Genomic DNA, 72,089 nt, shown 5'->3' with positions numbered 1-72,089 from the left:
AAGAATATTTAATGAAATTATTATATATTTTTTAAAAGTTTTTTTTATCAATTAAAAGAAAATTAAATTTTCACTATCTTACTATAAATAACTTACATAACATAACAATATTATTCACTTTCAGTGTTTTGCTGATTGAGCATAAAAGTTAACATTTTTTTTTAAAATATACCTACACTTTGTTCATTTCTAATGTTGTCTGGAAGGCAATTATACATGTTGCCCCCCTCGTAACCAATGGATTGCTTGCCGTAGTGAGTATGTTTGGTGTTTAAATGTATGTTGAATTGTGTGTGTACTTTTACGTTTTATTGAATTCTGTATTTGTATGAATGAGTTTATATTTTACATAAGGTGACATGTATTATATTCATATAGTTTTCTTACCGTTAACAGTTTTGTTTCCATATATTTTTTGTGGATATTCCGGGTAAGTAGTGAATTAGCTTTTCACTATAAAGTGCTCTAAAAATGAAATAGACTTTTTTAATGATAAATTTAGTATTTTTTGTTTTTAATGAGTTTTTATTATTCACAATGTACATTTGTTACGTATAAATTTTTTAATAAAATTAGCGACCGGTTTCGACACGTCCGTGTCATTAACTAGCTATTTTAAAACTAAAAAAAATTTATACGTAACAAATGTACATTGTGAATAATAAAAACTCATTAAAAACAAAAAATGTCTAGAAATTGTTCATAGTGAATGCCAAAGAAATACAAAAAAAAAAAAAAAATAAAAAAATAAATTTAGTAACTTAAAAACAAGTTTTACCATCTATCATGTCAAGCTGATATTGCGATGAAGCCCAATATTTAAAGACAGGCATTATTTTACCTACCAAATCAGTACGGTTGAATGGTATATCTATGAGTGCAGGTTTTTTTTTTTTTTTTTTTTCTTTTTTTTTTTTTTTAAAAGAAAGACAAACATTCCCGGGTTACGAATAACCCAACAATGTTTGAAAATCTCCTACTACCACCACAGAAAGCCGAAAATGTTGCTTGTGTTGTGATGGAGGACTTAGCCAGCCGAGGAATCGAACACGCGACGCTCGGGTGAGACCCAAGCGCTATGCCCACTCAACCACTGACCGGTCGAATAAGGTGACAATAATAAATTGTTTATGGACATATTTGTATTCTATTTTAACCCATTCTTGTTTGTCCTTTACTTTTGCACACTAACATAATTATTTTTGTTATAACTTTCTATTAAAACATCCGTGTATGTACATTATTGGGCATCATGCATGTTTAATGAACTCAAATTTACTATAAAAAATATTATCAATGTTTTTTTTTTTCAGGTAGCATTAATGTGGTTAGTGTACCCATAAAGGCAGATCCAAGACCCCAAGAAGAAAATGGAGATGAAATTCCCCATACCGAAATAGACTTAGACCTGCCAGATATTAAAAGGGAATGCTTAGAACGCTCTAAAAGTGCTTCAGGTAAAATTTATTTTTGTTTGTCTAAATTTTGTTTTAATAATTTGTTTGCTTCGTTATATATGCACCGAAGTATTGAGCTTTATCTGCCTTTTTTCAGAGATGATAACGGACCTAAAGATGCACTCAGAAGGAAAACCTTATTCATGTTCCCAATGTAACTACGTTAGTTCAAACAAATCAAATTTCATGAGGCACCTACGCACCCTTACTGGAGAAAAACCTTTTTCGTGTTCCTATTGTAATTACTCTAGTTCATGGGAATCTTGTTTAAATAGTCACTTAGATGCCCATTATGGAAAAAAACCTTACTCATGTTCCCGTTGTAACTACTCCTGTTCACACAAATCAAATTTAAATCGTCACTTACGCACCCATACTAAAAATTTATGTTCCCATTGTAACTACTCCTGTTTACGCAAATCTAGTTTAAGAAAGCACTTATTCACCCACACTGGAGAAAAACCTCATTCATGTTCCTATTGTAACTACTCCTGTTTACTCAAATCAAAATTAAGAAGACACTTATTCACCCATACTGGAGAAAAACCTTACTCATGTTCCCATTGCAACTACTCCTGTAAAGACAAATCAAATTTAAATAGTCACTTACGCACCCATACTGGAGAAAAACTTTAATTATGCTCCCATTGTTACTTCTTGTGTTCATTCAAATCAAGTTTAAAAAGGCATTTACATACACATACGGGAAAAAACCTCGTGTTTACTAGAGCAGTATTTTAAATGAGATGCTACTATACCATTATAAACTAATTTAAATTGAGATGCTACTATACCATTATACACTAATTTATTTCTTATTCTTAAAAAAATACCTTTTTGTCATTTTCTTAGCTAATAATTCATGAGGAAACCGAAACTAAACTGAAACTGACGGGCAACTACCGGTTGCAAACTGGTTGACATCAGAGCTTCTCTCACCGCGCAACTCAAGTGTACGATTTCACTATTTACCTTCACTAAGATTTTTTAAGGTGAGAGGATGCGCATCAAAATATTTAGTATGGATATGTGCTAATTTATAAATTTATGTTTCGAATTATAAAATATGGGTCATTAAACAATCTATTTGTTACGAATTTATTTATTTTATTTTATTTTAAATACATAAACGGCCATACTGCCTTTTATAAATAAACATATAAAAGAGTATTGCGCTAATTTTAAGAAATACATGTCGCCGATGTTAGCATGTTCATTTCCCAAAATGTGTAATCGACTGATTGGTGAGTAATAATTTGATAATGTATGTGTGTTATTATAGTAGGACGGTAGAGTCAGTCTATTGTTAGCGCGACCAGGGCAATGAAATCGTATTAGTTCTATTAAATCAGGGGTATCCAGGACCGAGTGATTTATTTTATATAATATTAATAGATCACAGATTTGTCTGCGATCTGATAAATTTACGAGATTAGTCCAGTTTAATAACAAATTATTGTCCACGGATTCTCTTGGAATACCTAATTTAAAATTAATATACCTAAGGAATCTATGCTGGACTTTTTCAATCGCTTGAATATGGATATTGTAATGTGGAGCCCAAATCGTAGAGTTATATTCCAAAATGCTTCTCACTAGCGTTATGTATAAAATGCGAATAGTATCAATGTTACAAAATTGTTTGGTTATTCTAATAATAAATCCTAAAATCTTCATTGCTCTATTAATAATATTAGTTATATTATGGCTAATAAATGTAAGTTTTGAGTTAAAAATAATACCTAGATTATTTATTGTTTCTACTGAGTTTAATATAATTTTGTCAAGATTGTATTCATAAATTGTTTCTTTATTTTATAAAATCTTATTATTTGACATTTACTAATGTTAAGTGCAGTTTATTGCATATACGCCAATTAAACAAGTTGTTTAAATTTTTTTGTAAAATTATGCAATCACAAATATTTTTAATTTTTTTATATAATTTTAAATCATCAGCAAATAACAGGATATCAACATCGGAAAAAACGTCTACAATGTCATTAGTAAATAAAATAAACAGTATTGGTCCTAAATGGGAGCTCTGTGGCACACCACTCGTGGCAGAAAAGGCATCCGATATTACGTCATTTAACTTTACAAACAGTTGCCTATTTGTTAAATAACTCTCTACCCATTTAAGAAAGTTCCCGGTTATACCCATACTGGTTAATTTATTTATCAATATTTTATGACAAACTTTATCGAACGCCTTGCTGAAGTCAGTATATATCGAATCTACTTGACATTTATCTGCAAAGGCATTCGCTATAAAGTTTTCATATATTAGAAATTATTACTTGCTCGATGGAACGACTCCGAATTCAATATAATGACGCCTGTAGAATAATATTTGGATACCGAAGATACAGCAGCGCATCGACAATGTTCACGGAACTAGGACTGAATGGATTTGCCGGCCTGATGAGACACCGGGTCACTGGAGCCAGGATGCGGCTAATGGCCTCCGCCAACACGTTGGTGACCGCAGCCTACCAGCACCAAGCGCCACTCCTGAGTGAGCGCTGGGCCCAAGCGCACTCAAGAACACACCCTGCATAGTTTTCCTTATTTGATAATTTATTATATCTATTGTACAAAAAAAAATGTATATCTATATGGGACGTGTGGGATTGCACAAACCTCCCCACATCCTGGAATAAAAAATATATTATTATTATTATTATTATTAGTAGATGTGTCAGAGTTGATCTATTCTTCATGAAACCGTGTTGAAACCTTGTTATAATCCATTTTATTTAAAAATAATTTTATCCAAAATCATTTTTTCAAATAGTCTTGGAATAGTTGACTGTATACACACAGGTCTATAGTTGCGTATATCGCATTTGTCACCTTTTTTTAAATATGGGTGTGATGTAACTATTTTTCCATGCAATTGGAAAATATCCCGATGACAATGACATATTAAAAATTAAATAGAGGGGATACGACAAGGCATGTATACAGTGTTTCAATAGAATTGGTGGTATTTTGCCAGGACCCGAACTTTTTTTAAATCTAATTTGTTAATATGGGTTTTAATTTCATTTATATCTATGTGAATGTTAGAAATTTGTAAATTGATGTTAGATGAAAAAAAAGGAATTTCACTATTATCAATTGTGTTGTCATATACATCTTTAAAAAATGAAGCAAATAAATTAACAATAGTTTCTGCATTATTTCCATTTATGCCGTTATAATACATGCTAGCAGATATATCTATTTCATTTCTGTTTAATGACTTTGAGTACTTCCATAAAGTGTTGATGTCGTTATTTGCAATTGAATTTTCCACGTATTCTCTGTAACAATTTTTAGAAAGATCGTGACATTGGCGTCGAATTAAATTGAATTGAATATAATCTTTAATTGATTTAGAATTTTTGTACTTTTTATGTATTTTCTTCTTCAATAGAGTGAAGTCAATTAAATCTTTATTGAACCACTGAGGGAAAACATTATTTTTACATTTAATGTAAGGCACACTTTTTTCTATGATATTGTGAATTATTTTATAGAATACGTTGATATTTTTGTTAATATTTTCTTGTTTTAAAAAAGTCCAATCAGTAGCATTTGAGCATTCATTAATATGATTAAAATGAGCTTTATTAAAATTGTGAAGTGATTTTTTGCACTGTAGATTTGGTATTTTATTTAGTGATACGCTAATATTTAATGGAGGATGATAGTTATCTACAGGTAATATTTCACTTGATTTTACTACAGTTACTAAAGTATAACTTAAAAATACCAAGTCCAGTATTTTGTTATTACGATTTTCAATTTTATTTAATTGTGTTAGATTTATAAAATTTGACATGCTTATAACTTCTTTGTTTATAGTTGACAAGCCAGCGTTTTCTATACCTGTCAATTCCATAAAGTTTTGATTCCAAATGATGTTCGGAAGATTAAAATCGCCAGTTATAATTATTTTTACTTTTGGATATTTTAATTGTAAAATTTCAATATCTTCAAAATGCTTAGTATAAATATTAATATCAGATTTAGGCGGAATGTACACATAACCCAATAAAATTCTGTTTTTACCTGTATTAATCATAACAAATAATTGCTCTATTTCAACGTTTTTTGTATTTAACTGTCTGGAGACAATATTTTTCGCTACTGCAATCAGAACTCCACCACCTCTTCTTTTATTGTTTTTAATGTCATCGTTTGTAGATTGATTTCTATCCCGGCGGAAAACGTTATATCTTGACATTCCTAGTTCTGTAGTGTGAATATCCGGATGTAACCAAGTTTCTGTGAAAATCAACACATCAAATATTGAAGTAGTTATTTCTAGTCTGAGAGTTTCCAGTTTAGTTCGAATTCCTCTGACGTTTTGATAATATAGGTAACAGTGATTTCGTTTATTGTGTAGTTTTTTGGTGTATGCTGTTGAACGATTTTCGGAATAGAATGAACATATTTTATCGTGAGATTTGTTTCTCCGCTATTTTTCCGTTGTTCTAATTCTATTATCAGATTCTTCATGTGATTTCGTTGAGTTATTGTCAAGTCCGGTTTTATATTTATTCCATCGGTAATTTTAAATTTATTCCGAAGAATGTATTTTACTTGGAAAGAATCTTCAAATTCCACTTTAATTGGTCTGATGACTCCAGGTTTTGTAGCACCAGGTCTGTATATTTTTAGATTTTGTGTTGGTATGTCATCAATTTTTTTAATAGTGGATATTATTATTTTTGAGTCATTTGTCAAATTTTCTTCTTGAGACAACTCACTTTCCGGTACGTTTAGAAAGATTGCATTTTTTGATTTTTCCTTCCTTTCTTCCAATTCCATTATGGTTTCACAAAGGTCTGGAATTTTTTGAGTCGGTTGATTTTGAGACAAGTTTTTGTAAACGGCGAGTTCACCTTCCAACTTCGCCATTATAGCCGCCATATGAGAAATTGAAGCCATGATGTTGTTGGACTCCGGTACTATTTTTGCAATCTGCTCTTTTTTAAATTTATTATTAGAGTTCATCATGACAGTTGTTAATTGCTTCCTTTGCAATTGTATAGAAATTAATGGATTCCATATTAATTTAGATATCTGAAACTTTTCGTTAATATTTTTGAACCGCACAGTGCAACACCCCTGATTTATATTGGAATAGGTACTGCACAGGTAAGGTTAGAGTTTAGAGTCAAGTTTGGCCCTAATGACTGAATGGTTTTTGGTCAAAAGACCTAAATGGTAATGGTCATTAGTGAAAAAATAACCTTACGTTTCCCACTATGCAAATATAATGAAATATACTATTTTGATGGGCTTAAATTTAATTTTCACACCACCGATTTACGTTTGAACGCAAATTTGTCGTCTGTATATTTTTAAATAGACATAAATAACGTATTTTTAATGATGTTTTATTTTAAATTTCATTGTTTTAAATTGTAGATTGTTTGTAAAGCGCCCTTCGTGGCAGCAGGACGCGTCCCAACGCTTCCTCCAACCGCTTTGTGTTTTTTTAGTATTTTCAAGGGAAATGAGGCAACATCCCCTTGAAATTATTTTTAAAATCAATTAATCAACATTTGAACTTAAATAAACTTAATAATTATTAAAATATTGAAGACATTATTAGTGATTTCTAATCGAAAATCTGAAACAGAAAAATCAGAAAAGGATACGGTCAGACCTAGGACCTAGATGTGACCGTATCCTTTTCTGATTGTTCTGTTTCAAATTTTCGATTAGAAATCACTAATATTGTCTTCAATATTTAAATATTACAATTTGAGGTTTTACTCAATAAAGTTATTCCGAAAAATAAATATTCATTCTAGACTTGCAGAAAAGTCAATAGATGTCGCACATTAAAAAGATAATAATAATAAGATAGGTTTATCTAAAAAAGACGCTGTCTAGATTGCATTTAGTTCGGGTTGAATCTTGCGATCATACATAAAGATAGTTGCCAGTAAAAATGTGCGGTGAAAAAATGAAGACAATGTTGGTAGTTCTTATTCGAAGTATGATACAGTTAAAAGTGACCGAGGGAGATAGGGTCCCATTAGGTCTGTGGTAGAGCACTGTCCCGGAAAGACAAGGGTCCTGGGTTCGTGTCCTAGATGTGACCGTATCCTTTTCTGATTGTTCTGTTTCAGATTTTCGATTAGAAATCACTAATATTGTCTTCAATATTTAAATATTACAATTTGAGGTTTTACTCAATATAGTTATTCCGAAAAATAAATATTAATAATTATTAGAACTTTATAATATGTGTAAATTTTATAACGGCGATCGGTAAATGCACTCCAGATGTTTTCAACAAAAACAAAATTCTCGGAAACTGGGCAAGTTTGGACCCTTTGCAAGTTTTTTACTAAGCCCAGGGTAATTTATTATCCCGACCGTCGCTTTTTATTGCGGGCAGAATGCACCACTTCAACAATAACCAGAAACAGGATTAAATGGAGATAAATGATGGACTTGCCGAACGTCACAGCGGTGCTGCCAGGGTCTCTTATCTATGTGAGGTGTCAGCGCTTTATTAGCACCAGATACACACCTGGACGCTGTTGTTGGACGCGGTGGACTCTCTTACTGCAGCAGCTGGTCCAGTTCCTTCACCACTTAGGATTCTTGCTGCAGAGCCTCCATCTTCTATCTTCGTAGAACGTCACAGCGGTGCTGCCAAGGTCTGGTATCTGTGAGAGGATAGTGTGTCAGCGCTTTATTAGCAGCAGACACATGTACCTGGACGGATGACGAACCTCGTGCTGGCACTGTTGGTGGACGCGGTGGACTCTTTCGCTGCAGCAGCTGGCCCAGTTTCTTCACCATCTAGGATTCTTGCTGCAGAGTCTCCATCTTATATCTTCGTGTCGCCTGTACCTATACTTCATTTTACTTATCTTAACTTCACTCTATTTTTTTAATATTTATATTTTCTGCAATACCTGCATCAACTGTAAAGCGCCCCTGAGGTGATATCTCACAAAAGCGGCGCTATACAAATTATTCAATAAATAATAATAACAAATAATTGAGAAAAAATATTTTTTTTATTAATTAACATTAACTCACAAAAAATCGTCAAAATCGCATCGAAATCGTGAAAAATTGGTGTCGTTGGCAAATATTTTATAATTTAAAATACAAATAAATAAAACGATAATTAATGTTTACAACAATAAAAATTTAGTTTTGTGTAGACCAATATTAGTATTTTGGCCTCAAATACAAATTTAAGTTTTGTATAAAAAGGCCGCGCAGCCGTCCCTCTTAACCAGAAAAGAACACTTTAGCTGTTATCTGACAATCGTCAATTTAGATGTCTTCATAAAAACTTTCGGTAAAATGGTTTGATGGGGTTCGCTACCAGGCTAATTACAACCGTGACTTTTGGGTTGACGTTTATGTAACATAAGTAAACCCAAAAGTAACGAGCCGCCACTGTTTACAACACATATTCACGAGGGGACAGTCTTGTGGTATTGAGTTAAACTTTCCTAGCTATCTTCTTATTATTTTCAAAATGTACAAATAAGTTTAATCATAAACTTTTTACTTTTGTTTCTTAGATCCGACAACAGTGAGGAAAAATTAGTTCAAAATGATTATTTTTAATGTACTGTATATTTGTTATCGAATGTAAATATGTATTTGTACTAAAAAGAGCTGTACGCAGGAACACTGGAGGGTCTACAGTCGTTCATAATAATTAAACGTAACTTCGGTTTTATTAAAATAAAGAGTGTTGACGTGTACGACGTAGGAGATAAACAATCAGTTTCCTCAAATATGATTTAAGATTTTCACGGCCAAAAGTCTTTTTGTTATTTTTTTTTGGGGTGTTATGCCGTGTTGCGCTAACTCCTTTTTTAGCCAACGTTTCGGACAGCATTGCAGTGTCCATCATCAGGGCAGATGATGGACAAATAACACATCAAATAACACATCTGCCCTGATGATGGACTTTGCAATGCTGTCCGAAACGTTGGCTAAAAAAGGAGTTAGCGCAACCAAATAACAAAAATCAGTATAATAAACAAAAAAAAAATAACAAAAATCAGTTTCCTTATACCGTTGTTGGGATAGTGGGGCCCCTCCAATGTATTGCGTTCATAAATGTCTCCAGAATCAAATTATGATGAACATATTGATAGGTGGGTCAAATCGCAGCACTGCAAAGAATGGGAGAGGGCGCCTGGAATGAGACATTCCAAAGTACTCATAAAAGGACCAGACCCTAGACGAACCAAGAAACTACTCGATATGGACAGAAACTCGCCGAGGGAACTGGTAGGACTACTAACGGGACACTTACATCTCAGGAGACACATGCAGATATTGGGAGTGGAAAACACCAATAGATGCAGGAAATGTGAAGAGGATGAAGATACTCCAATTCATCTATTTTTTTTTGTTATTTGTTTTTGGGGTGTTATGCCGTGTTGCGCTAACTCATTCTTTAACCAACGTTTCGGACAGCATTGCAGTGTCCATCATCAGGGCAGATGTGTTATTTGGATACTGCAATGCTGTCTGAAACGCTGGCTAAAGAAAGAGTAAGCGCAACACGGCATAAGACTCCAAAAACAAATAACAAAAATACTTTTGGTCGTGAAAATCTTAAATCATATAGATTTATAGGCGTTCGAATATCCCATTTTAATTTAATTTCTTATCATTTTACTAATAAGGAATCACTAGGTTAACGAACTGCCTTGCAGGAAATTTGGATATTTTCCACATGTTCTACAACGTATTTAAACGTGAAATATGATTGTTCAAGACTTACATTGCAATCCTACTTTTGAAATTTTATTTTATTCCAATTGTAAATGTATTTGGTATTAACTTTTGTTTTATTTTTAATTACCGATATTGCAATGTACTGGTTTATACTGTTTTTGCAAATAAATAAATGTGCTGCAAAAATCTAAGGAAACCATCTTCGTGTTCTGAATGTAGTTTTAATTAGAGTTGAAAACTGGCTCAAGGATTCACACAAAAATTAAAACCAGTTTTGTGTTCGGAATATAAAGATAAATTTCTAGCTGTGGATGTATCTGCGTAAGCATTTGGAAGGAAATCGTTCACATGTTTGAAGGACAGATATAAAATGCAAGATTCAGACTGTGTGCTACAAAAATTTGAGGAAACCATTTAATTTTTTGGGTGCAGTCTTAATCAAAACTGATGATTCGCACCAAGATTAAAAAATATATCATAATATGTATGCCAGAGTAAAGTAAAGTTGGCCTCTCAGAAGCTGGGCGTACTGTACAGGGCTCGCAGATACTTTAATAGTACACAACTACTGACCCTGTACAAATCGCAAGTGCGCCCTTCTCTCGAATTTGGTAGCCATCTCTGGTCCGGAGCCCCTAAATACCTGAAAAAAAACCCTTGACTCTGTGCAAAAACGGGCGGTCCGATTGATAGATTCCCCAATCTTAACAAGCGGACTGCAATCTTTAGAGCACAGGCGTCGGGTAGGTATGCTGTCCTTGTTCTATCGGTATTACAATGAAAGATGCTCTGAGGAACTAGCGTCATTGATCCCTTCGGCACCGGTGCGTAGTCTGGATACACGCCAAACGCGCGCCCAACATTTGTACACAGTTGATATTTGTCACATGAGAACGGGTCGCTTCTACGATTCGTTCATAAGTTCAACAGCTCGGCTGTGGAACGAACTCCACACAGCATCCCCAAAGATGACATAGGCCCTAAGGGAAATTATTTTCTTCAGGGCCTCCTGTGTGGAGTTAATATAAAAAATAAAAAAATCTTAAGTTAAAAGTTGTATTGTCTTCCGAATGATGTGTTAAAATTTCAGTTGTGGATCAATCTGCTGTAGCGATTTTAAAAAACCGTTTGAATGTACCGAATAATGTGTTTAAATTTCAGTTGTGGATCAATCTACTGTAGTGATTTTAAAAAAACCGTTTGAATGTTCCGAGTGAAGTTTAAATTCTAGTCTCACCATATGCTGCCAAATTCCGAGGAAACTCATTGGTAATTATTACACGCATAATACCATTTTTTAAATAAAACCTTTTTATTCAATTTAATTAACATAAAAGGAAACTATCTTCATTAATTTGTGAAATTTTACGCAAATTTTTATGCACATTCGAAATGTGAAATTGTGAAATGGGATTGTATGGGATAACAGCCAAAATAATTTATGTTGATGACATTTTCTTGTGTTAGTATTCCTGATTACGAGTTTATTGACATTAACTCTATGCAAATTAGGTAGGTACTCTGCCCTGATGATGGACACTGCAATGCTGTCCGAAACGTTGGCTAAAGAAGGAGTTAGCGCAACACGGCATAACACCCCAAAAACAAATAACAAAAATACTTTTGGCAGTGAAAATCTTAAATCATATTAGGTAGGTACTATTTTGGCGGAATTGGAAATTATAAAAATTAAATTAATTAATTGGAAAATCTGTCAATTCACTTCAGATTCGAATTTACCTAGGTTAAGTTAAATATGTGTCTGTACAGCCGTGAACACTACATGGCTTTATATTTTTATCGTGAACAACTTTAGCAAGCAACATTTTAGATGCTTGATGAAATTACGCATTGGCTTACGATGTTTGAAAACTGTCAAAAATCTCGGCGATGTGCCTAGTCTGTTACACTAGACCTTATATAGTAGATAGCGAGATGGCAAAGGGGTAGGAAAGTTTAGATTTTACTTTACCCTTTAGTCTACCACTAAAACTTTCTAACTGCACTCGGAACGCGAGAATGGTTTTCCTCGAGTTGCGTCGACAGATGAGTCCGCAAATGGAATATTAGCGACGGTTTTAAATGTGTTTCAAGACCAGATTGAAGTTATGTGCCCCTGTTTGCTGCTGTACGGGGTCCGAAGAATTTAAATAGCTAATAAGATGGGGGGGGGGGGGTTATTAGAGTTTTGTTGAAGTTTTATATTGTATAAGTATATTTTATAATTTTAAATTTATCTACTTAGTTATAATAATTATTATCAAATCGCAGTAATGCAGCTATAGAATATCTAGAAACTTAAAATTTATTTACATAGTTGCAATATCTGATCGCAGTAATACAGCAAAAATAATAAAAAGGTTTTTATTAAAAGTGTGTGTTTTTCAAAGGAGATTGTACTTTTGACCACCCTCCCGAATGATTCCGTAATCTTCCCGATGCCGCATTCCACAAACGCATGTGGCTTGCTCGGTGCATAACGGCGGAGCCAACGGCACGTACGTTGAACGACGAATTATATTTTATTATCCAATTCTTTTTCAATATTTCAGGTTTTATGATGAATTTTTTTAAAAAATAAATTAATGCAAGCATACTAAAAATTATTTACAACAGTATTGAAAAACCAAAACTCATAGTGTGACGGTGTGTTACAGGACGGCACGGCGAAGAGGTTTTTAGCACGGTACGTTAACAGTTAAAGTCAGAATGCCATTTTTTACACAATAAATTTACGAGCGTCGTAAATCCCAACCTAAAATATGAATAATCTGTTCACATAGCTTCTTTGTTTGATAGATAATATCGTAAATTAACAGCTAATATCTATGACCTAAGCTTTGGTTGTATTTAGTAATGTACGGCATTGGATCATTTGTAGGTGATTCCGACTTGGTATAAACAGATGAAAAATATTAGAGAATATTTTTATCTCCTTAATTTACGGAAAAATCATAAAGATGCAATACTTTTGAAAAACTGTCCCGACTTCTTGCTCGATGAAGTTTCAAAACGATTGTTTCATACTGTGATTTAGAATAATTTTTGACAGATTTGATTTTCAAGAATCGATTGTTCAAGAATAGATTAGTCTATGACAATGAATCGACATATTTCTATGGTCAAGTATATAGAGAAAAGTATCGATGTTACGATTATCATCGATATCGATTGTGCACATCGCTAGTCGTAACCAGTACTTTGTCGCGGAGTTGTCATTTTGACACTTCGACATCTCAAATAAATTAGCCGCTATTCAACGCCAACGCCTATTTAACACCACGCTAGAATTTAGTCGTGAACCTAAAGATCCATTATAAGACAAGAGGTTAGTGGAAAATAAAAAAGAATTCTGATAACAAATAGAAGTACGGTTCCATGTTACATAGACAGGAATTTTATCCATCTCTTGTGGCTATGTCAAAAATGAACGTCAGTCATTGAATAATTGGCTCTCCGTCTCGCGGGTTTTCTTGTCGCTAGTAATGATTATTACCCCATCTTTCTCAAGTAATTTCCTATTAACAAGACATTAATGGTGTTTGATTTAGGTCACTTATAAGATTAATTGAACAACCAACACATTTAAAGCAAACTTTTTATCATTGCAGAGCTTGTACTTTTCTAGTGACGTTTCTTCGGCGACGTTTATTAAAATATATAATGTAACCTCGTTTCATTTATTCATGCACGAATGTTTAGGTATATTATGAAATTCAATTCGGAAATGAGTCTTCTATCTGTTAATTAATTTATTAATATCTTAATTTATGGTTTCATTAGATTAATTTTTTTTTTACAAAAAGATGCTCCTACTATATCCGTTTTATGTTTTGAGTCGACTAAAGTTTTATATTAATCTGAAGATTATTTTTATTTATCTAATTATTGACACATTTTATGTATATTTTTATTTAATTACATTTGGGAATGTGAGCCTACTGGGTGCTTTACCCGTGCTAAAGCCCCCGTTTTACATGTTACAAAATTGTGTATGTAAATAAAATGGACCAAAACGTATTTAAATTACGTTAAATTAAACGAATTTAAATGAAATATTAAGAAAAGTAAATTTAAAAAAAAAATTACTAAGGCAGTTAAAAACTGAAAAAAAGCATTCTGAATATAATTATCGGTCCGGTTGCATATGTTTGACTAGAGTGATTTTAGACTAGAATGATCGTTATTTTCAGCTGAGAACAATTACCATCACAAAACAAGACGCTATCACAGCAGTCCATGGATCTTCCCAACACAGAGAGTGTTTCCATCAAGAGTGAACCATGGTTGCAGGAAGAAGGCGAATGTGAAATGGCGTATACGGATATACAAATCGACCTTCAAGATGTGAAGAAGGAACGTTTTATTAAAACAAGTAAGTCGCATTGTGTATATAACAAAGATGTTTCAGATGGACAGCTGCTTGTTTTCTATTTCCCCTCCTGTCGTCCATCGGTACTCTTGATTTTCCTTTATATTATTGCTTTATTTAACAGGAAACTGACGTTTCTAATTTCCCCAAGCTGTTCCCCACCATATTTTATCACCTAAATGAATCCTCTCACGTTCTCTATTCCAAAAAAGGTATGTTGCTCAATGCAGTTTAATGACAAAATTATCTTTCATTGGAAAAATCCAGTTATATGTTTTTCGTGTTTTGAAAAGTTTAAAATTTCTGGAAGTAAACGAAAATCTTCATAGATAAAATTTTCTTCTGAACAGCTTAATATGTTTTCATTTTAATAATTTTGAACGGTGAATATTTTGTTTTCGAATTTATTGAATTAAATAAAACTGAAAGTTTCAATATCAATTGAAATTTGGATTGTGAACGGAAAATTAAAATATATGGGTGGTTAAATGTTTTATTTTCGAGAAACAATTAAATTGGTTAAATAAATAACCCATCCAATAAATTCTCGTATTTTCGGCTTTAGGTTAAGCGTATTAATAATTATTTTAATATTACAAAGATATTTCGTGACAAAAACAAAAATCAGGTTAAGTGGTAACTTTTAAATTGAACGAAACAACATTAATTATAGATATAAACATATGAAATTGTTTTAGACCACTTTAATTTGATTATACAATGCTAACAAACTGCTTTAAATATAAAAAAAAAAACGATTTCGGAAGAACCCTTCTTTCATCAGGAGAACATTAAGATAAAACTTAATATACACAATACTGACAGATACGTATACATATTTAGGTGTTGGAGTGGGTGGCGACCAAAGGAGAACGAGTTATTGGGTGATTTCTGGGAAGAACAGAGCGGTTTACTGGAGATTTGTCTATTTGAAATTTATTTGTTTATTCAATAAGCTAGAGTTATTATTTATGTATTTTACTTTGAACTTTGAAGCACTTGAAATATAAGTTATTCTACACTAAGATTCTAGGCTGTATAGTTTGATGATGACGCGTCTTCACAAAATTGCAAGTCCGCAGGGTTGCCTCAGAGCTACGAGTTTGCAGCAGGGCTGCCACATCTTCTCAATATCTGCATGAATAATATCATTCCCCGGGCTGGATTCTGAGAATGAATGGTTTAAACAAGGCTCTGGCTCGTTTCTTGCGTTTAAGAAAAATGCAGGATCATGACTGCCATATAAGTATTCTCATTTTGGCCGTTACACCAATCAGTAAACTTGTTTACTTATTCAATATTATTGTACTCTTTAAGATAAAATATCTTTTTTAAAAGATCCATTGCTTTGCGTTGATAAGATGATTCCATTAAAATCTACACACGTTTCTATTTTAACTGCTTGAGAGGGATTAGTCTCACTATCATTATTTGGTTTATGGACGGATAAATTAAAATCTACAGAAAATATTTCGTTAGAATCCGTTTTTTGATATTTCTATTAGCTTGACATTGGTTTCAGTACTCCCTGTACAGATGAAACATTTTAGGAGTGCCAAGTTCTGAAGTTTTTGTAGAAGAATCTGGACGTAGAACATTTTAAAAATAAAAACAATAAGTTCCAAGTATTTTGTAAGTAATCTTTATAGAAATCATAATATAAATAGATTTCCTTTAGTTTGTTTCACCACAGTTTGATAATATCAACAGCAGGCGAAACCGCCGTCACGCATAATTATCATTACGTAGTTTTAAATTATTAGTTCGCTGAGACATAGTTATGTGGCAGTCAATCCTTTGTGCTGACTCCTGCGGAATGGTTAGTTAGTTATAATTCCCTTGTTGATTTTTCAGTGGTATCTTTAAATGTAACTTTTTTGCTTTTAAGTTCTTAACAAAAATAATTTTTCCCACAGGGGCTTAAAGTTTAAAGATCTTATATATATTATGCAATGGGAATTCGTACCCACTAAAATACTATAAGTATTTATTATGTTCCAACCATGAATTCACATAATCATAAAAATAGCACCGACGACGAATTTAAAATATCTTTACACATTAATCTATTCTTGTTTGGTTATTTCAGGTGGTATTAATGTGGATTCTGTAGCCACCAAGGCAGGAGCAGCACCCCGAGAAGATGGAGGGGGGATCCCTTATATGGAAATAGACATAGAGCTGACAGATGTTAAAAAGGAATGCTTAGAGCACTCTGGACGTGTTACAGAGACTGCTTCAGGTAAAACCGATTTTTTGTATGATTTTATTAGTTTTCATTTACATACATACTTATTGAGCTTTATACGCAATCTTTTTCAGACATGCTAACGGACCTGAAGACGCATCATGGAGAAAAACAATTTTCATGTTCCCAATGTAACTACTCCTGTTCATGCAATTCTGCGTTAACAATTCATGTACGCACTCACACAGGAGAAAAACCATTTTCATGTTCATATTGCAGTTACTCATGTTCTCATAAGGGAACTTTAAATAAGCACATTCTTACCCATACTGGAGAAAAACCTTTTTCATGTTCTGATTGTAACTTTTCAAGTTCTCGTAAGGGAAATTTGAAACTTCACATGCTTACCCATACTGGAGAAAAACCCTTTTCATGTTCGTATTGCAATTACTCGTGTTCTCAAAAAGGTAATATCAAAAGTCACGTGCGTACGCATACTGGAGAAAAATCTTTTTCATGTGACCATTGTAACTACTCCTGTTCAAAAAAATCATATTTACCAATGCATTTACGCACACATACTGGAGAAAAACCTTTTTCGTGTTCTTATTGTAATTTCTCTAGTTCATGGAAATCTGATTTAAATAGGCACTTAGACGCCCATACTGGAAATAAACCGCATTCATGTTCCTATTGTAACTACTCCTGTTTACTCAAATCAAGTTTAAAAAGACACTTATTCACCCATACTGGAGAAAAACCTCACTCATGTTCCCATTGTAACTACTCCTGTTCAGACAAATCAAATTTTGCTAGTCACTTACGCACCCATACTGGAGAAAAACGTTATTCATGCTCCCATTGTGACTTCTCGTGTTCATTCAAATCAAGTTTATCAAGGCATTTACATACACATACAGGAAAAAAAACCTCGTGTTCACTAGAGCAGTAATTTAAATGAGATGCTACTATACTATTATAAAGTTATTTAAATTAAGATGTTACCCTACCATTATAGACTAATTTATTTCTTATTCTTAAAAAAATTACCTTTTTGTCATTTTCTTAGCTTATAAATAACGCGGAAACGCGAAAATTTAACTGAAACTGACAGGCAACTGCCTGTTGCAAACTGGTTTCGAATAAAAAACGAGCTTCTCTCACCGCCCATTTCAAGTGTACGATTTCACTAATTACCTAAGCTTGTTTAAGGAGAACGGTTGTGCGGCCCTTTTCATTCAAAACTTAAATTTGGATTTGAGCCAAATTACCCAACCAAACTGAGATGTTTTTTTTAATTTATGGCATCGTAAATATTCAGTATGGATATGTGCTAATTTATTTATATATGTTTCAAATTATAAAATATGGGCCATTAAAAAATTCTATTTGTTACGATTTTAGAGTCAAGTTTGGCACTCATTTTTGACTTAACCGCTTCTGTGCCAAGAGCGAGTTTACTCGCATTCTTGGCCGTGCCCAGCATGCCAGCCATAGAAAAATAGCGAGTTTACTCGCTCTTCTTTGAGCCTCTGTATCATACATAATGTCCCGTTTTTTTTTTTTTTTTTTTTTTTTTTTTTTCTTGAATATTGAATAAATTTGGTAAGTCATTTAAATATCCTTTCAAGGTGTAATGTTGTTAATTTATAAAAATAAGATTTAAAAATGATTTATTTCGATTAAAAATTCACGGCCTGCTGTGCACATCTACACTTCTACCTACTGGCATTCAAAAGGTAGTTACTAAAAAATTAACCTTACCTTTCCCACTATACACATATTATTAAATTTTAAATAAATAAATATATTTTCATCAATAATGCCATTTTTTGTAATATTAGCACTCTATTAGACCTAAAAGTAACGAGCCGCCACTGTTTACAACGCATATTCACGAGGGGACAGTCTGGTGGTATTGAGTTAAACTTTCCTAGCTATCTTCTTATCATTTTCAAAATGTGCATATAAATTTAATTATAAACTTTTTACTTTTGTTTCTTAGATCCGACAATAGTGAGGAAAAATTAGTTGAAAATGAATATTTTTTAATGCACTGTATATTTGTTGTAGAATGTTAATGTGTATTTGTACTAAGAGGGCTATACGCAGGAACACTGGAGGGTCTACAGTCTTTCATTATAATTAAACGTAGCTTCGTTTTATTAAAATAAAGAGTGTTGACGTGTACGACGTAAGAGATAAACAATCAGTTTCCTTATACCGTTGTTGGGATAGTGGTCGGGCCTCCCCAATGTATTGCGGTCAAATATGTCTCCAGAATCAAATTATGATGAACATATTGATAGATGGGTCAAATCCCAGCACTGCAAAGAATGGAAGAGGTCACTTGGAATGAGACACCCAAAGTACTCATAAAAGGACCAGACCCTAGACCTAGACGAACCAAGAAACTACTCGATTTGGACAGAAACTCGCTGAGGGAACTGGTAGGACTACTAACGGGACACTGCCATCTCAGGAGACACATGCAGATATTGGGAGTGGAAAACACCAATAGATGCAGGAAATGTGAAGAGGATGAAGATACTCCAATTCGCCCATGGTGCCAATGTCCTGCCCTGGTGGAAACTAGGCTCAGATACCTGGGGAGACATAGCCACATACTCAATAACAACCCTGGTGCACTTTATTAAAGGGACTGGGTTGTTTCTTCAAGGATTGGCATAAAATGGGAGATGGACCTATGGCCTAAGTGCTCACGAGAACTATATGTAAACCGTTTCCATCCTTAAAAAAATTCTGACGAAGACGCCGTTCTTTGTTATTATTATCAACGAAGATGGAAGTAAGTTAGCTGTTTTCCATATATGCATGAACCTACATGTTGAAAGTGATTGATTAAAGAGTAGATATAATGTATTAGAGACAATATCTGCAGAGTTAAGGAATATTATTATTATTATTTTTTTTTTTATAGTGAATACCTCACAAGAGTCCCAACTGCTCCCGTCTGGAGCCAGTGAGACTATGGCATCCCCAATTGGGGGATGTTGTGAGGCTGAAGGTAAGTGGGGAAGGGAAAGAGGAAGGTGGGGAACTACCTGGCTATTCAGATCTAGTCACTAAACACGGCTAAAGCCATTTGGAGCAACGTTTCAATTCTGAATGGTGGTCTTACACCAGGGCGATACTGGTAGTATCTTCCACTCTGGAACGTGCCGCAAATATACTATATATTATTTTAATTAATTAATTGTGAAATAACACAAATTAATCAAATAAAATTTATTTGCGCACGCCGGGTTCGAACCCGCGACCTTCGGAATGGCAGTCCAATGCGTTACCACTGGACTATGCCGGCCGTCAATATGGGGGGAGTTTTATATGGCTCTGGGCAAGATTTAGGTTCCAGTAGTTTAATACACACTGTGATGTCTATCTCAATGTGAATCTGAGATAGTTTTAAATTTGAAATGTGTTCGTCAGGGATATCCGCTTCACACACATCCTTAAAAAAGTCTGCGAACAATTTGTCAATTTCTTTCTTTGTGGCGCATGGTTTCAGGGTAGCTATTGAAAATTCAACATTCTTAACATAATAAATATTTGACAATCTTTTCGTTACTTGCTGAAAAGGATATTTACTTTCTATTAAAATTTTATGAGCTTTTTTCTGTTCTATTACTAGGTTTATGAAGTCCTTGTTAAACCATCTAGAGAATTTTGACGATAATTTCTAGCTAATTGGAACAAAATTAAGTGAAGGTAAACAAAATGACTTTTGTATCCCTACACTTATATGCAATGATGATAGAATATAAACATTGCTTATGATTAATTCAGGGGTGGGGAACCTGCAGCCAGCGAGAGTTTTTAGTGCGCCCCATGAGTTTTGTATCATGACCTGGTGTTTCAGACACACTTTTAAGGCATTGTTGCAAAACCCAGAGAAAGGAATAAAATTTTTCACTTGTAGCAACACTTTGTGGGTATACATAATTATAATAATTAAAATAAAATAACTTTGTTCGAATACCACTTTATTGTATATATTTATAACCAACCGGTTTCAGTTCAACCCGAACCTTCATCAGGGTTAATAAAAACATATTAAATTAATTACAGAGGTGTATGGGTACTTATAGTTAAGCTGGAAGAGGGAGAGAGAACATCAACTTTGGTGGAAATGAAAGTGTTCCCCAATTATTTGACTTCAAGTTATGAAAATAATTTACCAGTGTCCTCTTCAATTCATAAAGCTTAAATGGCGTGGTTTAAAGAAGATTTAATTAATGCATATAAACAAAGAAATAACTTTAAATTAAAAGTCAAAATTTTACATAATGAATTAGTGCATAATCTCCACCCTGTTGAATGGGATCTCTTTGAAGATAAAATCAGGAATTATGTTTCAATAGAATCATTCAAAAAACGTTTAATCCTGGAAAAAAAACTAAAAAATCTCTGTAATTCTAAAACTAATGATAGCCAACCACCAGCTTCACAATATACATTTTATGATCGGGTACAAAATCTGTCTTCTGTACAGTTTACCCCAAAAGAGATTAAATTACTCTCAAAAGGTTTAAAACACAACCTTCACTATTGTATCATACGTATCCAGACATCCAGAATTTTTCAAGAGAATTCATATTTTTTTTTTTTTTTTTTTTCATTTTCTAGATTCTTATATTCCATAAAGTGGTGAATCATTTAAATTTACTGAATTTAAAGTTAATGTTCTTTATACAAATAGAACGGCGTCATATGCGCCTCACAATTTTTACCTCATATGGGTTTATTCAAATATTACCTGGCTTTTATAGACTTAGAGGTCTTGTATTTTCTCGGTAGGGAAAAAATTTGTTACCTAAAAACCCTACTAAAATTGCATGTATCATCATCCAGCATCAGCACCAGCGGCGACCTACAGCGGCCATATATTACATACGTGTCTGTTTGTGTTGTGTTGGGAATGGGAAGGGGAAATTTTGGCTGCGCCCTATTGTTGGAATCCTTCCGCATTTGCCGTTGGGAGTAAGGAAAATCGCAGAAAACCTTACCCAGGAAGGAGCGGCCGAACGTCAACTTGAAACGTATGCGGCCTTCAGTAACATCGGTATATGATGTCCTGCATTTTGAGATGTGTGTGTGTGTGTCTGTTTTTATGTTAATATATACTTATGGGAAGATAGAAAATAAACATACATATACATACAAATTATAAAATATTATATAAATAGATATATAAACATTATATATTTGGGAGGAAGGTCGGGAGTTTAGGAAATACCTACTGCTCGCTATTCGTCCGCGTCTAGTTCTGGTATGTGCCATATGTGGTCATGGTCCATGAGGATGTGTTTAGGTAGTCTATGTGTGTATCTGAATGTCAGGTCGCTCGGAGCATTGTATTGTCCTATGTCTCGTATTAGTTGATTTTTACTAAGTGTGAGTGATTTGTAAAAGCGTTCAGTCAGTCTGTGTGTGAATTCGTATAGAGTTGGAATTTGTTCTCGTTCGTGTAATCTCTTCAAGTTTGTTCTGAGTCTCGTGTTGTATGTGATTTTAATGCAGAGATTTTGAAGTGTCTGTAGATTCTTGTGGTCTGAGTGTGAGATGCTGCTCCATACGGGAATCGCATAAGAGAGTACTGGACGAATGAGCGAGTAGTAGACGAGGAGTTTGGTTTTGGGAAGTAGCGGACTCCGTCTATTGAAAATTGGCTTCATCATGCCGATCGCTTGTCGCGTGCGCGCGTGCATTTTTGCTTGGTGAGATTTCCAGTTGAGGCGGGAGTCCATGGTCAGGCCGAGATATGTTACTTCATCCTTCCATTCAATGCTGTGTCCTCCCATTTCGATGTTGAAGTCAGGTGTTTTATTTACACGTTTTCTCGTGAACATGATGGCTTCGGTTTTCGCCTCGTTCAGTTTCAGGCGCCATTTCTTGTAATACTCTACGAGCGCGTCGAGCGCTCTCTGTAGGTAAATCGCGGCCATGTTCGCTTTCAGCGAAGAAACGTATAGTTTGACGTCATCTGCGTAGATAGACAGATTGCATCTCTCGTCTCGGGGGATGTCGTAGGTGAATAGAATGAAGAGAAATGGTCCCAGTAAACTTCCTTGCGGCACGCCTTTTGGAATCTCACGCATTGAAGATAGCACGTTCCTTATGAACACTCTGAACGATCTATTCTTTAGGTATTCCTGTATCAGTCTCGTTAGGTATATGGGCGTGTTAGTGCGGTGCAGCTTATGCACGAGCCCGTCTATCCATACGGTGTCGAATGCCTTCTCTAGGTCGATGAGCGCAGCGGCGGTGAAGCGATGTTCGTTAAATTTTCTTGTGATAAATTCCGCTACTCTGGTGAGTTGATGGGTCGTGGAGTGCCTCTTTCTGAAGCCGAACTGCTCGTCTGGCAAAGTCTTGTTGTCGTCGTGGTGTGGTACAAGCCTGTTGAGTATAATTTGTTCAAATACCTTGCTCAGCGTAGATAATAGGCTAATCGGCCGGTAACTTGTCGGTTGCGTTCTATCTTTATTCGGCTTTGCGAAAGGCAGCACGGTCGCCGATTTCCAAATCTGAGGGAAATGCCCGGTCATGAGGCAGGCATTGAACAATTTTGTTGTGTAGATGATGGCTTTTTGAGGAAGATGTTTGAGTAGAATGTTGTGTATTTGATCGCTTCCCGGCGCCTTGTTCGTTCTGAGTCGCTTGATTGTGACCGCAATCTCGCTCGGCGTTGTGAAATGAATATCTTCAGCGTTTGTCTGCTCCGCTTCGTTCAAATCTCGTAGAGAGTCAGCTACGATCCGGTCCGTAGCCGGGTCGGAAAGGCCGTCTGTAGCGGCGTAAGCTCTCTCGAACCCGTCGGCGAGTGTTTCAGCTTTTTCTTTTAGCGAAAGCGCCGTCCCGGGGCCGTTCAATTTCTGTAGCGGGGGAATTGTGTAATCTTTATGTCTCAGCGCGCTCGCCATTTTCCATAGGGAATTATCCTTCGGCGTGAGCGACGCAACTTTTTTGTCCCAAAGTTCGCGCTTGAGTTCTGCGATTTCGGTCTTGATTTCCCTCTGCAAGCAGTTGTACGCTGTCTTGAAGTATTCGTCTCGCGTGCGGTGGTACATGCGTCGCAGGCGATTTTTGTCCTTGATGAGCGATAAAACGTGTTCGGGAAGCTTGATCGTGTATGAGTGTACTTCTTTGAGAGGAATGTGTGTATCTTGTGCTGTTTGAAGAATCTCTGTGAGAGTGCTTGTAGCTGCGTCGATTTCTTGTGGTGAGCGCAGAGTTCCCGAAGTGAGATGAATTCGTTCGTTGACTTCCTTTTTAAATCCTCCCCAGTCCGCATCCTTATAATTGCGCTGTTTTCTGGGGGTCCTTGAAGTTGCGCCGCCTATAGTGAAGCTCACGGGAAGGTGGTCCGAAGACAGTTCGTCTAATGTGCGCAGTGGAGATATTGTCTTAACATTTTTCTCGAGTACTATATCCAATGTACTCGGATATCTAGATAGTCGCGAGTAGTACGTAGGTCTGTCGGGCGCCATTATCGAATAGGTATTTGTCTGCATGTGTGTAAAGAGCGTATTTCCGTTCGCATTACCTCTGTAGTTATTCCAGTAGTTGTGTTTGGCGTTCAAATCGCCTCCCATCACAACAATTGGTCCCAGATTGAGCAATTTATTGAGATCTTCTCTCACTAGGTTACTATGGGTGCAGTATACGGAGATGATGGTATGCGCTCTACCCTCTATGGTGACTTCGATAATCGTGGCTTCAGCGTGCTTCAACTTCGGAGTAGGTATTCTTGTGGACGTCATAGATTGTCGAACGAATATTGCGGTTCCTCCGCCTGATCTTCCTTGTCGATCGTCACGATAAATCTCGAAACCTTGCACTCTCAGCGGTACGCTTGGATTCAAATGAGATTCTGATAGGAGAATAATGTCGGTGTGTAGTTCGTTTGCCAAAGCGAGCAGTTCGTCTGTCTTGTTGCGCACGCTAAATGCGTTCCATACGAGGACTTTCACCGTCTCGGTATTAGGCATCGAGGGTGTCTAGGAGCTCAATCAGGATGACGAGCTTGTCTGCTCTTGTTGCGCAGCGGGCGAGCTGTGATCGCATCCTCGGGAGGCCTTGGAGCAGGGCCATCAGGTCCAGGTTGTCTTCTGAAGAGGTGGACGCGCGCACGGGCTCCTGCTGTGGGCGTGGCTGTGGGGGCGGCGCGGTATCGCGCTGCTCTTGGGCGGGGGCGGTGCCTCCGGCTACGTTGGCCCATGTGCGTCCATCCGTCCTTGGCTGAGGAGGTGGCCTGCTCGGGTTCTGTTCTGCCGGCGGGCGTTGGGCCCTTCTGGCAGGTCGCTGCTGTATTGAGGCGACGTACGCTACCCGCTTGGGGCAGCCTCGGTAATTGGCGGGATGCGGGCCTGAGCAGTTGCAGCATGCGGTGGGCTCATCTCTCGTCTTCTTGGGGCATTCTGCCGAAGCATGCTCCAGTAAGCATTTTACGCACCTTGCTGTGTGCGAGCAGTTTCGGGACCCATGCCCGAAGTCTTGACATCTGTAGCACTGAGTGCCGTGCTGAAGGTGGTTGCTCCTGTGCTTCTGGAGTCGAATTCGGCAGTGGCACAGGTATTTGACGGCCGCGCGCAGCTGTCCCATGTTGACTTCCTTATTGAAGTGCGCTAGGTATATGGGATATTCTATTGAGGCGGTCATCTTGACCACCTTCACTGCTGGGAATCCCTGCGATTCCAGGTCTGCCTTGATATCTTCCACTTCTACGAGCGGCAGGCCCTTGATGACGGCCTTTTTCATCTTTTCTGCTTCGGCCGTGAATGTGTGGAAGCCGCGAGCCTCCGCCCGCAGTCCATTGATGAGGGCGCGATGGTCCTCCATCGTGCGCACGAAGATGTTGGCCGTGCCGCCCCTGTTATACCTGAAATTGAAGAGCTTACCAGCCCCCAGATGTCCTTGCACCGCAGCTGTGATCTGCGCGTGTGTCATGTTCCCCAGGGTCATCACAACCGGGGGAACGCGGTCTCTCCTGCCGGTACCTGCGGGAGAGAAATTATTATTAGTATTGGCACGCTTTATACGCGGCGCGCCGGCGCCTTCGCTTACCTCGGGCAACTCATCAAATCGGTTGCCACACTGGAGCGGTTGTGGTCCCCGTGGGGACATGGGCCTCTTCACGGGGTTGGACGGCCTCGTCCAGCCTCCATCCTGGGGGGCAGCCGTCTCCATCGGCTGCTGCGGTCTCGGGGGCGCCACGTAGGCCGACGCTGGGCCTATCGGGGGGCGCGTGGGGGCAGGACTGGGTCCTGCTGCCCAAGAGGGGCCTGCTGCGGGCTCCGTCATCTCCGTTTCATCGGGCGTGGTGGCAGTCGTGGTGGTGGATGGTCTCCGGGTCCTTGGGTCCTCGGGGCGGGGCTGTGGTGCGGGGACCGTATAGCGCACGGTCCCGGTCTTAGTGCGATGCGCAATTTGGCGAGCGCCGGGCGGTACCACGACCGGGGAGTCCTCGTGGTCAATGGGGAGCATCCGGGTCGGGAACATGGTCATCTGTGTCGAGCGGTGACTCCTCTTAAAAAGGGAGCACGTCTCAGGTGCTTGCGGGCGGTTTGTGGGGGCCAGCGTGGATCTTCGTAAGATGAGTGTTTTGCGTGAAAGATTGCCTTGATAAAGGCAGTTGGGTGGGCGCGGGCGCCTGTTCAGTGGGCCGGCGGGATTCCTCCGGCCGGCAAAAGTAGCGGGGCCTGGCTGAGTGCACAAGCCAGACAAAAACGCTTGTGTGGTTGTGTCACAAACCACAAAAACGATCTATCTCCTATCTCTATTTCGAGAATTCATATTTACGCAAAAACACTCAAACCCCTAAACCGCTTGATACCGTGTCGCCGACACAATTGGAAATCTTTACATCAAAATAACTCAATCAAATGATGTATTATATGTGATTAATCAAGATAATTACATAGCAATATAATAACAGAACCTGAAATACATCTGAAAATAATCATCCAGCACCTCCCTCGGACACACCAACCCACGAAGTGACCACGGCTAGGAAAGCTACTCAGTATTTACGTAGGACCCCCTCCACTACTCCCCGGATGGAATTCCATGATGGCCGCCGTCTCCAACCAATCACAGCCCAGCATATCACCTTGACTTCCTTATCAAACACTGATAACTGATTCAAATGTGATTAATTGTGATATCATCAGACTGGATTTACGGGAAAAAGATGCAAGATATAACTACGAAATAAATATCAACATCAAGAAATGATTATATACTAATACAATAACATGAATAATTATATCTAACTATATTTGTAACCCTTTGGGAAATGTTCAAACCAAAGATATTTAACTTCAAACCCAATATGAAAACTTGTAAAATTATTTATAAAATAAATAAACGGGACTGCGGGAGATGGTTTTGGTGGATTGAACTGACTTGGTTAAAGGTATCATATTAAAATATAACTTTCCTCTCAACAAGATAATTGCAGAGAGGAAAAATACCTAACCACTTTACTCCTCACGAAAGAGGATAGAACGCCTCCGAGAGGGCTCGATTTGAAAACCTTCTATAAATAGAGAACCAAATTCCATACAAAGTTAGTTCAACAACTACTTCTGAGAAGGAATCCTCTCTCCTGAAAAACCATCTCCAAGTCTCCAAAAGTCTCAAGAAATATTTTCAAGTGTTTTTATTCAGTAGTAAATTCAGTTTTGCCAGTAATAAATTCTTTTCGTCAGCTCAGATCTGGAAATAAATTCCTCTCTGATCGTGGCTTTAAGCTCCACTACCATCCTCTACAACATCTACCAAGACTGAAAACGCTGACAAGTGTACCCAGCTACCTTCGTATCTACAGTTATTGTACGGACGGTTTATTGTCTCGTACAACTATACTAAAAATAATGTTAACAGTGCGATTGAAAATGTAGCAGTGGACATGCAGACAGCCTTACAATTCTTTCCAACTACATACCAATATAAGAGTGCTGAAATTCTTCAAGATTTAATCCCTAAATATATTCCAAAGTTTTATCCAGAAAATCAACAAGCAAACAATATTCGTAAAAAGTTAACCAATGAAAATTTAGTTTTAACAAAAGCCGACAAAGGCAATACAATAGTAATAATGAACCGTTCGGAATACAGCTCTAAAGTGCACAACTTCATCAGTAATGACAATTTCGAAACTAGGGATGAAAATAGGGATGGTCTAACCTAACTACATATTCCCTACTTCAATGTAAACATGTACCCCTTCAATAAGTAACTTTGTAATTAATAAGCTATTAGTATCAGTTGCTAAGTCCATACTTTCTTAATTCTTATAATAATTTCTCAAATGTAAACATGTATCTTTTCTAAAAGCAAATATAATCCCATCATAAATAATGATTTGACAATAAAATTAGGTCATTAATAATGCATATTACCTGTGAGGTTTTTTCCCTAATAAATATTGAAATGAGCTACAAACCCAAGGTAATTAGCTTACGGGAATTACCAAATATTTAGAAATTCGACAATCTTCAACGACTTAGTAACAAATAACATTTATTAAAACCCTATAAACTACCCCTCTCCCCCCTCCCCCATATGTTGTGTATATAAACCGTAGACTAAGAATTTTGTGTACCAGTCTGAAGATGGCTTTGACGAGCTGAAACCGGTTACGGTCAAAATAAAATTAAGTGGAATAAAGTTTTTTAGTTGTTTTATTATAATATATTATAATGGAATTCCACCACGAATTATCGGTCTCAAAAATAGAAATATTAATTCAAATGTATTTTCCCCTGTGTATACAATTAAGAATTCTTATGAATTGGTCAATAATTTAAAAGATTTGACTCTACCCAATAACTGTAAATTAGTTTCTTTCGATGTTGTAAATTTATTCCCAAATGTACCTGTACCCGAATGTAGATCTATACTGTCTAATTTATTAACAAATTCAAACCTACCAAATGATCTTTTTGACGATCTTGCCCGAATGTTTAACATCTGTCTTTACCAAAACTACTTTAAATTTAATGATGCTATAGTCCAACAAAAATACGGACTACCCATGGGTCTTCCTACGAGTCCTCTATTTGCTGATATCTTCATGGATAACTTGGAAAAAAATATTTTTAGTTCTAACTCACCTCTTTTAAATAATGTTTTTATGTGGAAACGTTATGTTGATGACATTTTTTGCATATGGAAAGGTACAGAACGTCAACTTAATTCCTACTTGTCCCTCCTTAATTCGTTCCATAAAAATATTCAGTTTACAGTAGAAATAGGTACTAATTACAGTTTAAATTTTCTAGACCTATCCCTTTCCATTATTAATAGTAAATTCAATTTTAATATTTATAGAAAACCTACTTTTACCGATACAGTCATTCATAGTACTTCAAACCATCCCATTTCCCATAAACATTCTGCCTTCCATTCTATGGTCCACAGACTTGTCACTATTCCGCTATCTAAAGTTAACTTCAATATTGAACTCTCTATAATCAAATCTATCGCCATAAATAATGGATATACCCATACTTTAATTGATAACATCCTTGCAAAAAAACAACGACTCATATTTTGTAATAAATTCCTGTACAATAGTATCCCCAACATCGCAGTGAATAAAAACCACGGTTGGCGTAGAATTTTATACATTAATAATATCTCGTCCTCATGTGTTTTAAAATTTCCAACAGAAATTAAAGCCGCTTTATATACCAATAATAACCTAGGTAAACTTTAAATTAACTCAAAAGATAAAGAAAACAATTTAAGCCATTCTGGTATCTATAAACTTAAAAGTAATGATTGCAAAGGATTTAACATTGGTAAAACTGCAAGAAATGTTCAAACGCGGGTAGTTGAGCACTTGAGATGCTTAAGCAACATAGGTTTTTCGGAATTTGCAACACATTTAATAGATAAAGATCACTCATTTGATAAGCCTTCAGGTATAGAAGTATTACATAGAAACGGGATAGGTCTACGCCTCAACAATTTAGAAGCACTCGAGATAAAAAAATCCCTTAAAGTCAATAAAATCAATTTATTAAATAAACAATTAGATTTAACTAACAGCCCCATTTTAAATATATTTCCATTTCCTGCACCTATGTTTACCCCCTCTCTCCTACCTAAGTCTTCCACCCCCACCAAAGTTGATGTTCTCTCTCCCTCTTCCAGCTTAACTATAAGTACCCATACACCTCTGTAATTAATTTAATATGTTTTTACTAACCCTGATGAAGGTTCGGGTTGAACTGAAACCGGTTGGTTATAAATATATACAATAAAGTGGTATTCAAACAAAGTTATTTTAATTATTATAAAGGAATAAAAGCTGGCCGGTACTTACATATGCACCTTCGATACTATTAAGCAATTTAGACACGCAATTTTATAGGCGTTCGAACATCCCATTTTAATTTAATTTGTTATCATTTTACTAATAAGGAATTAATTGTGTAATAAGAAAGTAGGTATGTAATGCACATCAAACTAGGGACTCTCAGAGATAAAATTTGTAACGAACTGATATGTCACAGAGTACCTACCAAGAAATGGGACTGCGAGAATTCTAGCCACGCGTAATTTACGGAGAGGAGATTTCCAAAGACAAACCCGGGCTTCAGTCTTTAACATCCCATCTTAATTTAATTTCTTATCATTTTACTAATAAGGAATTAAATGTCTAATATGAAAGTGTGTATGTAATGCTAATCACACTAGGGACTCTTACAGAAAAAAAATAACAGACGCATTTACGAAGGAAACTATTCTCGTCTTTGAAGTGCAGTTACAAAATTCAAGTTGCACATAGTCATGTGCTGCAAAAATCGGAGGAATCCATTATTCGTGTTCTGGATGTAGTTTTAATTCAAGTAAAAAACTTGCACATGGATTCACTCATAAATTAAAACCAGTTTTGTGTTCCGAATATAAAGATCAATTTCTAGCTGTGAATATATCTGCGGAAGCATTTTGAAGGAAACAATTTTCGTGTTTGAAGTGCAGATATAAAATTCAAGATGCAGACTGTGTGCTTCACAAATCGGAGGAAACCATTTCATGTGTTGGGTGTAGTTTTAATCAAAGCTGAGGAGTCGCACAAACATTCAATCTTAAGTTAAAAGCTGTTTTGTCTTACGAATGATGTGTTAAAATTTCAGTTGTGGATTAATCTGCTGTAGCAATTATAAAGAAACTGTTTGCTTGTTCCCAGTGAAGTTTAAATTCTTGTCTCACCGTAAGCTGCAAAATTCCGAAGAAACCCATTGGTAATTATTAGGGATCGCAGGCCACGCTTCATACCATTTTTTTAAATAAAATCTTTTTATTGTACATCATTTCCATAGAAGGAAACTATCTGCATCTGGAATTTTTTTAATTTTAGCTTTCTAATTTTTGTTTACGTAATATGAACAGCTTTCGTTATATGGGATGAACGCCAAAATAATTTAGGTTGATGACATTTTCTTACGTTGGTATTTCCTCCTGGGGTAAAAATAATATCGTCGAATTTAATGTTTTTGTTTTTGGTGTTACTATAAGTGACCAACTCAGGTACGGGGGCTCCATCGAAGCCAGAGTAAAGTTGGCCTCTCAGAAGCTGGGCGTACTGTACAGGGCCCGCAGATACTTCAATAGTACACAACTGCTGACCCTGTACAAATCGCAAGTGCGCCCTTCTGTCGAATTTGGCAGCCATCTCTGGTCCGGAGCCCCAAAATACCTGAAAAAAACCCTTGACTCTGTGCAAAAACGGGCTGTCCGTTTGATAGATTCCCCAATCTTAACAAACGGACTGCAATCTTTAGAGCACAGGCGTCAGGTAGGTATGCTGTCCTTGTTCTATCGGTATTACAGTATTATTTGCTCTGAGGAACTAGCGTCATTGATCCCTTCGGCACCGGTGCGTAGTCGGAATACACGCCAAACGCGCGACCAACATTTGTACACGGTTGACATTTGTCACATGAGAACGGGTCGCTTGTACGATTCGTTCTTAAGTTCAACAGCTCGGCTGTCGAACGAATTGCCGGCCTCTGTGTTTCCTCCCTCCTACAACATGGGACTCTTAAAGACCCATGTTCACTCCATCCTCTCCAGAAAAAGACCCCCCACACAGCATCCCCAAAGTTGACATAGGCCCTGAGGGAAATTATTTTCTTCAGGACCTCCTGTGTGGAGTTAATAAAAAAAAATGGAAGTAGTAGGGAAATCAAGGAGCTGTTGTTGAGACAACTGCTGTTTTTTTTAGTTGCAGATATTCCGCTTTTATAGTTTTATTGCAATGTGCATTGTCGGCTGCACACTCACATTGGCATTCCAATATAGTGTTACAATTATAGTGTATATAGACAGCATAAGAAAGATATTTCCGAAGCACACTTTCCTAAAATATAGGTTGTGCCATTTTCATGTGCACTTCGAACACAAATTGTTCAGAATACATACTTAACGGTGTTCTTCAAACTGAAACAATGAATTTATGTAGTTCTTAGTATTGGAGGCCATGTTGATGTCTTGAAAATCTTCCGGCTTCATTTCCAAGACATCTTTGTCTGCAACGGATTGAAATTATGAAGTTTATCATAGTCTTCGAGTCTTAAATAAAACGCATTATGATAATAACTATTGATAAATTAGAAAAGAAATTATATTGGCAATATAAATAAGCAATAGTGGTGTATTTACTAACCTTTAACAGTTTTGGCATTACGTCCTTTCAATTCTTCCTTCAATTGGAAAATAGTCCACTGACCGTAATTTCTGTGCATTTTACTTACAAATCGAGCAAACTAGGTTTGTTGTCGGAAAAAAAATTGCAAATTGCAAATAGAAATGACAGTTCATTGGAAGACCTCGATTTGGTCGACAGAATAGGTGACAGGTAAACACCATCTTTTGGATATTTTGAAATCACTCAGAAAACGGCCCATTTGAAATGAAAATAAATTAAGTAAAGATAGAGTGATGTTATGAAAAATCTGTCAATTCACATCAGATTCGATTTTACGTCCGTAGAGTTGAATATTTATCTTTTCAGCCGCGAACACGTGGCTTCATATTTTTATCTCGAAGAACTTTAGCAAGCAACATTTTGGATCCTTGATAAAATTACGTGTCAACAGTCGCTTGCGATGTTTAACAACCTGTCAAACATCTTGGTGATGTGCCTGGTCTCTCTCTTTCTGTTACACCAGACCTTATAGTAGATAGCGAGATGTCAAAGGGGTTGGAAAGTTTCGATTTTACTTTACCCTTTAGTCTACCACTAAAACTTTCTAACTGCACTCGGAACGCGAGAATAGTTTCCCTCGAGTTGCGTCGACAGATGAGTCCGCAAATGAAATATTGGCGACACGGTTTCAAATGTGCTTCAAGACCAGACTGAAGTTAAGTGCCCCTGTTCGCTGCTGTACGGGGTCCCAGGTTTTTTAAATTGCTAATTAGGTGAGGGGGGGGGGGGGTTATTAGAGTTTTGTTGAGAGAATTATATTAAATTAGTATTTCTTATAACTTTAAATTTATCTTTTTTTTTTTAAAGGTGGCCTTTATTGACTGAAAATCATTACATTTTTTTTTAGACAATGTGTAGATAGTCCCACGAAGCTGCCACATGGCTGCTTGTCTGCAGGTTCTATCTCAATATACAATGTTTATATCTTAAATTCAATATCTCCCGTTATATAAAATAAATAACAGACTCTTTCATACAATCATAGAACTCACTAAAGCGTCCCAAGTACACAAACACTTTGAATGACAATACGATAACGTACATTCAAAAGTACAAGATAATATAGCACACAGATAACACACATTCAAAAGTAATACATATACGATAACACACATTGAAAGTGCATAACATCGTACTGTAGCACAATGCAATAGAATTAAAATTCTAGTTAACTAAGTGAAAAATGTCATTTTAAATTTTTTTCTGGAAAAAAAAGCTTGTTAGTGAAAGGAAAAAAAAAAAAATACATTCATTTATATTAGAATTAAAACTTTCAAATAATGTCTTTCCTTTTCTTCTTTGTTTGCTCTATTTTTTTTATAGATATACAGATTTTTCATTTATAAGCCACATCTTTACAATTTTCATGCTTTAACTCTTATTTTCTGAAAAATACAAATTTATTTTTGAGCTTATTAAAAATTACTGGTACATAGTACTCCAGCGTTTGGCTTCCATACTTATTTGTTATTTTGGGTATTTTCAGCCCTTTTTTCCGTAAGACGTGTGCTGTGACCTATGTACCAGTGGTTTTTTATAAGTACTATCGCCCCAGTTATCTTTAATGGTAAGGAACCAAAATAAACCTTTTATTGGGAGCAGGCCCTCAGCACAATATAAAAGTTGCACATAGTGTCTTTGTCTATACATATTAGGTGATACAATTTTTTTAATGATAGAGGTTTGCAAATTTTGTACATACTTAATATATGTCATGCTTGTATGTCCCCAGCTTCTAATTCAATATCTAAGAATAGATTCTACTAATGAGAAATATACTAGTTTGAGTGTGCTATGAGTCAAGACAAATTTTAATTTATAAAAACTGTTTGCTAGAGCTCTTAGCTGGTTACATATTTTAGTAACTTGCTTATCCCATTTAAATGTGTCATCTACTTTTAATCTCAGATAAGTATACTCGTTGACAAAATCAATTTTCTCACATTGGCAGTTAGATATTATTTTTCTATGGATGCATTCAAAGTTATGTGCGGTTAGTTTGGAAATATTCCACATTTTCAAACTATGTAGGTGATCTGATATACATGCATTTTGTTTTCTTTACATTTATAACCAATCCTACATCGTGTGCCCATTTTAGCAGTTCATCGAAGTCGGTTTGTATTTCTTGAATCGCTATTTGAAGATTTTCATTAGTGATTTTTACTATCTACAAGTGCGGTGTCATCTGCGAAAATGAATCTGCGCGCTTTTCTAAATAGTTTCGACATAGCTATGACATATATAATATACAATTTTGGACTCGAAATTGACCCCTGTGGGACACCAGACCTTAAAAATTTAGATTAACTCATCTCATTTAATAGTTTTACCCTCATTATTCTATTTGATAAGTAGTTAATAAAAAAAGTTAGCAGTTTACCACGGATTCCTATAATTTGTAAAAATTTTATTATTTGTTTATGGCATAGTTTATCAAAGGCTTTAGAGCAGTGTTTCCCACGGTGGGGCGTACGCCCCACCGGTGGGGCATAGCGCCTCAGTGGTGGGGCACCACGCTTCAGAGATGAGACACGTAGGCATTCCACATATAAAAGGGAATACTCATCGGTCATACAAAAATGCCTGAGATGTACAAAATTGAAATATACGCCAAATTATACTTAAAATAAAATGAAACCCGTTACAATTTCAATAATTATCTAAAATCACAGAAACTATGCAGGATGTAGCTGTAGTTGTTGTATTGCTTAATTGTTTTATACCTACATTATGTATAAGTATAGTGAGGAAATCTCTAATTGTTTTCTCAGTAAAGTAAATTGCACATGTATAAACCAACCAAGTAACTGTTAATTTTCCCAAAATAAAATATATAATACGATTAGAACATGATGATAGATGATTTTTCCTAAGCATGAGTGCGAATTTGTAACATTAAGCTGGAAGTAAGTGAACACAAATGATCACAGTAAGAACTTGAGAATGGATTTTGCTTAGTATGAGTGAGAATTTGTCTTTTTAAGCTTGACTTTTGTGAACATGGATAGTTACACTAATAAAATGAGAATGGTTTATCCTAAATATGAGTGATAATGTGGATCGTCAAATTTGACTTCCATAAACATGAATAATTACAGTAAGAATTTTTTTTTTTTAGCATGAGTGCTATTGTTTCTAGACATTTTTTGTTTTCAACGAGTTTTATTATTCACAATGTACATTTGTTACGTATAAATTTTATTAAATTAGCGAGCGGTTTTGACACGTCCGTGTCATTAACTAGATATTTTAAAACTAAATTTTTAAGTGCAGAAATATGGGGTTTTATTTAGTTTGGTTCTTTGGTGGGAGGAGATTTGAGGGAGGGGGAAGGGGTTGAGAGGGAAACGGAGGGAGGATTCAAAATAACGTGGAACATTGTCAATAGAGGTGATTTGCAAGGTGCTATTATTTTATTTACTATATTAATGGTTGAATTAATTTTTTTGTTGATTTCTAATGTTTCTAATGCGCACAAATTAAAATATTTATTAATGTTAGAATGTTTAAACTTATTTTTATCCCGGTTGAACCTATGGCCTGTCTCTATCAAATGATTAGCGAACTCGGAGAAATTATTATTTTTTAAGCATAGTTCGTGTTCCCTAGTTCTGGTTTTGAAATTTCTGGTAGTCATACCTCGTCAAAACTCGTTAAAAACAAAAAAATGTCTAGAAATTGTTACATAGTGAATGCCAAAGAAATACAAAATAACTATTGTTTCTAATTAAACGTGACTTCTGTGAACATGAATTATCGCAGTAAGAACATGAAAAGGGTTTATCCTGAGATGAAGGGTGAATACGAATGTGAGTCACTAAGGTTGTCTTTTGTGAACATTAATAGTTCCAGTAAGAACATGATAATGGTTTTGCCTTAAGCTTGACTTCTGTGAACATAATAGTTACAGATAGAACACGAGAAAAGAGACAGATTTTCCTTAGTATAAGTGTGAATGTGTCTTATTATGTTTGACCATGAATACTCACAGTAAGAAAATAAGAACAAAGTTTCCTTAGAATGAGTGAGAACGTGTTGCAATAACTGTGACTTCTGTGAAAATGAATAATGACAGAAGAAAATGAGAACAGTTTATCCTGAGTCCTCAATGAGTCAATGAGTGACCAGGTATGCCATTAAATTTGGCTTGCGTGAACATGAAGAATTACAGTAATAACATGATAACGGTTTTTTGCTCAGTGTGAGTGCGAATGTGAAATTAAGGCTTAAAGAAGAAACTTACACTAAGAATTTGCAAAGAAACTAACACAAAATATCCTAACATTACTTTGCATGCCAGAAAATTATATTAACCTTTCCCTCAACTTATTTGGTGGAATGTGGTTTTAGCGCCATAAGCGACTTACTCATTAAAATTATTATTAACCTTTCCCTCAACTTATTTGGTGGAATATGGTTTTAGCGCCATAAGCGATTTACTCATTAAAAAACTAAATCGATTAGAAATAACTAATAGAGGGGACCTAAAACCGTTATATCCGGACATAAAATTTCTTTGTAGCAAGCGTAACTGAATTTAATATCAGTTGTAATATATGTATTAGAAAAGGTTTTATTCAATTAAATTAGGGGTTCATATGTTTACAAACATATTACATTATAATATTAAAATTTACCTGCTGTTTCATAAAAAAAGATGCCGGTGGGGCATCAGACTTTTGAAAAGACTACGGTGGGGCATGGCATAAAGAAGGCTTTAGAGAAATCAATAAAGAGTACAAGTACATGTTTTTGAGAGTTGAGCTGGGTGTTTATGAAATTAGAAAAATTATTAAGTAGTGCGTCACAGCTTTTTTTTCTGGAACCCGTACTGACATTCGTCAATGATACCAAATTTATTTAAATATCCATCTAGGTATATTGCTATATATTTTTCAAGAATTTTTTCCAAAGCATGTAATAATGAAATAGGTCTGTATATGTCTGTAATGTAATGAATTATATTTTATTATCCAATTCTTTTTTAATATTTCAGTTTTTATGCTTTTATAATATTTTCAAAAATAAAATAATGCAAGCATACTAAAAATTATCCACAACAGTATTTTTAGAAAAAAATGCATAATGATTCGCAAAACTCATAGTGTGACGGTGTGTTACAGGACGGCAGGGCGAAGGGGTTTTAGCACGGTACGGTAAATGTCAAAGTCAGAATGACATTTTTTACACACTAAATTTACGAGCGTCGAACCCAACCTAAAATATGAATAAACTGTTCACATAGCTTCTTTGGTTGCTAGATAATATCGTAAATTAACAGCTAATATCTATGACCTAAGCTTTGGTTGTGTTCAGTAATCTTCGGCATTGAATCATTAGTAGGTGATTCCGACTTGGTATAAACAGTATTAGAGAATATCTTTGCAATGTGTTCTCAATAATTTTTGGAAATATCAAGGTGCATTACTTTTGAAAAACAATTGGTTTATCGTAATGAATTTTTGTATGATCCGAACACCTTTATAATCTCGCAAACCACTTTCGACAAAGCGTTCATAACGTTCATTCATAACGTTCGCTTTGCATTTTCTTGTCATTTTGTCAATATCTCTATTATCAAGCAATCCTAGGTATTTTTGACGAACCTTGAAATATAACCTCAAATGAATTTTGACATTTAAAAACGACTGTCTCGATTTCCGTTTTCGGTGAATTTTGACTATTCAGAACGATTGTCCCGACTTCTTGCTCTATAAAGATTCAAAACGATTGTCTCCGACTGTGATTACTGATTTTGAATAATATTTGACAGATTTGTTCTCTAAGAATCTATTGTTCAAGAATCGATTCGTCTATGATAATGAATCGACATAATATTTCGATGGTCAAAAATATCGAGAAAATAATAATATTTAATATTTGGCTAATCTATATAGCGGCGTTCGTGAGAAATCACCTCAAAAGTATCGATAATTTATCGATTGTGCCCATCGCTGGTCGTAATCAGTACTCGGTCGCGGAGTTGTCATTTTGACATTTCGACTTCTCAAATAAATCAGCCGCTAATCAACGCACCTGTTTTACACCACGCCAGTATATTGTCATGAAACTAAAAATCCATTATTAGGTCCATGCATATAGTCAAGAGGTTAGTTGAAAATAAAACAGAATTCTGAAAACAAGTTATTGTTTCCTGTAAAATTTAAACATTTTGTTGCTTTTTAAAACAATTTTTCATTTATTTTTTCCCGTTCGATAAAATAAAAAAATTCCAAAACGAACCAGTTCAAAAAATATCCGATTCCCTATGGAAATCATATCGGCGGTTCCAGTGACAGCAGAAGTACGGCTCCAAGTTACATAGACAGGAATTTCGTCCATCTCTTGTGGCTATATCAAACAGTGTTGCCAACGAAGGCGTTTTATCGCCATTTAGGCTACTCAGAACGAGAATCGGCGACGAAAAAATCTAAAAGGCGACTGGTCGCCTATTAGGCTACTTCAGAGATAAGTTATTTAAATCAACCAAATCACAAATAATAATTAAAAAAAAAAACAAAACATTACAAAAACCTCTCGAACTTACCTTTTGGATTTCAAATATTCCGTGGGGAGCACTCATTTTGAATGGGGGAATCAAGCTCACGTAGAATATTTGTGGGGAATATGTGGGTAGAATTTATACGAGTTCATTAGAATTACTGCAACTGAAATTTGGCTAAATTAGGCTACATAATGTTTGAAAAACGGCAACATTAGGTCAAGCTCAGTTGGCAACACTGATGTCAAAAATGAACGTCAGTCATTGAATATTTGGCATCTCCGTCACCCGTGTTTTATTAACCCAAGTAATTATTACTACCCCATCTTATAGTAATTTCGTACTAAAAAGACAATAATGGTGTTAAATTTACGTCACTTATAAGATTAATTTAATAAAAAACACATTTAAAGCAAAGTTTTTATTATTGCAGAGCTTCTACATTTCTAGTGAAGTTTCTTCGGCGGCGTTTATCAAAATATATAATGGTTCAAACAATGTAACCTCGTTTCATTTATTCATGAACGAATGTTTGTTATATGAAATTCAATTCGGAAATGAGTCTTCTATCTCTTATTTAATTTATTAATCTCTTAATTTATGGTTTCATTAGACCTAATTAATGGTTTGTAGTTAATATATTCTTAGATTTTTTTTACAAAAAGATGCTTTTACGATATCCGTTTTATGTTTTGAGTCGACTAGAGTTTTATAGTAATCCGAAGATCATGTTTATTTTTATTTATCTATTAATTGATACATTATAAGTATATTTTTATATAATTACATTTGGGAATTTGAGCCTCACTGGGTGCTTTACCGGTGCGAAAGCCCCCGTTTTACAATTTGGTGTTACAAAATTGTGTAAATAAAATGAACCAAAATGTATTTGAATTACGTTAAATTAAATGAAATATTAAGAAAAGTAAATTTATAAATATTGAATAATTAAGGCAGTTATAAAAACTGCTAAAAAGCTTTCGGAATATAATTATCGGTCCGGTTGTATATGTTTGTTTAGAGAGCTTTCTTACAGATCTTGTTTATTTTCAGCTGAGAACAATTACGATCACAAACCAAGACGCTATCACAGCAGTGCCATGGATCTTCCCAACACAGAGAGTGTTTCCATAAAGAGTGAACCATGGTCGCAGGAAGAAGGCTCAAGTGAAATGGAGTATACGGATATACAAATCGACCTTCAAGATGTGAAGAAGGAATGTTTGCAGTATGTCGAGAGTATTCAGCCAACCAGTAAGTTGCGATGCGTATATAACAAAGATGTTTCAGATGGACGCAGTTAGGACAGCTGCTTGTTTTCTATTTCCCCTCCTGTCGTCCATCGGTACTCTTGATTTCCCTTTATATTTTTGCTTTATTTAACAGGAAACTGACGAACTAAGAAAACATTTAACTTATGATTCCCGCTAACAGTTTCTAATTTCCCTAAGCTGTTCCTCACCATATTTTATCACCAAAATGAATCATCTCACGTTCTCTATTCCAAAAAAAGGTATTTGGCTCGATGCGGTTAAATGAAAAAATTATCGTACGTTGGAAAAACCCAGTCCTATGTTTTTCGTGCTAAGAAAAGTTTAAAATTTCTGTAAGTAAACGAAAATCCTCAAAGATACATTTTTCTTCTGAACAGTTTTTACATGTTTTTATTTTTTAAATTTTGAAAGTTGAACATTTTGTTTTCGAATTTATTGAATTAAATAAAACTGAAAGTTTCAATGTCAATTGAAATTTGGATTGTGTACGGAAAATTACAATATGTAGGTGGTTAAATGTTTTATTTTCAAGAAACAATTAATGGGGTTAAATTAATATCCCATTTAATAAATACTCGCATGTTCAGCTTTGGATTTAGCGTATTAATACTTATTTTAATATTACAAAGATATTTCGTGACAACAAAATAAATTAGGTTAAGTGGTAACTTTGACATCGAACGAAACAACATTAATTATGGATATAAACATATGAAATTGTTTTAGACCACTTTAATTTTATTATACAATGCTAACAAACTGCTTTAAATATTTAAAAAACGGTTTCGGAAGAACCCTTCTTTCATCAGGAGAAAATTAAGATTAAAAGTTAATATACACAATACTGACAGATACGTATACATTTTTAGGTGTTGGAGTGGGTGGCGACCAAAGGGGAACGAGTTATTGGGTGATTTTTGGGAAGAACAGAGCGGTTTACTGGAGATTTGTCTATTTGAAATTTATTTGTTTATTCAATAAACTAGAGTTATTATTTATGGATTTAACTTTGAACTTTGAAGCACCTGAAATATAAGTTATTCTACACTAAGATTCTAGGCTGTATAGTTTGATGATGACGTGTCTTCACGAAATTGTAAGTCCACTGGGTTACCTTAGAGCTACGAGTCTGCAGCACAGCTGCCACATCTTTTCAATATCTGCATGAATAATATCAATCCCCGGGCTGAATTCTAAGAATGAATGGTTTAAACATGGCTCTGGCTCGTCACTTGCGTTTAAAAAAATGCAGGATCATGACTGCCATATAAGTATTCCCATTTTGGCCGGTGCACCAATCATTAAACTTGTTAACTTATTCAATATTATTGTACTCTTTAAGATAAAATATCTTTTTTTAAAGATCCGTTGCTTTGCGTTGATAAGATGATTCCATTAAAATCTGATAAACTTGCTTATTACACACGTTTCTATTTTAACTGCTTAAGAGGGATTAGTCTCACTATCATTATTTGGTTTATGGGCGGATAAATTAAAATCTGCAGTAAAATATTTCGTTAGAATCCTTTTTTTTGATATTTATATTACCTTGACATTCGTTTCAGTACTCCCTGTACAAATAATACATTTTAGGAGTGCCAAGTTCTGAAGTTTTCGTAGAAGAATCTGGACGTAGAATATATTAAAAATAAAACCAACATATGCCAAGTAATTTGTAAGTAATCTATATAGAAATCATAATATAAATAGATTTCCTTTAGGTCGTTTCACCACAGTTTGATAATATCAACAGCAGGCGAAACCGCCGTCACGCATAATTATTATTACGTAGTTTTAAATTAGCAGTTCGCTGAGACATAGTTGTGTGGCAGTCAATCCTATGTGCCGACTCCTGCGGAATGGTTAGTTAGTTATAATTACCTTGTTGATTTATCAGTGGTATCTTTAAATGTAACTTTTTTGCTTTTAAGTTCTTAACAAAAATAATTTCTCCCGCAGGGGCTTAAAGTTTAAAGATCTTATATACAGGGTGTCCGGAAACTCGTAGTACAAGCGGGAAACTGGTGAATCTACATCACATTTGGAGTCGATTTTGTAGTATATATTTTTTTTATTTGAGCTTTCGTTATCGAGTAAATCGAGTTTGAAGTTGATTTTTTTTTTTTTTTTTTTTTTTTTTTTTAATCAAATTCTTATAAATTATTACTGAAGATCAAAGTACCCAACTAATTAAAACTATTTGAAAGTAAAACAAATGAAGAAACTCGGATTTGAAGCATTATTTTGAAATCACCCTTCATTTAACCCGGTGTAATCATAAAATATTTCTGCTCTGCAGGGTTAAAACATCTGTTATTCAACCCTAAACACCAGAAAAAACTTTAACCCTAAAATAGCCGAAAAATTTTTTTTTTTGGTTTTTTTTTTTTTTTTTGAAAATGCTCAAATCAAAAAACTTTATGTTTTTTTGGGTTCCCCATGTGGTGTAGATTCACCAGTTTCCCGCTTGTACTACGAGTTTCCGGACACCGTGTATATTATGCAATGGTAATTCGTACCCACTAAAATACTGTAAGTATTTAATATGATCCAACCATGAATTCACATAATCATAAAAAAAGCACCGACGACGAATTTAAAATGTCTTTACACATCAATGTATTCTTGTTTGGTTATTTCAGGTGGCATTAATGTGGATACTGTAGCCAGTAAGGCAGGAGCCAGAACACCCCCAGAAGATGGAGGGGGGATCCCTTATATGGAAATAGACATAGACCTGACAGATGTTAAAAAGGAATGCTTAGAGCACTCTGGACGTGTTACAGAGACTGCTTCAGGTAAAACCGATTTTTTGTATGATTTTGTTTTAATAGTTTTCATATACATACATACTTTTTGAGCTGTATACGCAATCTTTTTCAGACATGCTAACGGACCTGAAGATGCATCAAGGAAAAAAACAATTTTCATGTTCCCAATGTAACTACTCCTGCTCATTCAATTCTGCGTTAACAATTCATGTACGCACTCATACAGGAGAAAAGCCATTTTCATGTTTATATTGCAGTTACTCATTTTCTCAGAAGGGAACTTTAAATAAGCACATTCTTACCCATACTGGAGAAAAACCTTTTTCATGTTCTGATTGTAACTTTTCAAGTTCTCGTAAGGGAAATTTGAAACTTCACATGCTTACCCATACTAGAGAAAAACCCTTTTCATGTTCATATTGCAATTACTCGTGTTCTCAAAAAGGTAATATCAAAAGTCACGTGCGTACGCATACTGGAGAAAAACCTTATTCATGTGACCATTGTAACTACTCCTGTACAAAAAAATCATATTTACCAATGCATTTACGCACACATACTGGAGAAAAACCCTTTTCGTGTTCTTATTGTAATTACTCTAGTTCATGCAAATCTGATTTAAATAGGCACTTAGACGCCCATACTGGAAATAAACCGCATTCATGTTCCTATTGTAACTACTCCTGTTTACTCAAATCAAGTTTAAAAAGACACTTATTCACCCATACTGGAGAAAAACCTCACTCATGTTCCCATTGTAACTACTCCTGTTCAGACAAATCATATTTTGCTAGTCACTTACGCACCCATACTGGAGAAAAACGTTATTCATGCTCCCATTGTAACTTCTCGTGTTCATTCAAATCAAGTTTATCAAGGCATTTACATACACATACAGGAAAAAAACCTCGTGTTCACTAGAGCAGTAATTTAAATGAGATGCTACTATACTATTATAAAGTAATTTAAATTGAGATTCTACCCTACCATTATACACCAATTTATTTCTTATTCTGAAAAAAATACCTTTTTGTCATTTTCTTAGCTAATAACTCACGCAGAAACCGAAAATTAACTGAAACTGACAGGCAACTCCCTGTTGCCAACTGGTTTCGAGTAAAAAGCGAGCTTCTCTCACCGCCCAACTCAAGTGTACGATTTCACTAATTACCTAAGCTTGTTTAAGGGGAACGGTTGTGCGGCCCTTTTCATTCAAAACTTAAATTTGGATTTGAGCCAAAATACCCAACCAAACTAAGATGTTTTTAAATTTGTGGCATCGTAAATATTCAGTATGGATATGTGCTAATTTTAATAAAATAATAATAATAATAATATCTTTATATAGGAAAGTTCAGACATTACAACTATACATACATATTATGGTGTACATTGATTTGTAATTTATTTATATATGTCCCAAATTATTATATATAGGCCATTAAAAAAATCGGTTTGTTACGAATTTAGAGTCAAGTTTCATACTCATTTTTGACTTAATGGTAATTACTAAAAAATTTAACTTACCTTTCCCACAATGCACATATTATGAAATTTAAAATAAATAAATATATTTTCATCAATAATGCAATTTTTTGTAATATTAGCACTCTAGTTCACCCAAAAGTAACGAGCCGCCACTGTTTACAACGCATATTCACGAGGGGACAGTCTTGTTGTATTGAGTTAAACTTTCCTAGCTATCTTCTTGTCATTTTCAAAATGTGCATATAAATTTAATTATAAACTTTTTACTTTTGTTTCTTAGATCCGACAAAAGTGAGGAAAAATTAGTTCTAAATGAATATTTTTTTAATGCACTGTATATTTGTTATCGAATGTTAATATGTATTTGTACTAAGAAGGGCTATACCCAGGAACACTGGAGGGTCTACAGTCGTTCATTATAATTAAACGTAGCTTCGTTTTATTGAAATAAAGAGTGTTGACATGTACGACGTAGGAGATAAACAATCAGTTTCCGTTTACCGCTGTTGGGATAGTGGTCTGGCCCCCCAATGTATTGCGGTCAAATATGTCTCCAGAATCAAATTATGATGAACATATTGATAGATGGGTCAAATCCCAGCACTGCAAAGAACGGAAGAGGTCACTTGGAATGAGACACCCAAAGTACTCATAAAAGGACCAGACCCTAGACGAACCAAGAAACTACTCGATTTGGACAGAAACTCGCTGAGGGAACTGGTAGGACTACTAACGGGACACTGCCATCTCAGGAGACACATGCAGATATTGGGAGTGGAAAACACCAATAGATGCAGGAAATGTGAAGAGGATGAAGATACTCCAATTCGCCCATGGTGCCAATGTCCTACCCTGGTGGAAACTAGGCTCAGATACCTGGGGAGACATAGCCACATACTCAATAACAACCCTGGTGCACTTTATTAAAGGGACTGGGTTGTTTCTTCAAGGATTGGCATAAAATGGGAGATGGACCTATGGCCTAAGTGCTCACGAGAACTATATGTAAACCGTTTCCATCCTTAAAAAAATTCTGACGAAGACGCCGTTCTTTGTTATTATTATCAACGAAGATGGAAGTAAGTTAGCTGTTTTCCATATATGCATGAACCTACATGTTGAAAGTGATTGATTAAAGAGTAGATATAATGTATTAGAGACAATATCTGCAGAGTTAAGGAATATTATTATTATTATTTTTTTTTTTTTATAGTGAATACCTCACAAGAGTCCCAACTGCTCCCGTCTGGAGCCAGTGAGACTATGGCATCCCCAATTGGGGGATGTTGTGAGGCTGAAGGTAAGTGGGGAAGGGAAAGAGGAAGGTGGGGAACTACCTGGCTATTCAGATCTAGTCACTAAACACGGCTAAAGCCATTTGGAGCAACGTTTCAATTCTGAATGGTGGTCTTACACCAGGGCGATACTGGTAGTATCTTCCACTCTGGAACGTGCCGCAAATATACTATATATTATTTTAATTAATTAATTGTGAAATAACACAAATTAATCAAATAAAATTTATTTGCGCACGCCGGGTTCGAACCCGCGACCTTCGGAATGGCAGTCCAATGCGTTACCACTGGACTATGCCGGCCGTCAATATGGGGGGAGTTTTATATGGCTCTGGGCAAGATTTAGGTTCCAGTAGTTTAATACACACTGTGATGTCTATCTCAATGTGAATCTGAGATAGTTTTAAATTTGAAATGTGTTCGTCAGGGATATCCGCTTCACACACATCCTTAAAAAGTCTGCGAACAATTTGTCAATTTCTTTCTTTGTGGCGCATGGTTTCAGGGTAGCTATTGAAAATTCAACATTCTTAACATAATAAATATTTGACAATCTTTTCGTTACTTGCTGAAAAGGATATTTACTTTCTATTAAAATTTTATGAGCTTTTTTCTGTTCTATTACTAGGTTTATGAAGTCCTTGTTAAACCATCTAGAGAATTTTGACGATAATTTCAAGCTAATTTTTTTTTTTTTTTTTTTTATTTTTTTTATTTATTGAGTTAGTTTATACATTTGAATATAAACTAATATAAACAAGATCATATTTCATTTTGTAATTTTACATATTTTTACAATAAATATAACATTTCTTTTTAAATACATTCATTCTTCCTTCATTCTTCAGACTTTCAGGCATTTCATCATACATTTTTAGTCCTTTGTACATTAGGCAGTTCTGTGATTTTGTTTTTTTCATATGTGGCAATCTAATCCTATTTACATTTCTGGTTTCGTAATTATGAACATCTCTATTAAAAACAATTTCATCCTTAAAATATTTTGGCATTTGGTTGTTCATGATTTTATGTACAAAAATTAACACATTAAATAATAGTCTCTTTTTTATAGAAATCCAATTTAGCTGTTCTCTCATTTGATCTATGCTTGCGTATTTTCCTTTTCCTAGTATACATCTCATAGCTCTATTCTGTATAACATCTAGCTTGTTTAAGTTTCCTTCATTGGCCAAATACAACACAGTAGAGCAATAATCTAAATGTGGAGCAACTATAGTTTTATAAATCAGCTCTGTAGTGTTTCCATTTAGTTTATTTCTTAATCTTCTAAGAAAATTGACTTTTTTAGATACCTTTTTTAGCACATATTCAAAATTTGCTGCGAAAGTTAGTTTTGAATCTAGTATCACACCCAGGTACTTAATTTCATTTACTTTTTCAATTTTTTCGCCATTAATTGTCAATGGTGTTATGTGTTTTGTTGCCTATTTCCATATATTTTGTTTTGTTGACATTCAGTTTTAATTTGTTTAATTTCAGCCATTTCGCTATATTTTGTAGGTCTTCATTTAATTTATTGATTGCATCTATGTATTCTTCACATGAAATATAGATTAATGTATCGTCTGCAAATAATCTAATTTTGCAATGTTTTATGGTTTTAATTATATCATTAATGTAAATAATGAATAGAATTGGGCCTAATACCGACCCTTGTGGAACACCGAGGTTGTTTTCTATCGGTTCTGATTCTGAGCTTTCCACTTTTGTTACCTGTTTTCTTTCATGGAGATATTCTTTGAAAAGATTTAGAGCTACTTCAGAAAGACCTATATCTTCTAATTTTTCCAAAAGTTTTTTCCTTTCTATCGTTTCAAATGCTCTTTTAAAATCTAAAAATGTTGCAATGGTGATTTTTTTATTATCTGTTTCTTTCTTCCATGTATTAATCACAATGTTTATTGCAGCTTCACAAGAGTTATTATTACGGAATCCTGATTGTTCGTCACATAATATATGATGTTTTTCCAAATACTCAACGAGTTGTTTCTTTATTACAATTTCTAGTACCTGTTCGTATTTTGGTAACATATTTATAGGTCTAAATTCTTCGCATTTTCTGGTATTAACAACTTTCGGAATCGGGATCACAATAGATGTTTTCCATGTGTTTGGAAATTTTCCACTTCTTAACGATTCATTTATTATGTTCAGTAGATGAGGTCCTATCACTGGCATTGCATCCCTTAAAACTGTAAAGCTTATTCCATCTGGACTCTCTTTTGATTTGGTGCTGTTTAGAATCTGTAAAAGATATGTTTCATCAATCTCTTTAAACACAAGTTTTTCTCGGTTTAGGGGAACATTTCTCACGCGGTTGTCTTCCTTCAGTATTGGTATACTCTGATGTAATTCCGTTATGCTGTTTAGAAAATATTTGTTGAAGCAGTTCTGTATGCTACCCTGTATCTGATGTGGAAATTCAATGTCATGTTTCATCCCTTTATCTTCAGTTTGCATTAATCCTTTTATGGTTTTCCACATTTTTTTAGTGTCTCCTTTTTCACAGATAATTTTATTTTTGAAGTAATCGTTCTTACAAACTTTCAGTTGTTTTGAGTATTTATTTCTTGCATTTTTGAATGCTTTCCAGTCTTGTGAGTTTCTTGAGATTTTTGCAATTTTGTACAGTCTATCTCTTTCATATTGTATTGATTGTAGTTCTATGTTATACCATTTATTTGTTCCTCTTATTTTAGTAGTTTGGATTGGTATTAACTGGTCGATTACTTCTTGAAGGTTATTTATTAATGATTTAGCCTTTTCATTAAATTCCATTTGATGAAGTTCATTCATATCACCCAGAAGTTCAATTAACCTTTCACTGTTATATTTTTTATAATTTCTGTATTTTATTACTTTGCTGGTTTTCGTATTATTTCTTTTTGTGTTATCTGTAATGTGGATAAGGTTATGGTCGGTTATTTTTGGCTCATCTAGAACTTTTACATTCAAATCTAATCTGTTGGATATGACAAGGTCAATTAACGTCCTGGATTTATCCGTTATTCGTGTCTCACTTTTAACAAGTTGTTTCATTCCCGATGCTTGGATAATTTTTTTAAGTCTTTTAGTATATGTATCATTCAAATTTTTGAAATTTATATTAAAGTCACCAGTTAGGATATTATCTTCTTCCTCTTCTAGGTTTTGGGTGCACCAGTTCTCTATAAATGATAAAAAGTCTTTTGTACTTGCATTTGGAGAATGGTAAATTACTCCGTATACTCCTTTCTTATATCCAGAAGTTATCCTGATCGCTAGTATCCAGCAGTTCTTTTCGTATTTTGTGTTAGAAATAACTTCAAATATTATGTCTTTTTTGATAATTATTATTGCTCCCCCTGTGTGTCTACTGTAGGAATCACAGCGTATTGTTGAATATCCTTGAAACGTAACTTCGCTGTCTTCAATATCGCATGTTATGTGAGTCTCGCTTAACATTACAAGTGCAGGATCATTTCGTCCAATCAAAATCTGGATTTCTTCATTGTTCGCTATCAGACTCTGAATATTTAAGTATATAATTCCTTGCAGTTGGTTGCTTTTTATAAAAAATTTACCTTTTTCTTCTCCAATTCCAATTTCCTTTTGTATACTGGACATTCGAAGCTCCACGCTGGATGATTTGAGTCCAGGTTTATCTTCAACTTGTTTTTAGTATTAATACAATTATTATTAATACAATTAATTGGAACAAAATTAAGTGAAGGTAAACAAAATGACTTTTGTATCCCTACACTTATATGCAATGATAATAGAATATAAACATTGCTTATGATTAATTCAGGGGTGGGGAACCTGCAGCCAGCGAGAGTTTTTAGTGCGCCCCATGAGTTTTGTATCATGACCTGGTGTTTCAGACACACTTTTAAGGCATTGTTGCAAAACCCAGAGAAAGGAATAAAATTTTTCACTTGTAGCAACACTTTGTGGGTATACATAATTATAATAATTAAAATAAAATAACTTTGTTTGAATACCACTTTATTGTATATATTTATAACCAGCCGGTTTCAGTTCAACCCGAACCTTCATCAGGGTTAATAAAAACATATTAAATTAATTACAGAGGTGTATGGGTACTTATAGTTAAGCTGGAAGAGGGAGAGAGAACATCAACTTTGGTGGAAATGAAAGTGTTCCCCAATTATTTGACTTCAAGTTTTGAAAATAATTTACCAGTGTCCTCTTCAATTCATAAAGCTAAAATGGCGTGGTTTAAAGAAGATTTAATTAATGCATATAAACAAAGAAATAACTTTAAATTAAAAGTCAAAATTTTACATATTGAATTAGTGCATAATCTCCACCCAGTTGAATGGGATCTCTTTGACGATAAAATTAGGAATTATGTTTCAATAGAATCATTCAAAAAACGTTTAATCCTGGAAAAAAAACTAAAAAATCTCTGTAATTCTAAAACTAATGATAGCCAACCACCAGCTTCACAATATACATTTTATGATCGGGTACAAAATCTGTCTTCTGTACAGTTTACCCCAAAAGAGATTACATTACTCTCAAAAGGTTTAAAACACAACCTTCACTATTGTATCATACGTATCCAGACATCCAGAATTTTTCAAGAGAATTCATATTTACGCAAAATTTTTTTGATTTTTTTGATTTTATGGATTCTTTCGTAATCCTCTAACTAGCTAGGGCTTATAACAATACCCTTCATGTTTCTAACTAACTAGTACTGCGGCTGATTAGCCTTATTACTATCACCATCTGATGGTTGTATTTAATTGACTGAATTTATGTTACATTAATAAGTTTTATGAGGAAAAATTCTTAACTGGATAAAAAACCTCATACAAATGACAAGAAAAAGAAAACAATAAGTTCTGAACTTTTTACGCTGTTTGACTTTGTGATTTACTGAATTTAAGTATTTCATTTTTCTCATGTTTTGGCTGCGTCCTTTTCGCTTCGGTGGTCCTGCAAAAAAGTTTGTTAGAGAATTCCTGTGGAAGAAAAAACATATTTTGTTATATTAAAAAAGGATACTATTTCTTCGTCATCGCTGTTATTTTTCTCATGGAGCTTCACGGTGTGATCTCTTTGAGGAGCTCCATTAGGATAATCAGTTTCTCTGTCTTTGATGAGCAGGAGGCCAATTTTTCGCGTACCCTGATGAGGCCTCGCAGTAGGATCATTATGTCCTCGTCATCAGAGGATCCGGTGTTTGGCGCTTAGCGTTGTTCTGGTGTGGTTCTTGGTGGTTCCTGTTGTTCAGGAGCCTGTTGCTGGTGGTTGCTTCGGCCCGCTACGTCCGCCCAGGATCGGCCGTCAACTCTGGCCGCGGGTCTCTGTGCCCGGGGCTCTGCCTCTTTGCGCCTCTGGGCGTTGGATTGCTCCTGTCTGTGCTGGAGAGCAGCTACGTATGCCACCCTGTTGGGGCATTTGCCGTAGTTTGCGGGATGGGCTCCGCCGCAGTTGCAGCAGACGGCCGGCTCTTCTCGATTTGTTTTCGGGCACTCCGGTGTGGCGTGACTTCCTTCGCATTTGACGCAGCGAGCGACGTGTGCGCAATTTCTGGACCCATGTCCGAAATTTTGGCACCTGTGGCACTGTGTTCCGTGTTGTAGATGGTTGCTTCGGTACTTTCTTAATGTAATCCTGCAGTGGCACAGGTAGATCACCGCGGCTCTCAGGTGGCCCATGTTTGTTTCCTGGCCAAAGTGTGCCAGGTAAAGCGGGTATTCTGTTCCCGGGGTGGTCATCATGACCACAGTCCTTGCCGGGAAGCCTTGATTCTCAAGGTCTTCCATTATGTCACCTGGTGACAACTTCGGGAGTCCCCTGATGACGGTCTTCTTGAGTTTCTCTGCTTCTGTGGTGAAGGTGTGGAAAGGCTTCTCCTCTCCACGTAGGGCTGCTGTCAGTTTTTTGTGGGCTTCTACCGAGCTCACCACAACGCTGATTTTGCCTCCTTTGGCATACCGGAAGTTGAAGTGGGCACTTCCAATGTGCCTCTGAACTTCCTTCGTGATGTCTCCGTGCGTCATTGACCCTATGGTCATGATTACGGGCGGGACTCGTGTGCTCTTCCCAAGAGTCGGTGCAGTCGTTCGGCTGGTGGGCGCCTGGTCTCTGCTGGTGGACGCCACTGGTCTTGGTGGCGTCGGGCGTTTCTTCGTCGGTGGCGATGGGATATCCTGGGCTGGTTCTCTTACTTTGTGTAAGGGTTCATATTTATTTTCGTGAACCAGACGAAAAATGGGCTTTGGGGGGGAATGGGGGCGCTTTGAAGCCGTAGCCCTCGTCCATTCCTCTACCATGGGTGATGTGGCTCTTGGTGATCCGGTTGCCGAGCCGGAGCCGATCTGCGAGGATCCAAACACGAATTCCTGCTCGTGTGTATCTGGATTGAATCTCCAGCCTGTGGCACCCTCCGGGAAATCCATGGACAGGGGCTTGTTGCGCTTAAAAGTCGCTATTCCTCTTGGCGTGCGGTGGTACGGCATTTTTGGGTTGAATTATTCTGAAACGAGAAAAATTTATATTAGTTGCGTAATTTGCTGAATGCCTTGAGAAAGGCAGTTGGGACGACGTAAGTGAATTGCGAAGATTGCCTTGAAAAGGGCAGTTGGGGCGCGTGCGCCTGCTCCAGGCCGGCTGAATTTCTCCGGCCGGCTGTAAGGTGTTGGGGCCTGGCTGTGTGAACACAAGCCAGACGGAAGCAGTTTTGTGGCTATATTACAAGCCACGAAAAATCCTCAAACTGCGCAAAATCCACAAACTACGCAATCTCTCTCCCTCAAAAATCACAAAAACACTCAAACCCCGAAACCGCTTGATACCGTGTCGCCGACACAATTGCCAAAATTTTGATTTTTTTTTGATTTTATGGATTCTTTCGTAATCCTCTAACTAGCTAGGGCTTATAACAATACCCTTCATGTTTCTAACTAACTAGTACTGCGGCTGATTAGCCTTATTACTATCAGCCCTGAATTGTTGAAGCTACTTTGCCATACACTCCGGCCATAGTGGCCAAGTTGAGATATAAATTTGATTGTAACAATAAACTCACTACTATTTGCGCTACTATAATACTTTGCTAGATTATATCTGTTGGCAAGTCACCTTTTCTGAATATTTTATCCTGTTTAAATGAAGTGTTTTCTATTATTGTAGCATTCTATGTCTTAAGAAAATTTCAGCTGTATCACATTCAACGTCGTTTTATATACATATTGTTGTGTTCTTCAATTTAATACTAATATTCGCCTATGTATCACTGTGAACTTATAATATAATGTATCACATTACTGTAAAAGCCTTTTATGGCGTTTAATAAATAAATAAATAAATCACCATCTGATGGTTGTATTTAATTGACTGAATTTATGTTACATTAATAAGTTTTATGAGGAAAAATTCTTAACTGGATAAAAAACCTCATACAAATGACAAGAAATAAAAACAATAAGTTCTGAACTTTTTACGCTGTTTGACTTTGTGATTTACTGAATTTAAGTATTTCATTTTTTCATGTTTTGGCTGCGTCCTTTTCGCTTCGGTGGTCCTGCAAAAAAGTTTGTGAGAGAATTCCTGTGGGAGAAAAAACACATTTTGTTATATTAAAAAAGGATACTATTTCTTCGTCATCGCTGTTATTTTTTCTCATGGAGCTTCACGGTGTGATCTCCTTGAGGAGCTCCATTAGGATAATCAGTTTCTCTGTCTTTGATGAGCAGGAGGCCAGTTTTTCGCGTACCCTGATGAGGCCTCGCAGTAGGATCATTATGTCCTCGTCATCAGAGGATCCGGTGTTTGGCGCTTGGCGTTGTTCCGGTGTGGCTCTTGGTGGTTCCTGTTGTTCAGGAGCCTGTTGCTAGTGGTTGCTTCGGCCCGCTACGTCCGCCCAGGATCGGCCGTCAACTCGGGCCGCGGGTCTCTGTGCCCGGGGCTCTGCCTCTTTGCGCCTCTGGGCGTTGGATTGCTCCTGTCTGCGCTGGAGAGCAGCTACGTATGCCACCCTGTTGGGGCATTTGCCGTAGTTTGCGGGATGGGCTCCGCCGCAATTGCAGCAGGCGGCCGGCTCTTCTCGATCGGTTTTGGGGCACTCCGGTGTGGCGTGACTGCCTTCGCATTTGACGCAGCGGGCAGCGTGTGCGCAATTTCTGGACCCATGTCCGAAATTTTGGCATCTGTGGCACTGTGTTCCGTGTTGGAGGTGGTTGCTTCTATATTTCCTCAATGTAATCCTGCAGTGGCACAGGTAGACCACTGCGGCTCTCAGGTGGCCCATGTTTGTTTCCTGGCCAAAGTGTGCCAGGTAAAGCGGGTATTCTGTTCCCGGGGTGGTCATCTTGACCACAGTCCTTACCGGGAAGCCTTGATCCTCAAGGTCTTGCATTATTTCCTCTGGTGACAACTTCGGGAGTCCTCTAATGACGGTTTTCTTCAATTTATCCGCTTCTGTGGTGTAGGTGTGGAACGGCTTCTCCTCTCCACGTAGGGCTGCTGTCAGTTTTTTGTGGGCTTCTACCGAGCTCACCACAACGCTGATTTTGCCTCCTTTGGCATACCTGAAGTTGAAGTTGGCACTTCCAATGTGCCTCTGTACTTCTTTTGTGATGTCGCCGTGCGTCATTGACCCTATGGCCATGATTACGGGCGGGACTCTAGTACTCTTCCCAAGAGTCGTGGTAGTCGTTGGTCTTTGTCTGGTGGGCGCCTGGTCTCTGCTGGTGGACGCCACTGGTCCTGGTGGCGTCTGGCGTTTCTTCGTCGGTGACGACGATATTTCTTCTGCTGGTTCGCTTACTTTATGTAAGGGTTCATATTTATTTTCGTGAACCAGACGAAAAATGGGCTTTGGGGGGGAATGGGGGCGCTTTGAAGCCGTAGCCCTCGTCCATTCCTCTACCATGGGTGATGTGGCTCTTGGTGAGCCGCTTGCCGAGCCAGAGCTGGTCTTCGACGATCCAAACTTGAACTCAGGCTCATGAGTGTCTGGGTTTATTCTCCAGCCAGTGGCTCCCTCCGGGAATAACATAGGCAGGGGCTTGTTTCGCTTGAAAGTCGCTGTTCCTCTTGGTGTACGGTGGTAGGGCATTTTGGAGTTGTTTTATTCTGAAACGAGAAAAATTTGAATTAGTTGCGTAATTTGCAGAATGCCTTGAGAAAGGCAGTTGGGACGACGTATGTGAATTGCGAAGATTGCCTTGAAAAGGGCAGTTGGGGCGCGTGCGCCTGCTCCAGGCCGGCTGAATTTCTCCGGCCGGCTGTAAGGTGTTGGGGCCTGGCTGTGTGAACACAAGCCAGACGGAAGCGGTTTTGTGGCTATATTACAAGCCACGAAAAATCCTCAAACTGCGCAAAATCCACAAATTACGCAATCTCTCATTCTTCTATCTAATCATCTATCCATTGTCCTTGTCCAAAATCACAAGAACACTCAAACCCCGAAACCGCTTGATACCGTGTCGCCGACACAATTGGAAATATTTACATCAAAATAACTCAATCAAATGATGTATTATATGTGATTAATCAAGATAATTACATAGCAATATAATAACAGAACCTGAAATACATCTGAAAATAATCATCCAGCACCTCCCTCGGACACACCAACCCACGAAGTGACCACGGCTAGGAAAGCTACTCAGTATTTACGTAGGACCCCCTCCACTACTCCCCGGATGGAATTCCATGATGGCCGCCGTCTCCAACCAATCACAGCCCAGCATATCACCTTGACTTCCTTATCAAACACTGATAACTGATTCAAATATGATTAATTGTGATATCATCAGACTGGATTTACGGGAAAAAGATGCAAGATATAACTACGAAATAAATATCAACATCAAGAAATGATTATATACTAATACAATAACATGAATAATTATATCTAACTATATTTGTTACCCTTTGGGAAATGTTCAAACCAAAGATAGTTAACTTCAAACCCAATATGAAAACTTGTAAAATTATTTATAAAATAAATAAACGGGACTGCGGGAGATGGTTTTGGTGGATTGAACTGACTTGGTTAAAGGTATCATATTAAAATATAACTTTCCTCTCAACAAGATAATTGCAGAGAGGAAAAATACCTAACCACTTTACTCCTCACGAAAGAGGATAGAACGCCTCCGAGAGGGCTCGATTTGAAAACGTTCTATAAATAGAGAACCAAATTCCATACAAAGTTAGTTCAACAACTACTTCTGAGAAGGAATCCTCTCTCCTGAAAAACCATCTCCAAGTCTCCAAAAGTCTCAAGAAATATTTTCAAGTGTTTTTATTCAGTAGTAAATTCAGTTTGCCAGTAATAAATTCTTTTCGTCAGCTCAGATCTGGAAATAAATTCCTCTCTGATCGTGGCTTTAAGCTCCACTACCATCCTCTACAACATCTACCAAGACTGAAAACGCTGACAAGTGTACCCAGCTACCTTCGTATCTACAGTTATTGTACGGACGGTTTATTGTCTCGTACAACTATACTAAAAATAATGTTAACAGTGCGATTGAAAATGTAGCAGTGGACATGCAGACAGCCTTACAATTCTTTCCAACTACATACCAATATAAGAGTGCTGAAATTCTTCAAGATTTAATCCCTAAATATATTCCAAAGTTTTATCCAGAAAATCAACAAGCAAACAATATTCGTAAAAAGTTAACCAATGAAAATTTAGTTTTAACAAAAGCCGACAAAGGCAATACAATAGTAATAATGAACCGTTCGGAATACAGCTCTAAAGTGCACAACTTCATCAGTAATGACAATTTCGAAACTAGGGATGAAAATAGGGATGGTCTAACCTAACTACATATTCCCTACTTCAATGTAAACATGTACCCCTTCAATAAGTAACTTTGTAATTAATAAGCTATTAGTATCAGTTGCTAAGTCCATACTTTCTTAATTCTTATAATAATTTCTCAAATGTAAACATGTATCTTTTCTAAAAGCAAATATAATCCCATCATAAATAATGATTTGACAATAAAATTAGGTCATTAATAATGCATATTACCTGTGAGGTTTTTTCCCTAATAAATATTGAAATGAGCTACAAACCCAAGGTAATTAGCTTACGGGAATTACCAAATATTTAGAAATTCGACAATCTTCAACGACTTAGTAACAAATAACATTTATTAAAACCCTATAAACTACCCCTCTCCCCCCCTCCCCCATATGTTGTGTATATAAACCGTAGACTAAGAATTTTGTGTACCAGTCTGAAGATGGCTTTGACGAGCTGAAACCGGTTACGGTCAAAATAAAATTAAGTGGAATAAAGTTTTTTAGTTGTTTTATTATAATATATTATAATGGAATTCCACCACGAATTATCGGTCTCAAAAATAGAAATATTAATTCAAATGTATTTTCCCCTGTGTATACAATTAAGAATTCTTATGAATTGGTCAATAATTTAAAAGATTTGACTCTACCCAATAACTGTAAATTAGTTTCTTTCGATGTTGTAAATTTATTCCCAAATGTACCTGTACCCGAATGTAGATCTATACTGTCTAATTTATTAACAAATTCAAACCTACCAAATGATCTTTTTGACGATCTTGCCCGAATGTTTAACATCTGTCTTTACCAAAACTACTTTAAATTTAATGATGCTATAGTCCAACAAAAATACGGACTACCCATGGGTCTTCCTACGAGTCCTCTATTTGCTGATATCTTCATGGATAACTTGGAAAAAAATATTTTTAGTTCTAACTCACCTCTTTTAAATAATGTTTTTATGTGGAAACGTTATGTTGATGACATTTTTTGCATATGGAAAGGTACAGAACGTCAACTTAATTCCTACTTGTCCCTCCTTAATTCGTTCCATAAAAATATTCAGTTTACAGTAGAAATAGGTACTAATTACAGTTTAAATTTTCTAGACCTATCCCTTTCCATTATTAATAGTAAATTCAATTTTAATATTTATAGAAAACCTACTTTTACCGATACAGTCATTCATAGTACTTCAAACCATCCCATTTCCCATAAACATTCTGCCTTCCATTCTATGGTCCACAGACTTGTCACTATTCCGCTATCTAAAGTTAACTTCAATATTGAACTCTCTATAATCAAATCTATCGCCATAAATAATGGATATACCCATACTTTAATTGATAACATCCTTGCAAAAAAACAACGACTCATATTTTGTAATAAATTCCTGTACAATAGTATCCCCAACATCGCAGTGAATAAAAACCACGGTTGGCGTAGAATTTTATACATTAATAATATCTCGTCCTCATGTGTTTTAAAATTTCCAACAGAAATTAAAGCCGCTTTTTATACCAATAATAACCTAGGTAAACTTTAAATTAACTCAAAAGATAAAGAAAACAATTTAAGCCATTCTGGTATCTATAAACTTAAAAGTAATGATTGCAAAGGATTTAACATTGGTAAAACTGCAAGAAATGTTCAAACGCGGGTAGTTGAGCACTTGAGATGCTTAAGCAACATAGGTTTTTCGGAATTTGCAACACATTTAATAGATAAAGATCACTCATTTGATAAGCCTTCAGGTATAGAAGTATTACATAGAAACGGGATAGGTCTACGCCTCAACAATTTAGAAGCACTCGAGATAAAAAAATCCCTTAAAGTCAATAAAATCAATTTATTAAATAAACAATTAGATTTAACTAACAGCCCCATTTTAAATATATTTCCATTTCCTGCACCTATGTTTACCCCCTCTCTCCTACCTAAGTCTTCCACCCCCACCAAAGTTGATGTTCTCTCTCCCTCTTCCAGCTTAACTATAAGTACCCATACACCTCTGTAATTAATTTAATATGTTTTTACTAACCCTGATGAAGGTTCGGGTTGAACTGAAACCGGTTGGTTATAAATATATACAATAAAGTGGTATTCAAACAAAGTTATTTTATTTTAATTATTATAAAGGAATAAAAGCTGGCCGGTACTTACATATGCACCTTCGATACTATTAAGCAATTTAGACACGCAATTTTATAGGCTTTCGAACATCCCATTTTAATTTAATTTGTTATCATTTTACTAATAAGGAATTAAATGTGTAATAAGAAAGTAGGTATGTAATGCACATCAAACTAGGGACTCTCAGAGATAAAATTTGTAACGAACTGATATGTCACAGAGTACCTACCAAGAAATGGGACTGCGAGAATTCTAGCCACGCGTAATTTACGGAGAGGAGATTTCCAAAGACAAACCCGGGCTTCAGTCTTCAACATCCCATCTTAATTTAATTTCTTATCATTTTACTAATAAGGAATTAAATGTCTAATATGAAAGTGTGTATGTAATGCTAATCACACTAGGGACTCTTACAGAAAAAAATAACAGACGCATTTACGAAGGAAACTATTCTCGTATTTGAAGTGCAGTTACAAAATTCAAGTTGCACATAGTCATGTGCTGCAAAAATCGGAGGAATCCATTATTCGTGTTCTGGATGTAGTTTTAATTCAAGTAAAAAACTTGCACATGGATTCACTCATAAATTAAAACCAGTTTTGTGTTCCGAATATAATGATCAATTTCTAGCTGTGAATATATCTGCGGAAGCATTTTGAAGGAAACAATTTTCGTGTTTGAAGTGCAGATATACAATTCAAGATGCAGACTGTGTGCTTCACAAATTGGAGGAAACCATTTCATGTGTTCGGTGTAGTTTTAATCAAAGCTGAGGAGTCGCACAAACATTCAATCTTAAGTTAAAAGCTGTTTTGTCTTACGAATGATGTGTTAAACTTTCAGTTGTGGATTAATCTGCTGTAGCAATTATAAAGAAACTGTTTGCTTGTTCCCAGTGAAGTTTAAATTCTAGTCTCACCGTAAGCTGCAAAATTCCGAAGAAACCCATTGGTAATTATTAGGGATCGCAGGCCACGCTTCATACCATTTTTTTAAATAAAATCTTTTTATTGTACATCATTTCCATAGAAGGAAACTATCTGCATCTGGAATTTTTTTAATTTTAGCTTTCTAATTTTTGTTTACGTAATATGAACAGCTTTCGTTATATGGGATGAACGCCAAAATAATTTATGTTGATGACATTTTCTTACGTTGGTATTTCCTCCTGGGGTAAAAATAATATCGTCGAATTTAATGTTTTTGTTTTTGGTGTTACTATAAGTGACCAACTCAGGTACGGGGGCTCCATCGAAGCCAGAGTAAAGTTGGCCTCTCAGAAGCTGGGCGTACTGTACAGGGCCCGCAGATACTTCAATAGTACACAACTGCTGACCCTGTACAAATCGCAAGTGCGCCCTTCTGTCGAATTTGGCAGCCATCTCTGGTCCGGAGCCCCAAAATACCTGAAAAAAACCCTTGACTCTGTGCAAAAACGGGCTGTCCGTTTGATAGATTCCCCAATCTTAACAAACGGACTGCAATCTTTAGAGCACAGGCGTCAGGTAGGTATGCTGTCCTTGTTCTATCGGTATTACAGTATTATTTGCTCTGAGGAACTAGCGTCATTGATCCCTTCGGCACCGGTGCGTAGTCGGAATACACGCCAAACGCGCGACCAACATTTGTACACGGTTGACATTTGTCACATGAGAACGGGTCGCTTGTACGATTCGTTCTTAAGTTCAACAGCTCGGCTGTGGAACGAATTGCCGGCCTCTGTGTTTCCTCCCTCCTACAACATGGGACTCTTCAAGACCCATGTTCACTCCATCCTCTCCAGAAAAAGACCCGCCACACAGCATCCCCAAAGATGACATAGGCCCTGAGGGAAATTATTTTCTTCAGGGCCTTCTGTGTGGAGTTAATAAAAAAAATGGAAGTAGTAGGCAAATCAAGGAGCTGTTGTTGAGACAACTGCTGTTTTTTTTAGTTGCAGATATTCCGCTTTTATAGTTTTATTGCAATGTGCATTGTCGGCTGCACACTCACATTGGCATTCCAATATAGTGTAACAATTATAGTGTATATAGACAGCATAAGAAAGATATTTCCGAAGCACACTTTCCTAAAATATAGGTTGTGCCATTTTCATGTGCACTTCGAACACAAATTGTTCAGAATACTTACTTAACGGTGTTCTTCAAACTGAAACAATGAATTTATGTAGTTCTTCCCGCGTCAGTGCTGGAATATTGGAGGCCATGTTGATGTCTTGAAAATCTTCCGGCTTCATTTCCAAGACATCTTCGTCTGCAACGGATTGAAATTATGAAGTTTATCACAGTCTTCGAGTCGTAAATAAAACGCATTATGATAATAACTACTGATAAATTAGAAAAGAAATTATATTGGCAATATAAATAAACAATAGTGGTGTATTTACTAACCTTTAACAGTTTTGGCATTACGTCCTTTCAATTCTTCCTTCAATTGGAAAATAGTCCACTGACCGTAATTTCTGTGCATTTTACTTACAAATCGAGCAAACTAGGTTTGTTGTCGGAAAAAAATTGCAAATAGCTATCGAAATGACAGTTCATTGGAAGACCTCGATTTGGTCGACAGAATAGGTGACAGGTAAACACCATCTTTTGGATATTTTGAAATCACTCAGAAAACGGCCCATTTGAAATGAAAATAAATTAAGTAAAGATAGAGTGATGTTATGAAAAATCTGTCAATTCACATCAGATTCGATTTTACGTCCGTAGAGTTGAATATTTATCTTTTCAGCCGCGAACACGTGGCTTCATATTTTTATCTCGAAGAACTTTAGCAAGCAACATTTTGGATCCTTGATAAAATTACGTGTCAACAGTCGCTTGCGATGTTTAACAACCTGTCAAACATCTTGGTGATGTGCCTGGTCTCTCTCTTTCTGTTACACCAGACATTATAGTAGATAGCGAGATGTCAAAGGGGTTGGAAAGTTTCGATTTTACTTTACCCTTTAGTCTACCACTAAAACTTTCTAACTGCACTCGGAACGCGAGAATAGTTTCCCTCGAGTTGCGTCGACAGATGAGTCCGCAAATGAGATATTGGCGACACGGTTTCAAATGTGCTTCAAGACCAGACTGAAGTTAAGTGCCCCTGTTCGCTGCTGTACGGGGTCCCAGGTTTTTTAAATTGCTAATTAGGTGAGGGGGGGGGGTTATTAGAGTTTTGTTGAGAGAATTATATTAAATTAGTATTTCTTATAACTTTAAATTTATCTTTTTTTTTTTAAAAGGTGGCCTTTATTGACTGAAAATCATTACATTTTTTTAGACAATGTGTAGATAGTCCCACGAAGCTGCCACATGGCTGCTTGTCTGCAGGTTCTATCTCAATATACAATGTTTATATCTTAAATTCAATATCTCCCGTTATATAAAATAAATAACAGACTCTTTCATACAATCATAGAACTCACTAAAGCGTCCCAAGTACACAAACACTTTGAATGACAATACGATAACGTACATTCAAAAGTACAAGACAATATAGCACACAGATAACACACATTCAAAAGTAATACATATACGATAACACACATTGAAAGTGAATAACATCGTACTGTAGCACAATGCAATACAATTAAAATTTCTAGTTAACTAAGTGAAAAATGTCTTTTTAAATTTTTTTCTGGAAATAAAAAGCTTGTTAGTGAAAGGAAAAAAAATAAATACATTCATTTATATTAGAATTAAAACTTTCAAATAATGTCTTTCCTTTTCTTCTTTGTTTGCTCTATTTTTTATAGATATACAGATTTTTCATTTATAAGCCACAAATTTTACAGTTTTCATGCTTTAACTCTTATTTTCTGAAAAAAACAAATTTATTTTTGAGCTTATTAAAAATTACTGGTACATAGTACTCCAGCGTTCGGCTTCGCTACTTATTTGTTATTTTGGGTATTTTCAGCCCTTTTTTCCGTAAGACGTGTGCTGTGACCTATGTACCAGTGGTTTTTTATAAATACTATCGCCCCAGTTATCTTTAATGGTAAGGAACCAAAATAAACCTTTTATTGGGAGCAGGCCCTCAGCACAATATAAAAGTTGCACATTGTGTCTTTGTCTATACATATTAGGTGATACAATTTTTTTAATGATAGAGGTTTGCAAATTTTGTACATACTTAATATATGTCATGCTTGTATGTCCCCAGCTTCTAATTCAATATCTAAGAATAGATTCTACTAATGAGAAATATACTAGTTTGAGTGTGCTATGAGGCAAGACAAATTTTAATTCATGAAAACTGTTTGCTAGAGCTCTTAGCTGGTTACATATTTTAGTAACTTGCTTATCCCATTTAAATGTGTTATCTACTTTTAATCTCAGATAAGTATACTCGTTGACAAAATCAATTTTCTCACATTGGCAGTTAGATATTATTTTTCTATGGATGCATTCAAAGTTATGTGCGGTTAGTTTGGAAATATTCCACATTTTCAAACTATGTAGGTGATCTGATATACATGCATTTTGTTTTCTTTACATTTATAACCAATCCTACATCGTGTGCCCATTTTAGCAGTTCATCGAAGTTGGTTTGTATTTCTTGAATCGCTATTTGAAGATTTTCATTAGTGATTTTTATTATCTACAAGTGCGGTGTCATCTGCGAAAATGAATCTGCGCGCTTTTCTAAATAGTTTCGACATAGCTATGACATATATAATATACAATTTTGGACTCGAAATTGACCCCTGTGGGACACCAGACCTTAAAAATTTAGATTTACTCATCTCATTCAATAGTTTTACCCTCATTATTCTATTTGATAAGTAGTTAATAAAAAAAAGTTAGCAGTTTACCACGGATTCCAATAATTTGTAGAAATTTTATTATTTGTTTATGGCATAGTTTATCAAAGGCTTTAGAGCAGTGTTTCCCACGGTGGGGCGTACGCCCCACCGGTGGGGCATAGCGCCTCAGTGGTGGGGCACCACGCTTCAGAGATGAGACACGTAGGCATTCCACATATAAAAGGGAATACTCATCGGTCATACAAAAAATGCCTGAGATGTACAAAATTGAAATATACGCCAAATTATACTTAAAATAAAATGAAACTCATTACAATTTCAATAATTATCTAAAATCACAGAAACTATGCAGGATGTAGCTGTAGTTGTTGTATTGCTTAATTGTTTTATACCTACATAATGTATAAGTATAGTGAGGAAATCTCTTATTGTTTTCTCAGTAAAGTAAATTGCACATGTATAAACCAACCAAGTAACTGTTAATTTTCCCAAAATAAAATATATAATACGATAAGAACATGATGATAGATGATTTTCCCTAAGCATGAGTCCGAATTTGTAACATTAAGCTGGAAGTTAGTGAACACAAATGATCACAGTAAGAACTTGAGAATGGATTTTGCTTAGTATGAGTGCGAATTTGTCTTTTTAAGCTTGACTTTTGTGAACATGAATAGTTACACTAATAAAATGAGAATGGTTTATCCTCAATATGAGTGATAATGTGGATCGTCAAATTTGACTTCCATAAACATGAATAATTACAGTAAGAATTTTTTTTTTTAGCATGAGTGCTATTGTTTCTAGACATTTTTTGTTTTTAACGAGTTTTATTATTCAAGATGTACATTTGTTACGTAAAAATTTTATTAAATTAGCGAGCGGTTTTGACACGTCCGTGTCATTAACTAGATATTTTAAAACTAAATTTTTAAGTGCAGAAATATGGGGTTTTATTTAGTTTGGTTCTTTGGTGGGAGGGGATTTGAGGGAGGGGGAGGGGGTTGAGAGGGAAACGGAGGGAGGATTCAAAATAACGTGGAACATTGTCAATAGAGGTGATTTGCAAGGTGCTATTATTTTATTTACTATATTTATGCTTGAATTAATTTTTTTGTTGATTTCTAATGTTTCTAATGCGCACAAATTAAAATATTTATTTTAACTTATTTTTATCCCGGTTGAACCTATGGCCTGTCTCTATCAAATGATTAGCGAACTCGGAGAAATTATTATTTTTTAAGCATAGTTCGTGTTCCCTTATTCTGGTTTTGAAATTTCTGGTAGTCATACCTCGTCAAAACTCGTTAAAAACAAAAAAATGTCTAGAAATTGTTACATAGTGAATGCCAAAGAAATACAAAATAACTATTGTTTCTAATTAAACGTGACTTCTGTGAACATGAATTATCGCAGTAAGAACATGAAAAGGGTTTATCCTGAGATGAAGGGTGAATACGAATGTGAGTCACTAAGTTTGTCTTTTGTGAACATAAGTAGTTCCAGTTAGAACATGATAATGATTTTGCCTTAAGCTTGACTTCTGTGAACATAATAGTTACAGATAGAACACGAGAAAAGAGACAGATTTTCCTTAGTATAAGTGTGAATGTGTCTTATTATGCTTGACCATGAATACTCACAGTAAGAAAATAAGAACAAAGTTTCCTTAGAATGAGTGAGAACGTGTTGCAATAACTGTGACTTCTGTGAAAATGAATAATGACAGAAGAAAATGAGAACAGTTTATCCTGAGTCCTCAATGAGTCAATGAGTGACCAGGTATGCCATTAAATTTGGCTTGCGTGAACATGAAGAATTACAGTTATAACATGATAACCGTTTTTTTGCTCAGTGTGAGTGCGAATGTGAAATTAAGGCTTAAAGAAGAAACTTACACTAAGAATTTGCAAAGAAACTAACACAAAATATCCTAACATTACTTTGCATGCCAGAAAATTATATTAACCTTTCCCTCAACTTATTTGGTGGAATGTGGTTTTAGCGCCATAAGCGACTTACTCATTAAAATTATTATTAACCTTTCCCTCAACTTATTTGGTGTAATGTGGTTTTAGCGCCATAAGCGACTTACTCATTAAAAATATTTTTAACCTTTCCCTCAACTTATTTGGTGGAATATGGTTTTAGCGCCATAAGCGATTTACTCATTAAAAAACTAAATCGATTAGAAATAACTAATGGAGGGGACCTAAAACCGAAATTAACTAAGTTATATCCGGACATAAAATTTCTTTGTAGCAAGCGTAACTGAATTTAATATCAGTTGTAATATATGTATTAGAAAAGGTTTTATTCAATTAAATTAGGGGTTCATATGTTTACAAACATATTACATTATAATATTAAAATTTACCTGCTGTTTCATAAAAAAAGATGCCGGTGGGGCATCAGACTTTTGAAAAGACTACGGTGGGGCATGGCATAAAGAAGGCTTGGAAACACTGCTTTAGAGAAATCAATAAAGAGTACAAGTACATGTTTTTGAGAGTTGAGCTGGGTGTTTATGAAATTAGAAAAATTATTAAGTAGTGCGTCACAGCTTTTTTTTGGAACCCGTACTGACATTCGTCAATGATACCAAATTTATTTAAATATCCATCTAGGTATATATTTTTAGAGAATTTTTTCCAAAGCATGTAATAATGAAATAGGTCTGTATATGTCTGTAATGTAATGAATTTTATTTTATTATCCAATTCTTTTTTAATATTTCAGTTTTTATGCTTTTATAATATTTTCAAAAATAAAATAATGCAAGCATACTAAAAATTATCCACAACAGTATTTTTAGAAAAAAATGCATAATGATTCGCAAAACTCATAGTGTGACAGTGTGTTACAGGACGGCAGGGCGAAGGGGTTTTAGCACGGTACGGTAAATGTCAAAGTCAGAATGACATTTTTTACACATTAAATTTACGAGCGTCGAACCCAACCTAAAATATGAATAAACTGTTCACATAATATCGTAAATTAACAGCTAATATCTATGACCTAAGCTTTGGTTGTGTTCAGTAATCTTCGGCATTGAATCATTAGTAGGTGATTCCGACTTGGTATAAACAGTATTAGAGAATATCTTTGCAATGTGTTCTCAATAATTTTTGGAAATATCAAGGTGCATTACTTTTGAAAAACAATTGGTTTATCGTAATGAATTTTTGTATGATCCGAACACCTTTATAATCTCGCAGACCACTTTCGACAAAGCTGATAATTCATAACGTTCGCTTTGCATTTTGTCAATATCTCTATTATCAAGCAATCCTAGGTATTTTTGACGAACCTTGAAATATAACCTCAAATGAATTTTGACATTTAAAAACGACTGTCTCGATTTCCGTTTTCGGTGAATTTTGACTATTCAGAACGATTGTCCCGACTTCTTGCTCTATAAAGATTCAAAACGATTGTCTCCGACTGTGATTACTGATTTTGAATAATATTTGACAGATTTGTTCTCCAAGAATCTATTGTTCAAGAATCGATTCGTCTATGATAATGAATCGACATAATATTTCGATGGTCAAAAATATCGAGAAAATAATAATATTTAATATTTGGCTAATCTATATAGCGGCATTTTCGTGAGAAATCACCTCAAAAGTATCGATAATTTATCGATTGTGCCCATCGCTGGTCGTAATCAGTACTCGGTCGCGGAGTTGTCATTTTGACATTTCGACTTCTCAAATAAATCAGCCGCTATTCAACGCACCTGTTTTACACCACGCCAGTATATTGTCATGAAACTAAAAATCCATTATTAGGTCCATGCATATAGTCAAGAGGTTAGTTGAAAATAAAACAGAATTCTGAAAACAAGTTATTGTTTCCTGTAAAATTTAAAGCATGTAAAAACTGTACACATTAATATTTCATGAATAAAGAAAAAAAAAAAAAAAAAAAAAAATTTCCCGTTCGATAAAATAAAAAAATTCCAAAACGAACCAGTTCAAAAAATATCCGATTCCCCATGAAAATCATATCGGCGGTTCCAGTGACAGCAGAAGTACGGCTCCAAGTTACATAGACAGGAATTTCGTCCATCTCTTGTGGCTATATCAAACAGTGTTGCCAACGAAGGCATTTTATCGCCATTTAGGCTACTCAGAACGAGAATCGGCGACGAAAAAATCTAAAAGGCGACTGGTCGCCTATTAGGCTACTTCAGAGATAAGTTATTTAAATCAACCAAATCACAAATAATAATTTAAAAAAAAAAAAAAAAAACATAACAAAAACCTCTGGAACTTACCTTTTGGATTTCAAATATTCTGTAGGGAGCACTCATTTTGAATGGGGGAATCAAGCTCACGTAGAATATTTGTGGGGAATATGTGGGTAGAATTTATACGAGTTCATTAGAATTACTGCAACTGAAATTTGGCTAAATTAGGCTACATAATGTTTGAAAAACGGCGACATTAGGTCAAGCTCAGTTGGCAACACTGATGTCAAAAATGAACGTCAGTCATTGAATATTTGGCATCTCCGTCACCCGTGTTTTATTAACGCAAGTAATTATTACTACCCCATCTTATAGTAATTTCGTACTAAAAAGACAATAATGGTGTTAAATTTACGTCACTTATAAGATTAATTTAATAAACAACACATTTAAAGCAAAGTTTTTATTATTGCAGAGCTTCTACATTTCTAGTGAAGTTTCTTCGGCGGCGTTTATCAAAATATATAATGGTTCAAACAATGTAACCTCGTTTCATTTATTCATGAACGAACGTTTGTTATATGAAATTCAATTCGGAAATGAGTCTTCTATCTGTTATTTAATTTATTAATCTCTTAATTTATGGTTTCATTAGACCTAATTAATGGTTTGTAGTTAATATATTGTTAGATTTTTTTACAAAAAGATGCTTTTACGATATCCGTTTTATGTTTTGAGTCGACTGGAGTTTTATAGTAATCCGAAGATCATGTTTATTTTTATTTATCTATTTATTGATACATTATAAGTATATTTTTATTTAATTACATTTGGGAATGTGAGCCTCACTGGGTGCTTTACCCGTGCGAAGGCCCCCGTTTTACAATTTGGTGTTACAAAATTGTGTATGTAAATAAAATGAACCAAAATGTATTTGAATAACGTTTAATTAAATGAAATATTAAGAAAAGTAAATTTATAAATATTAAATAATTAAGGCAGTTATAAAAAACTGCTAAAAAAGCTTTCGGAATATAATTATCGGTCCGTTTGCATATGTTTGTTTAGAGAGTTTTTCTTACAGATCTTGTTTATTTTCAGCTGAGAACAATTACGATCACAAAACAAGACGCTATCATAGCAGTGCCATAGATCTTCCCAACACAGAGAGTGTTTCCATAAAAAGTGAACCATGGACGCAGGAAGAAGGCTCAAATGAAATGGAGTATACGGATATAATAATCGACCTTCAAGATGTGAAGAAGGAATGTTTGCAGTATGTCGAGAGTATTCAGCCGATTAGTAAGTTGCATTGCGTATATTACAAAGATGTTTCAGATGGACGCAGTTAGGACAGCTGCTTATTTTCTATTTCCCCTCCTGTCGTCCATCGGTACTCTTGATTTTCCTTTATATTTTTGCTTTATTTAACAGGAAACTGACGAACCAAGAAAACGTTTAACTTATGATTCCCGCTAACAGTTTCTAATTTCCCCAAGCTGTTCCTCACTATATTTTAACACCAAAATGAATCATCTCACGTTCTCTATTCTAAAAAAGGTATGTGGCTCGTTGTGGTTCAATTAAAAAATTATCGTTCATTGGAAAAATCCAGTTCTATGTTTTTCGTGTTTTTAAAAGCTTAAAATTTCGGTTAGTAAACGAAAATTTTCATAAATACAATTTTCTTCTGAACAGCTTTAAATGGTTTCATTTTAAAATTTTAGAATGTTGAACATTTTGTTATCGAATTTATTGAAACTGAAAGTTCCAATGTCAATCAAAATTTGGATTGTGAACGGAAAATTAAAATATATAGGTGGTTTAATATTTTATTTTCAAGAAACAATTAAAAGGGTTATATTAATAACCCATTAAATACATACTCATATTTCTGGCTTTAGTTTTAGCGTATTAATAATTATTTGAATATTACAAAGATATATCGCCACAACAAAAAAATTAGGTTAAGTGTTATCTTTGACATCGAACGAAACAAAATTAATTATGGATATAAACACATCTAATTGTTTTCGACCACTTTAATTTGATTAGACATTGCTAACTAACTGCTTTAAATATAAAAAAATGGTTTTGGAAGAACCCTTCTTTCATCAGGAAAATAATAAACAGATTAAAACTTAAGATACACAATACTGACAGATACGTTTACATATTTAGGTGTTGGAGTGGGAGGTGAACAAAGGAGAATGAGTTATTGGGTGATTTCTGGGAAGAACAATGCGGTACTGGAAAATTTGTCTAAAATATAATTTTATTTGTTTATTCAATAATTTAGAGTTATCTTTTGTGGATTTTACTTTGAACTTAGAAGCACTTGAAATATAAATTCTTCTTCTCTAGGATTCTAGGCTGTATTGTTTGATGATGACGTGTTTCTCGCAATTGCAAGTCCCCAGGGTTGCCTCAGAGCTAACAGTCTGCAGCAGGGCTGCCACATCTATGCAACATCTGCATGAATAATAACATTCCCCGGACTGGATTCTGGAAGGCTCAAAAACAAGCTTTAAAAATGCAGGATCATGACTGCCTTATAAATATTTCCACTTGGTCGGTACACCGATCACTTAACATGTTAAATTATTCAATATTATTGTACTCTATAAAATAAAATATGTTTTTTAAAAGATCCATTGCATTGTCCATTGCTTGATAAGATGATTCCGTTAAAATCTGATGAACATGCTTATGCTTATGGAATATATTGAAATAAAAGCAATATTTGCCAAATAATTTGTAAGTAATGTATGTAGAAATCATATTATAAATAGATCTTTTTTAGATTGTTTCACCACAGTTTGATAATGTCAACAGTAGGCGAAACAGCCGTCACGCATAATAATAATTACGTAGCAGAACTTTTTTTATAAATAAACCCATTTTAATTAGTAGTTCGCTGAGACAATATGATCCAACCATGAATACACATAATTTTAAAAATAGCACCGACGACGAATTTAAAATATCTTTACACATCAATGTATTTTTGTTTGGTTATTTCAGGTGGCATTAATGTGGATACTGTAGCCAGTAAGGCAGGAGCCAGAAGACCCCCAGAAGATGGAGGGGGGATCCCTTATATGGAAATAGATATAGACCTGACAGATGTTAAAAAGGAATGCTTAGAGCACTCTGGACGTGTTACAGAGACTGCTTCAGGTAAAACCGATTTTTCGTATGATTTTATTTTAATAGTTTTCATATACATACATACTTGTTAAGCTTTATACGCAATCTTTTGCAGACATGCTAACGGACCTGAAGACGCATCATGGAGAAAAAAAAATTTCATGTCCCCAATGTAACTACTCCTGCTCATGCAATTCTGCGTTAACAATGCATGTACGCACTCATACAGGAGAAAAACCTTTTTCATGTTCATATTGCAGTTACACATCTTCTCAAAAGGGAAGTTTGAATAAGCACATTCTTACGCATACTGGAGAAAAACCTTTTTCATGTTCATATTGCAGTTACTCATGTTCTAATAAGGGAAATTTAAATCAGCACATTCTTACCCATACTGGAGAAAAACCTTTTTCATGTTCTGATTGTAACTTTTCAAGTTCTCGTAAGGGAACTTTGAAACTTCACATCCTTACCCATACTGGAGAAAAACCCTTTTCATGTTCGTATTGCAACTACTCGTGTTCTCAAAAAGGTAATATCAAAAGTCACGTGCGTACGCATACTGGAGAAAAAGCTTATTCATGTGACCATTGTAACTACTCCTGTTCAAAAAAATCATATTTACCAGTGCATTTACGCACTCATACTGGAGAAAAACCTTTTTTGTTTTCCTATTGTAATTACTCTAGTTCATGCAAATCTGATCTAAATAAGCACTTATTCACCCATACTGGAGAAAAACCCTTTTCTTGTTCGTATTGTAATTACTCGTGTTCTCAAAAAGGTAATATCAAAAGTCACGTGCGTACGCATTCTGGAGTAAAACCTTATTCATGTGACCATTGCAACTACTCCTGTAAAGATAAATCAAATTTAAATTGTCACTTACGCACCCATACTGGGGAAAAACTTTATTCATGCTCCCATTGTAACTTCTCGTGTTCAAACAAATCAAATTTCATGAAGCACCTACGCACCCATACTGGAGAAAAACCTTTTTCGTGTTCCTATTGTAATTACTGTAGTTCATTCAAATCTGCTTTAAATAGGCACTTACGCACCCATTCTGGAGAAAAACCTTACTCATGTTCGAATTGTAATTTCTCCTGTTCAGACAAATCAAATTTCATGAGGCACCTACGCACCCATCCTGGAGTAAAACCTTATTCATGTTCCCATTGTAACTACTCCTGTTCAGACAAATCAAATTTAGCTTGT

At 35.5% G+C, this 72,089-nt stretch overlaps 1 protein-coding gene across 1 annotated transcript; it reads left to right on the top strand.

Moving 5' to 3' along the window:
- Window positions 1-13,420: 13,420 nt before the first annotated feature.
- On the top strand, window positions 13,421-40,391 carry LOC149415178 (uncharacterized). The gene is made up of 6 exons (XM_089643033.1): window positions 13,421-13,515; window positions 14,381-14,562; window positions 16,649-16,801; window positions 16,882-16,950; window positions 40,051-40,251; window positions 40,384-40,391. Exons 2-6 carry the CDS (start codon window positions 14,427-14,429, stop codon window positions 40,389-40,391), a joined length of 567 nt encoding a protein of 188 aa, XP_089499159.1. The 5' UTR covers window positions 13,421-13,515; window positions 14,381-14,426.
- The last annotated feature ends 31,698 nt before the right edge of the window (window positions 40,392-72,089 follow it).

The sequence above is a fragment of the Hesperophylax consimilis genome, chromosome 19 (assembly GCF_061612785.1).
Source record: "Hesperophylax consimilis isolate HC1 chromosome 19, BYU_Hcon_1.0, whole genome shotgun sequence".
Lineage (NCBI taxonomy): Eukaryota > Metazoa > Arthropoda > Insecta > Trichoptera > Limnephilidae > Hesperophylax > Hesperophylax consimilis.
This window is presented reverse-complemented; position numbering and strand designations above follow the sequence as displayed.

Coding starts and splice junctions, on each gene's coding strand:
- LOC149415178 (XM_089643033.1), top strand. CDS start 14,427: ATGGATCTTCCCAACACAGAGAGTGTTTCCATCAAGAGTGAACCATGG. Junction 14,563..16,648: donor GGAACGTTTTATTAAAACAA/GTAAGTCGCATT, acceptor TGGTTATTTCAG/GTGGTATTAATGTGGATTCT. Junction 16,802..16,881: donor TGTTACAGAGACTGCTTCAG/GTAAAACCGATT, acceptor AATCTTTTTCAG/ACATGCTAACGGACCTGAAG.